Genomic DNA, 72,089 nt, shown 5'->3' with positions numbered 1-72,089 from the left:
TTCTATTATTGGGTACATACTTAAGTTCCTTATCTAAAATGTTAAATCATTAACCTCCCTGGCGGTATGATTCAGTCTGGTTTTAGGTACTGAAAGCGGTACAATTATTTTGCATGGAAATCTGGCGTTTTATATTGTAGTCCTGTAATTCTTAGGAATAACTCTCTTAAATCTGTTCAAACCAGAGTCTAGCAGACATCCCGGGTATGATAAAGTTTATAATATAATAAATAATAATAAAAATTATTCAATAATGTAATCAAATCCTAAAACACTGAAAAAGGGTCATTTTTTTGGTTGCTATGGACAATCTCCAAATTTCAGGCAGAAAAAACAGTATTTATAATATAAAAGTGCATGCAGGGCACTGCACAGACCACTAGGGACAAAGTGGGTGTGTATTTTTTAATACAGTACTGTAATCTGTAAGATTGCAGTACTGTGTGTGTTTTGTGTGTTTTTACTTTTTTGAATTTGCCGCCATTCTCCGCTCCCGTGCGCCGTAACGTCGCAGGGAACGGAGCTCGGCGGCATTCGGCACTGTGAATCGAGCGGAGGACGGCTCGCTCACACAGCGTGGAGGACATCGCTGGATCTAGGGGACAAGGTAAGTAACTCTCCCTGTGTCCTTCCCTGCATCCAGCGATGCAATCCCGAGTCTGGCTCAGTGTTACTGCTCCTGTTAGTAAAATCCCAACCCGAGGCAGACTCTGGATTACCGGCAAGGAGGTTAAGGCCACTTTCACACTGAGGAGCTGGCCATGTTGACGGTAAAGAGTCGCTAGTTTTAGCGGCTCTTTACTGTCGTTTTAGCAACGATTTTGGGCCACTAGCAGGGCACTTTTAACCCCCGCTAGCAGACGAAAAAGGGTTAAAAGCACCCACAAAGTGCAGCTGCCAGTGCTAGCCATTGATTTTAATAGCAGGGGCAGTTTAGGAGCGGTTGCAGAAGAGGCAGTTTACAGGCACTTTTCAGACACTATTTTAAGCGCAAAAATGGCTGTAAAACCCCTCAGTGTGAAAGTGGCCTTAGCACAGTTGTACTAAAATTAATTATATACCCTTTGCTACCAAATTCTTTTGCATTTTAAGTTTTCTCCTCACCCTATATCTTTGTTTGTACATTCCTCTCTTTAAAAAATCATGGGGAATCAGGGGAATCATTATTAGGGTATGAATCCAATTTCATATATCATTACTCCTTCCCAATAATTAGCTTAACTTACACCGTTCTGCCTCTCCTCCTCCAAAGACACACATCTAATATGCTAACATCTAATATATATTTAATATCTAATATATATCTAATATCTAATGCCCATTTAAAATACTCTTTTTGGAATAAGCTGTAGTAATTATAATTGAGAAGTGAAAGTGAACAGACTGTCCTTTTCTGGGAATGGTTGGGTTTCCAGTAAATGTCGGATATCTGCTATCAGTTAAATATTTTATAACTCTCAGCCAAAGGTCAGAGAATGCACTAGATAGTCACAATTCACAGTACACACTAGATAGCCACAATTCACAGTACACACTAGATAGTCACAATTCACAGTACACACTAGATAGTCACAATTCACAGTACACACTAGATAGTCACAAGTCACAGTCCACACTAGATAGCAGCCCGAATGTTTGTGTAAGAATTTTCAATCAATGACCGTTCATATGAAGAAAAAAAATCCTTCATGGATGAATGTTCCCAGAAAGATCAGCATATATGATATTTTCAGCTATTATTTTATATAAGATTTTGATTGGCTTAATGTTCTTAACATTTAAAATATAACTAAAGGCAAAACTTTTATTTTTTTATTTTGGATACAGGGGAGGGGGATTAGAACCTAGGGTTGCCACCAAATCCTTAAAACTGAACACATATTAATTACACAGGTTCTGGGGCTAATTTAATGTAGATAAGGTACTATGCAAGTTTAATTATCACCTTAATCAGCCACAGAACCTGTGTAATTGATATGTGTTTGGTTTTAAAGGGATGAAGTGGCAATCCTAATAGAACTCCTGTCCAGTGTTGCCAACCGCCTGTAGATTTACGGGCAGCCTGTAAAAACAGGACACTTTTCACCTGCCCGTAAATGTGCGTAGCTGGTAATCAGTGGCAGTAAAAAATGGTGGTGAGCGGCAGGTCAGAACTGCGTATGCACATTTTGCGGAAATCCCAGAGAAGATCCGATCCTCCACGAGTGCTGCCTCTGTCTACCAATGATGATGTCAGCCACCCCACCAGCACCGCCTGTGGCCCGCCAGACTTTAAAAAAAAGCAGGAACTGAGGGTGGATGGACAGAGCAGAATGTCTCTTGGAGTGGACAGAGCAGACAGCAGAGCAGGCTTGAAGCAGAGTGCTGCGGAGTCGGACCCCTGCCGGCAGTGCTGTCTTTCGTGAGCCTGTAACCTGCCCAGACACCAGCCAGCACAGACACAGAGTGCCCTGGTTGGTGTCGTACGGTGAGTGGCTGACTGTGTAGATTGCACAAAGAGGTCGGGGGGACAGTGATGCTCTGCTGATCAGTGTGCTGTGCTCACTCGAGTGGGGGGGAGATAGACAGAGTGACTCAGTCAGTCTCAGCAAGAAGAGGCCAGAGGTAGTATATGAGAGTGAGTATATGAGAAAGTATATTCACTCTCAGAGACAGTCAGTCAGGCTGCTGCCTGCCAACAATTCCTTCCAAGGGCAAGCTGACGGGGGAGGTGGACTGCATGTATGGTGCACTGCAGCAGCACAGTGAAAGGGGCACAGAAGGAAGGACACTGATGTAGAGAAGTATGGTGGTAAATTTTATATGAAGGGGAACAGAGGAGGAATCTACCATGTCCGCAGCCTCTGACCATCTCCTGTACCATGCCCGCCAGCCTCTGACCATCTCCTGTACCATGCCCGCCAGCCTCTGACCATCTCCTGTATCATGTCTGAAGCCTCTGACCATCTCCTGTACATTGTCCACCAGCCTCTGACTATCTCCTGTACCATGTCCTCCAGCTTCTGACCATCATCTGCACCATATCTACAGTCTCTGACCATCTCATGTACCATGTCTACAGCTTCTAACCATCTCCTGTATTGTGTCTACAGCCTCTAACATCTCCTGTATCGTGTCTACAGTCTCAGAGGGGAAGTCTGGAGAAGAGTCATAAGTGGGAGCGCTGCTGGGATGGGGGTTATGGGGGAAGTCAGACATACTATAGGATAGGATAAAACCAGAGCAGCCAAGCTGGAGCCATCTGACTGAACTCTGCATGGTGCACCTGAGAGGAAGTCAGTGACAGCACCACCAGGCCAGTCTGAGGGGCGGGGGGTTCCTGATGTAAGTGGAGAGTGAATACAATAATATAAGGGGGCACTGAAATTAAGGTTTCCCCCCCATATTAGTGACCCCCCCCCCTTACCTTAGTATATTTACTCTACAGAAGGTGGTTTCTGGTCACCAGAGTGCCCCCCACATCAGAGTTTCCAGCGTTCCCCTTTACATCAGAGTCTACAGGATTCCCCCTTACAGTGGAAAGGGGAACTCAGTCTGCGAAACCTGATGTAAGTTGGAACTCTGATGTAAAGAGAAAGCAGTGGATTCTGATATAAGGTGGTCTCTGGTCACCAGAGTCCCCCTCTACATCAGAGTTCACCCCTTATTATGATCTGGCTGGGTTATAGTAACCTGACCTTAATGTCAATGAAGAAATGTGTTTTTTTTTTTTACTTTTGTTTAACTTAAACACATTGTTAATAGCACTAGATATATTTTTATAGTTTAAATACTGATATTTGCTCTGTTTGGCACTGAAAACCATAATTTTAGGTGCTTTTTTGCAGTGCCAGTAAAAAAATGTGGTTCTGTGTGTAAATTTCATGATTTTCGCCAAAAATTGGTGCCGTTTGTAAATTTTGACATCCTGACAGTAAATGTTGCTTAGGGGGGTTGGCAACACTGCCCCTGGCTGTTTTTTCTTCTGTCTGTGCCCCCATTAGGGTGATTCACCCTTTTCTATTTGTCCTGTTTACCATTATCATTAAAAGTGAAAGTAAAAGAAAATCCCAAATTTTGGGTTGTCCCCAGAACAGTAATAGAGGGGAAATCTTCCAATGGGGACATTAGTTCTGGTGAGCTGGGGATCCCAAATGATTCCCTTAATTTGCAGGGATTTCCTATCACTTCCTGTTCTGGCTATGGAACATTAAGTGAATGTAAATCTTCCCACTAAGACAAAGAGGCCAAAAATAAACCTTGTAGGTGTTATAACTCTCCCATACTCTATCCAAAATGAAAAAAAAAGTGTTCTGCTTATTCTACTTTATGTTTTATGGTTTAAGATCATCTGATCCCATAGTTACTTAACACTGATAAATGTATATTGTAAATAGCTAAATACACAATTCAAATACATATATTTGAACATTCTTGTCTGCCAAAGAATTTGTAATTCTCTTCAGCCAGTCTTGTGATCCTAAAGCCTCGTACACACGATCGGATTTTCCGCAGACAAAGTCTTAGACTTTTGTCCGAAGGGCGTGTGCCTGGATTTTGTCTTGCATACAAACGGCACACAATTGTTGGCCAACAAACACAAACTTAGTGAGGTACTAGACGTACTACGTGGTTTTTCACCTCTTTAGTGCCACCCTTTGGGCACCTTCTGCTAATGTCGTGTTTGGTGAGCATTGCTTCCGAGCATGCGTGTTTGTACTTTGGACTTTTGTCCAATGGACTTGTGTACACACGCTCGGAAAATCCAACAACAGACCAATGTTCACAGAAAATTCTAAAGCCTGCCATCCAACATTTGTTTGTGGAAAATCTGACAATTGTCCAATGGATCGTACAAACGGTCGGATTTTCTACCAACAGCCTGTCATCACACAATTCCGTCGGAAAATCTGATTGTGTGTACGAGGCTTAACACTCTCCAACACACATCGGACTTAAAGAGGAGGTAAACTCTCCCACTCTGATGCTTCTTTTCATTTAGTCCACTATAATAAGTCATTATCAGACTATAGCCACTGTAATCCAGCCCAAATCGCATATTACTTACTGTTTAAAGAAACTTTAAAAAAACTTCTTTCCAGGGGTTAGGCAGCGCCATCCTAAAGTGGAAGTACACTCCTCTATCGTTTTCAGCCAAGGAAGCTGCCGTCTTTGCCTCTGTTTAATCTTCAACTGCTATGATGCTGCACATGTGATTCATTATGACGCCAGGCATTGGATGGTTTGATAGTTTGGCTGAGAGCACAGCCAATGTGCAGTTAGCATTCCCGGCATGACTTTTTTTTTAACTGTTTAAATTGATGGGTTTACTTCCACTTTAAGTATTGTTTTCTGAGTCCACAGTGGAGTGTATTTCCACCATTATATTGAGCACTTCCTGTACTGTCAACCTCCATCTCAATCCAACGTTTCTATGGCAACCATGCTTCCCTGTTCATAGCTTACTTGTTTATTTCATAGTATTTACTTGTGCCGATGTCTAATGTTTCCCTTTGTCAGACTTATCAGCTTCAGCTGATAAGACTGCAGTATTGGCTGCAGTTTAGACTGCATGTGAGGTCACATGGTGTGTAGGAGGACGCTCTGAGTGATTAGCAGAGTTCAGTGTTGTGCTGTAGGAAGTCCTGGTAACATATAGATAAGACATAGAGAGTGTGCCTTAAATCAGGGGAGATCTGGGCATGCTCAGTGACTTCATTCTACAGAACAACAAGGATTACAACAATACTAAGCAAGTAAGGAGATATCTACAAGCAGTGTTCATTAGGCTTTTTTTATGCTGATTTACATGGGACAAAGTTGTGGGGGAGGGTTTACAACCACTTTAATATCCAGTGGAGCAATAAAGCTTGGCCTGGGGCCTGCCCAACTTTGTGATTGGATTGGGCAGCAAAGTGTAACCTCACTCCAGTCAGCTTATCAGATTTGGCAGCTCTGTGAAATGCAATAAAGTCTGTATTATGTCCCACTTATATGTCTATTTTTGCTTGTATTGACCTGTATCGGGTTATTATTGTTTGGTAGTATGCTGCCTTTGGGCTTTTGGAGCAACAGCAACTTGTTTACTTCTGTGTTTTGGTCATCACGCTCTGTATTCCGCTTCTGTTTAGTGCTAGTTTCTTAAAGGGATTGTAAAGCAAAATGTTTTATTTTTTTAAAATAAACATGTTATACTTACCTGCACTGTGCAGCTCGTTTTGCACAGGGTGGCCCCGAACCTGCTCTTCTGGGGTCCCTCGGCGGCTGTCTCTGCTTCCGCAGGTGCTTCTCACGTTCATGCAAGCTCCCTCACATTGGTGAGAAGCACCTGCGGGCGCGCTCCCGAGATACAGCCGGCGGCTATAGCCACTCGCTGTATCACAAGGCCCCGCCCCCCGGCGCGCTGCGTCATTGGATGTGATTGACAGCAGCACGAGCCAATGGCTGCGCTGCTTTCAATCCATCCACTCCAGCCAATCAGCGGCCAGGCTGAGTGGCGAAGAGGACGGCGGGGGCGAGCGCGGGATTTTCGAGGGGTCAGGTAAGTAAAACGGGGGGACTGGGGGCGCCGGCAGTGTCAGATGTTTTTTCACCTTAATGCATAGAATGCATTAAGGTAAAAAAACATTTACCTTTACAACCCCTTTAAGTTCTTAGTGAGTAACATTTGTATATTTTGTCTTGACCTTGTTATGTCTTGTTTACCATTGACCAGATTTTGTCTAATTCAGAGAGACTTACACTATTAATTCATGCAGACAATTAAGATGAATGCATCTCATGATTATCTTCAGATTATGTCTGCTTATACTTTGATGGTTTAAAAAAAAATAGAATTTCATGGAACACCAGCTAATCAAACTTTTCTGATGACAACAAGACCTCAGAGTCTTCCCACAGGAAACTGCACAATGTTATCTTACCCTGAATATATATATATATGGCGCTGTAAAGTCATAAATCTCCTTACATACAGAAGATATAAAACTAGCTAGAAGATCATTTACTTTATGTTTATTTTTTATTTTAGTAACATACAAGAATGTATTATTTAAAGAGGGTGTAAACCCTATATAACTAGTGACTGGCTTTTAGGTGATACGCTGGAATGAAACACGCCCTCCTAGGTAAGTTTTATGTGTTTATCTGCAGTCATAAATCTTCTGTACAGCCATTCAAAATACACAGATCAAAGGCCATTTCTGAGCTCCAGAAGGCAGGGAGTGGGGATCTGTTACCTACAGCCCAGCCTCAAAGGGTAACCTTCACAGCTGCTGCGGTCAATCACTTTCTATTAGATTGTAAGCTCTTCTGAGCAGGGCCCTCTTAATCCTCTTGTATTTTATTATATTATAACTGTATTGTCTCCCTTTTATATTGTAAAGCACTGCATAAACTGTTGCCGCTATATAATTCCTGTATAATAATAATAATAATAATAATAATAATAATAATAATATTAGGCAGAAAGTAGAGATGCAGGTAATAGAGTGCAGCGCTAGGTTTAAACGCAAGTTGACCCTGTGCATGAAAACATATGTAGAATAGGTACAACACAGTATTATAAATGTGCAATATAACATAAACAGCATAAATTCTAATAAAGCGCAGCTGTGCAGTGCACCCAAATAGTTGTTTTAAGTGCAGTCCTATGCGACAATTAGGGTTGCCACCTGTACGGGGATTCACCCGGACAGTCCGGGTTCTGAATCATCTGCCCAGTTTTCAGACACAGCAGCAGCAGTATCATTACTTCTCAATAAATACACACACTGAGCTTTTATGTGTGTGTGTATTGAGAATCTGAAGCTCCTTTCTGCCCCCCTCCAGGCTCCTGCAGGGTCTCAATTATCTCTGTCCCCCCTCTGCAATCACTAGTGCTGTGGTCTGGAAGAAGGGGGAGGCGGCGCTGAGGAGATCACTGGAGCTGCTTCGGGCTTCTGCTCATCAAGAGGTGAGCCGACTTTTTATTTTACTAAGCAAAGTTCCAGGAGCGTTTCTTTTATGAAGGTTTAAGAATCAGAAGAGATAGCAGTGAGTGTGGGGGGAGGGGGGGGGGGAGTCTGCAGTCCAATCACAGTATCTCCCAAGCAGCTCACTTATCTATGTATACAAACTTCCCCATCCTCTGTCCACATTATGTGATGTCATTTATGGCCATTCACTTAACCCCCTGTGTGTGTGGTGAGTTTACCCCCCTGATAGTCCAGACTCAGAGCCTGGATAACACAGGGTATATGAATGGTCATACATTACCTCCCCATCATCTGTACATACAGAGTGCTGGGGGCAGCATCTTATAACACATTGTTTTCATTTAATAGTATTGTTGTGTATATTTTAGTACATGACCACAATAGCTTTTTAAAAAAAACTATAGACATCCCTATCTGACCACTTCTCAGCCCCCAAGTACCCCCCAGCTTATATCACCCCCAAACCACTTCATACAGACATCACTCCAAGCTGCTTACTACCCCCCAGCTGAGGGACTTCATTCCATAGTCACCCCACAGACACTGCAAGAAACCCCTCCCCATACTGCCCCCATCATACCCTCTGCACCCCTCTCCTGTACATACTGCCCCCATTATATCCTCTGCACCCCTCTCCTGTACATACTGCCCACATCATACCCTCTGCACCCCTCTCCTGTACATACTGCCCCCATTATACCCTCTACACTCCTCTCCTGTACATACTGCCCGCATTATACCCTCCACACTCCTCTCCTGTACATACTGCCACCATTATACCCTCCATACTCCTCTCCTGTACATACTGCACCCATCATACCCTCTGCACCCCTCTCCTGTTCATACTGCCCCCATTATACCCTCCACACTCCTCTCCTGTACATACTGCCCTCATCATCCCCTCCACACTCCTCGTCTGTACATACTGCCCCCATCGTACCCTCTGCACTCATCTCCTGTACATACTGCCCCCATCATCCCCTCCACACTCCTCTCCTGTACATACTGTCCCATCATACACTCCATACTCCTCGCCTGTACATACTGCCCCCATAGTACCCTCCGCAGTCATCTGCTGTACATACTGCCCCCATCATACCCTCCACACTCCTCTCCTGTACATACTGCACCCATCATAGCACTCCTCTCCTTTACATACTGCCCCCATCATCCCCTCCACACTCCTCTCCTGTACATACTGCACCCATCATAGCACTCCTCTCCTTTACATACTGCCCCCATCATACCCTCCACACTTCTCTCCTGTACATACTGTCCCCATCATACCCTCCGCACTCCTCTTCTGTACATACTGCCCCCATCATACCCTTCACACTCCTCTCCTGTATATATTGCACCCATCATACCCTCCACACTCCTCACCTGTACATACTGCACCCATCATACCCTCCACACTCCTCTACTGTACATACTGCCCCCATCATACCCTACGCACTCCTCTCTTGTACATACTGCCCCCATCACCCCTTCACACTCCTCTCCTGTACATACTGCCCCCATCATACCCTCCACACTCCTCTACTGTAAATACTGCCCCCATCATACCCTCTGCACCCCTCTACTGTACATACTGCCCCCATCACCCCTTCACACTCCTCTCCTGTACATACTGCCCCATCATACCCTCTGCACCCCTCTCCTGTACATACTGCCCCCATCACCCCTTCACACTCCTCTCCTGTACATACTACACCCATCATACCCTCCACACTCCTCTCCTGTACATACTGCCCCCATCACCCCTTCACACTCCTCACCTGTACATACTGCCCCCATCCTACCCTTCACACTCCTCTCCTGTACATACTGCCCCCATCCTACCCTTCACACTCCTCTCCTGTACATACTGCCTCCATCATACCCTCCACACTCCTCTCCTGTACATACTGCCCACATCACCCCTTCACACTCCTCTCCTGTACATACTGCCTCCATCATACCCTCCACACTCCTCTACTGTAAATACTGCCCCCATCATACCCTCTGCACCCCTCTCCTGTACATACTGCCCCCATCACCCCTTCACACTCCTCTCCTGTACATACTGCCCCCATCATACCCTCTGCACCCCTCTCCTGTACATACTGCCCCCATCACCCCTTCACACTCCTCTCCTGTACATACTACACCCATCATACCCTCCACACTCCTCTCCTGTACATACTGCCCCCATCACCCCTTCACACTCCTCTCCTGTACATACTGCCCCCATCCTACCCTTCACACTCCTCTCCTGTACATACTGCCCCCATCCTACCCTTCACACTCCTCTCCTGTACATACTGCCTCCATCATACCCTCCACACTCCTCTCCTGTACATACTGCCCCCATCATACCCTCCACACTCCTCTACTGTAAATACTGCCCCCATCATACCCTCCACACTCCTCTCCTGTACATACTGCCCCCATCACCCCCCCCCCCAGAAATGTTATTTAATCACAAAACTATATGTATAGTTTAAACAACATAAAAAAAATGCTGTTTATTACAATGTACAGTGGTAATGAATTTAATGTACTACAAAAAAAAAATTTGCCATGCGCTGCCAAAGTGTTCGGGTTTGGCTTGAAGAAAAGGTGGCAACCCTAGCGACAATGTATTGTGAAACCAAAGTCGCATACAAAGCGCACATGAGAATTGAGCTTGAGCTTTTACTAGCGGAGGAGCCCGGCATTCTTCTTCGTCGCCGCGGCCTCTTCTTCCGACTTCGGGGGTCTTGTCCCCCTCTTCGGTTCTTCTGCTGGGCCACCGCGCCTTCTTATAGCTCTTTTAGAGGCGGTGGCCCGGTCTTCTGTCGCCGCCGTCGCCGCCTTCCGTTCTTCTTCTTCTTCTTCTCCTTCTTCTCCAGGAGATGTTGACTCGACGCTCTCTCCGGCCGCAATGCCTGGGACGCGCTGTGCGGCGACTTATATAGGGACAAGGGGCGGTGTCACATAGGTTGGTCACATGGGTTGATGTCACATGGCGACAGTCACCATGTGACATCAACCCATGTGACATCCACCCATGTGACATCAACAGATGACCCCGCCCCTTGTCCCTATATAAGTCGCCGCGCAGCGTGTCCCTGGCATTGCGGCCGGAGAGAGCGTCAAGTGAACATCTCCAGGAGAAGAAGGAGAAGAAGAACGGAAGGCGGCGGCGACAGAAGACCGGGCCACCGCCTGTAAAAGAGCTATAAGAAGGCCCGGCAGAAGAACCGAAGAGGGGGACAAGACCCCCGAAGTCGGAAGAAGAGGCCGCGGCGACGAAGAAGAATGCCGGGCTCCTCCGCTAGTAAAAGAGCTACAAGAAGATAGCGGAGGAGTCCGGCGAGAAGACCCCCGAAGACGGAAGACCCCTGGAGCTGTGCAATAAATTATTTTATCTTGTGTGTTGTGGTGTTTTTTTTTTTTACTTTATTTTACAGGTGAATGGGTAGGGGTACATTACCCCATACTCATTCACATAGGGTGGGGGGGCCGCTTATTAAAGGGGGCTCCCGGATTCTGATAAGCCCCCCGCCCGCAGACAACCAAAGGCCAGGGTTGTCGGGAAGAGGCCCTTGTCCTCATCAACATGGGGACAAGGTGCTTTGGGGTGGGGGGGCCGCACGCCCCCCCTCCCCCGAAGGCACCCCCCCCATGTTGAGGGCACGCGGCTTGGTACGGCTCAGGAGGGGGGCCGCCTGCTCGTCCCCACCCCCTTTCCTGGCCGGCCGGGTAGCGTGCTCGGATAAGGGTCTGGTGTGGATCTGGGGGGGACCCCCATGCCGTTTTTTCGGCGTAGGGGGTTCCCCTTGGAATCCATACCAGGCCCCTGGTATGCTCTCGGAGGGGGGACCCACACCAAATTTTTTTCAGAAATTTGGCGTGGAGTTCCCCTTTCAGAGCTAATAATTCTGTCAAAGTCTCCTCCGTATAGACAGAGATCCGACTTGGAGGCGACCTCCATTGAAATCAATGGGTACAAGTCGCCTACAAGTTGGATTGAAGTAGTACAGGAACTTCTTTTGAAGTCGGAGGCGACTTCAGTAGCGTGCATTAAGACGGCTCTCATTCACTTACATTGATTTTTAAATGTTGTCCGACCTGAGGCGACTAGGAGCGACCTGAAGTCGGATCGCAGTCGCCCCTGTGTGAACCGAGCCTAAGATAAAAGGCTTACCAAAAAACCTGCAACCTCACTTACTCAGGGGGATCAAACAGCGCTTTAAGTGGAATCAAAGATTCACCGATGGAAGGCTCTGGCGTTCCTTTACTGACAGATTCATAGACATCCAATGGAGTCCCAGTGGTGTAGATGGCAGGAGATGGTAATATAAAAAAGAAAAAGGCTCCAATAGTGTAGAAAGCCTTGCTTACAGAGTAAAGGTCTTATGCCCTGTACACAGGGTCGGACATTCCGACCACAAAATTCGTCTGATTTTTTTTCCGACGGATTTTGTCAGAAACTTGTCTTGCATACACATGGTCACACAAAGTTGTCGGATCTGTCTGGAAAGAAACGCCGGAGTCTTCCATCTGTGAATCTTTGATTCCACTTAAAGCGCTGTTTGACCCCCCTGAGTAAGGGAGGTCGCAGGCTTTCTGGTAAGCCTTTTATCTCAATGAGGTAACAGGAAACACGGTGATGAGCACCTGATCTACGTTATATGCTGCACTTTGAAGTCACTTTATTGGATTCCAGCAATATATGAACATTTTTCTCATTTGCACTTTTGTGCGCTTTGTATGCGACTTTGGTTCCACCATACATTGCCACATTGGACTGCACTAAAAACAACTATTTGGGTGCATAGCACAAGTTATCACATTGCACTGCACAGCTGCACTTTAGTACACACTATAGAAGAATATACGTTGTTCATTTTCATTTCATAGGTTTACAACCACTTTCAGAAGCTCAATTGTTTACCGTGTTACATAGAGATATTTATTCCCTTAACATACTGTAAAGCAGCTTTTTTCAACTAGGGTGCCTTGAGGGTTCTTCAGGAGTGCCTTAGCAAAATGCTTATAAATTGCCCAAAAATTGTATACAAGCCGGAAAATGGATGAAGCCTGTCTTTTACTTACACAAAGCCACGGGTTTTCATTGTGCACCATTATAACCTTCCAGCTGCCTGTGTCCTAATGACCAATGACGTCATTGGTTGATGAGGAGGATGTCAGGTTCCTGCATATCTTTCTATATTGCCCCCCCCCCCCCCAGCTCCTCCTTATCAACAATGGAATCACATTAGCTGAGTGGGGGAGAAAACTGAGGTAGAAGAAAACGCTGAAATACTAGTCATGTACCAGTGTGCAAAGGTATGATTGCTTCGGAAGAAGTCATCTCTTCTAATGTTGGGTGTCCTACGTGTGTGGATGTTGCTGTGTTATATAAAATTGTTTGTTTAGATGACATTTTAGATTGGGGTGCCTACAGATTGTGCAAAATTTTTAAAAGGTGTCTTGATGGAAAAAAGGTGGAGAAACACACTGATATAAAGTATACCTGTAGCACTGACCCCCGAAGGAGCTGCTAGTTTGAATTGGGCCTGCACTCTTCTGGGAAACCCCCCTTAATGTGACTGTCCCGTTGGCACAGCTGTGGTGCAATAATAGTAGAGTACAATATAAGACAGTATAAGGTACCTGTATCGATCCCTCAGGATACTCTGGCTCCACCTGGTGGGGAAAAACAGTACGGCACAGAATTGTACTCTTAACCAGGAATACTTTTATTGAAGGTATATCAAATGGGTGGTTACAGGGATTGCACTGTCGTCCCAATGTAGGACGCCAGTACAATATAAATCAACAGTCAAATACAGTAAACAATATATATATATATATTATCTAAACCTGGGAGCTCCCACTACTTAAATTTTTACGTGAGGCCTCACTTAAAGTACTTTCTCCTTTATCTTTATTCTTCTCTAGCTTAAGTGGTTCCTTAGGTATTTTCAATCCAAAGGGGTAGGTGGAAAAGTTAGCTTAGAATGCTCCAGGTATAGTTCCAAGAACTTGTAATCACACTTGGGCACTAAAGTGAACTAGGCCTCAAGCCTACTCAATGTCAGTTGCTCAGTCATGCCTCTGTGGAACAACAGATTCCAGCAAGGCCTATGAGTGAGTCTAACTGCGTGCAATATTAATAAACAGTGGGCTGTAACCCACTCACCAACTGGATCAGAGTTCTGGGTGATGACTTTGGTCCAGTAACTGCAGCTTGCTTCAGCTTAGACTGGGCCAGATGCTCTGTGTCGCTCCGCTGACTGGATCCGGTCCTCCGCTACTCCGACAAGCGTCTCCGAACCTTGTCAATCCAATCACCAGCTCTCAGGCTCCGTCAAGTCACCTCGCAAACAGTTCAGTTTGCAATCCGCGGTGACTGTTTGCCTAAGTATCCGAGAAACCTCCTCACAGTTCCGCACACCCAGGCAGCGTGGTCCCAAGAGACCAAATATGACCGCTGCAGTCCCTTTTATACCCTACCAAGCATGCACTGCATATCAGAGTGTTCATGGGTAGGTCACACAGACTCCTGGGTAACAAAGGTCAAACCTCTTATCAAAACAAACAGTACTTCCTATGAAAGTCTTCTGTGCTTGTAATGACCATATCTGTGCATTACCCAATTTTGCCAGTAGATGGCTCCAAACACTGAGCCATCGCAATGTCCACAGATTTAACATTGACATATGCATAACCACGTTAATAAACAAATATGTCCCCACTACACACTCCCCCTACTTGATCTCTTTGGTCCCCAAAAAGGCTTTGCACTTTATCATCTATGTGACTATATAAAACGGACAGAGGAGCTTCCCACCAGTTGTCGTATGGTGGGGAGCTGTCCTGTGCACTCACAGCTGATATTACCATGTTTGGTACAGATGTGCCAAGGGGTGAGGTGGGGTTGTCCTCTGCTGAATTAATAGTAGGGAGACCAGGCAGTTCATAGTTTATTTTGCTAGCGTACTGTGATGACTCAGAGCATTCGCCCAATGTGTCATAAGTCAGTCTGCGGGGTGGCGAATGTCTCTCTTTTCTCTTGGAACTTTTGGGGTTTCCATTTCAGGCGGAGAGTAACTAAGAGTATCCAGCTCTTCAATAGAGTCAATTGTCGGCACAAACTCTGAAGCCTCTGCTCTGAGAGTTTCAGTATGGTCTTCCCCTGCTTCAGAGAGGACTTCCATGTCTATTTCCAGAGTCTATGTGGGCCACAACCAACTCATCCCTATTTCTTCATCTTCTTCTTTCAAGGGGTTTGACTGAGATATGGTTGTCGACCTACTAACTTCACTGGATGTGGATAGGAAATCCTCCTCTGTACTTGTCCTAACCACCTCTGTGAGGGGCAACAGGTGATTCCAGTGCCAGGTTTTCACTGGTCCAGTGCTCCCTTCTGGTTTGATTTCATATACTGGGATCCCTGGAAGTTTTCCACACACACACAACATAAGGCTAGGATTTCCAGCGGTCGGCCAGCTTATGTTTTCCTGGGATGCCTAAGTTTCTCAGCAGAACCCGGTCACCTACTTGAAGATCTTGAATCTTTACTCTCAGATCAAATTTCTTTTTGTTTCTGCTCTCTCTGGACGTTGAGGTGGCTTGGGCCTGCTCATAAGCAATTTTAAAGTTCTTTCTCAGCCTGTTCACATACCCTCTATGAGAAGACTCTGAAGTATAGTCCAAAAAGGTTACAAAGGCCAGATCCACTGGTAGCCGGGCTTCTCGACCGAACATTAATCGATAGGGTAAATAACCCATGGCATCACATTTGGTGCTATTTTAGGCATGAACCAATGCAGCGATGTGTCTACTCCAGTGGGGCTTCTGCTCTGCGGACAACGTGCCCAACATATTCAGGAGGGTCCAGTTGAACCTTTCTGTCTGTGGATCCCCTTGTGGGTGATAAGGAGTGGTCCTTGACTTCTGTATGCCCAATAACTCCAGCAGTTCTTTTATTAGTTTACTTTCAAAGTCTCTTCCCTGGTCTGAGTGTATCCTTTGAGGTAATCCATAATGGACGAAGAACTTCTGAACAAGAGTCTTTGCCACCGTGATTGCTTGCTGATCCCTAGTGGGGAAAGCCTGGGCATACCGGGTGAAGTGGTCTGTCACCACCAAGATGTCCCCTACTCCACTCAAGTCGATTTCCAGACAGAGAAAATCTATGCAGACCAGGTCCATTGGGCCCTGGCTTTCCAGATGGCCCATTGAGGCAGCCTTCTGTGGCAGTGATTTCCGTTGTATGCACCTGAGGCAGGAATGACAGTAACTCTCCACTTCTTTCCTCATGTGGGGACAGGAAAATCTGTCTTTTACTAATTGTAAAGTCCTTTCGGCTCCCATGTGACCATGGTGGTCATGTAGGGCAATTAGTACCCTCTCTCTGTGCTTTTCCGGCAAGAGCAACTGCCGCTTTTCTTCTGGATCATTGGAAGGGACCCTTCGGTAGACCACACCCGATTGCAACTGAAACCGATCCCATTTTTTCAGCAACAGCCGGGCTTCCTTACAAGGACTCTTCTGGAGTACTGTTAGCGTTCCAATGCCTTCCTCACCAGTCCACACAATGGGTCTTCTTCCCAAGCTGTCCAGGAAGGATCTCAGGAAGGATCAGAAAGACCCTCTTGCACCACTTGGGAGACATCACAGTAAGATCTGGGAACTCCTGCTGCAGATACTTCTACATCGTCTGCCCTGGCCCCACCCTTTCCATAGTGAGACTTATCCCCTCACATAGGGCCCTGACACCTTCAGGAGTGAGTTGAGTCCAGTCTTCTGGGGAACTCAGGGGGTCATGAGGTCTTCTGGATAGGGCATTCGCTTCTCGGGTGCCAATTCCTGGTCTGTACTTCAGGCTAAAGGTAAAAGCCGAAAGGGCAGTGAGCCACCTGTGGCCAGTGGCATCCAGCTTAGCAGTAGTGAGCAGGTAGGTGAGGGGGTTTTTATCCGTCTTCACCACAAACTCTGTCCTATACAGGTAGTCTTTTAGCTTGTCTACCACTGCCCACTTCAGAGCCAGGAACTCCAGCTTATGAGTTGGATAGTTCTTTTCTGCAGGAATCGGGCTTCGGCTCACATAGGCGACGGGTCACAAAGACCCTTCGTGTTCTTGGTAGAGCACTCCCAGAGTCCGTCTCGACTGGCATCTACATGGAGCTCGTAGGGCCTGGTAGGGTCTGCATAGGTCAACACCGGAGCAGTGGTGAGGCTCCACTTCAGTCGGTTAAAGGCCTCCTCATGCTCTGGGGCCCACTGATCCTGGATGGACTCTCTCTTATTTCTGGGTCCTCCTTTTGGCATCCCGGACCATTCTCAGTCTTCACCAGCCTCTTCCTGGTTCTTCAGGAGCTCAGTGAGAGGATGGGCTATTTTTGTGAACCTTTCCACAAACCTTCGATAGTATGAGCAGAACCCCAAGAATGACCTGAGTTCAGTCACGTTGGAGGGCCTGGGCCAAGAAGTGACAGCCTCTAGCTTCTTCGGGTCAGTTGCTACGCCCTCTTCAGACACAATATGCCCCAAATAAGTCACTGAGGGTTGATAGAACTGACAGTTTTCCATGGAAAGCTTCAAGCCCTCCTCATGGAGTGTCTTCAGAACCTTTTCCAGAGATGCTCATTTTTATGAGATTACACCTGCCAAACTAGGAGTGGAGTCCTGTGTGCCACTTTTATAGTAGAGTGCATGTCTTGGATAGGAGGGGAGGGAAATTAAGATCAAACGTGCGTGGTATGTCAGGTGGGATATATGTGCCAAGGTACTTTAGGGCCTTGTTTGTCCATATAAAATGAAAGTTAGTTTGCATGGAGAGCAGTGGTGGGGGACTGCTACGCCCATCGCTTCTGACTTGGAAAAGTACATTTTCTAAATGTGAGACTGCACCGTATCTGTTGAATTACCTGAGGAGGTTGGGTAAAGAGATCACAGGGTTTGTCAGGGAGAATAGGAGATCATCCACGTAGGCTGATATTTTACATTGAGAGTCTCCCACCAGGAGTCCTTTTATGTCTGGGTTGGACCTAATCGTACAGAGGAACGGTTCTAAGGAAATAGCAACGAGGAAGGGGGATAACGGGCAGCCTGGTCTCATCCCATTCCCAATTGCTTTAACCTGTGCCATAGGATTTGAATAAATCCTGCCTATCCAACCAAGTATCCTTTCACCCAGACCAATGTGACGAGGGACTGAGAACATGAAGTTCCAATTCACACCATCAAAAGCCTTTTCGGCATCAGCGTTTATAAAGACACAGGGCACTCCAGAGGTGTTTGCAACATGTAGGAGGTTTAGCACCTTTATGGTGTTGTCCCTAGCTTCCCTAGTAGGGATGAAGCTGACCTGGTCGAGGTGTATCAGGGTTTGGAGGTATCGTGCTAGTCGAGCAGCCAGAATCTTTGAAAATAATTTCAGGTTTGTATTTAAGAGAGAAATGGGTCTGTAGCTCCCACATGAACCCGGATCTTTCCCCTCCTTATGTGTTAAGGAGATGTGAGCTCTTAGGGTGTCTCTAGGGAAAGAGGTCTCCGATCCCACTGCATTAAAGAACTGCAGCTCCTCCATGATGATCAGTTCATCTAGTTTGTCCTGAACCTCTGTAGGGAGAGACGGGAGTTGGGAGGACACGATTTAAGCTTCCATGTCTGCCTGGGTGGACTGGGTGCCAGGTAAATTGTACAGCTAGGAAGAGAAGTTACCAAAGCCTTGCGAGATTTGTGTCTTTCTGACCACTGGGGCAAGTGATCTGGGGAATATAGGCTGTGGATTTCAGCTCCCTGACCGCTCTGGCTAATAGTGATGGCCGAACGGTTCACCCGGCGGTCGTTTCGCGGCAAATTTCGGCCGTTCGCGGTCCGCTCGTTCGGCGGACTATTGACGCAGTTCGCCCGGAGGACTTCCGTGTTTTCTGTGTAAAAGAACTTTGACCTATGATGACACATCCATCATGGGGTACAGGACAGCCAATTGAGACATTACAGCACATGGACACTTGGACATTCCCCCTAACCTATAAATACACCCGATCCGGCGGCCATTTTACATTCTTTCTTCTGTCACTATAGGGAAAGGTTGCTGTGTGGAGCAGGGAGAGATAAATCGCTAGCTATTTGGTACACAAAAGTTCTTTTCAGGACTGGTATAGGTTTTAGGTGTATATAGGTTTGCTGTGCTACTGATTGTTGCAGCAGCCTGAGTGTCTTTTGTCAGTTTAGAGAAAGGGACAGGACGCTGTGTCTGCTGCAGGGAGAGTCAGTTAGTAATCGTCATTAGCTGTTACTATCAGGTCCACAAAAGTGCTATTCCAGTTTTTGTTCCAGTAGCCTCTGTTTTGTCAGTTTATATAGGGACAGGCAGGAAGCAGTGTGTCAGGCAGGTAGGGTCAGTTTAATCAGTAGCTGTTACTATTAGTTCCACAAAGGTTCTTTTCAGGACTGGTATGGTAATAGGCTTGTACACGTATAATATTCTTTCTTCCAAATATAGAAAGAATATTATACTCGACTGCTGCCCTTCTGCTGCAGTCTGCTAATCATTCACAACCCACTTGTTCCACAAAGCTCCTTATAAATAAGGACTGGTAACTTGGTCTGTCTAGGGTGCTACAGTACATAGTGTTGAGTGAGGTACAGTCTGCCTTTCTAGAAGGACTGGTATCGGTCCACAGTACATAGGGTTGAGGCGCACTACTGCTAACTGACCGCTGCCCTATACTGCAGCAGTCCTTCATCGGTATAGGGACTGACGTACAGTCTGCTAATCATTTATACACAACCTACTTGGTCCACAAAAGTTCTTATAAGGACTGGTAAGGTATAGAGTGCTACAGTACATAGGGTTGAGTAAGGTACAGTCTGCTACTCTATAAGGACTGGTATAGGTCCACAATACATAGGGTTGAGGTGCACTACTGCTAACTGACCGCTGCCCTATACTGCAGCAGTCCTTCATCGGTATAGGGACTGACGTACAGTCTGCTAATCACTCACACACAACCTACTTGGTCCACAAAAGTTCTTATAAGGACTGGTAAGGTATAGGGTGCTACAGTACATAGGGTTGAGTGAGGTACAGTCTGCTACTCTATAAGGACTGGTATAGGTCCACAATACATAGGGTTGAGGTGCACTACTGCTAACTGACCGCTGCCCTATACTGCAGCAGTCCTTCATCGGTATAGGGACTGAGAGTTTTGTCACAGGGTCATTTAAAAAATGACAGGCAGAGGAAGAGGCAGGCCCTTCCGCAGGGGTGGTAGAGGTAGGGCAGGAGCAACAGGCTAGAGCCAAAGTGGGAAGTTGCAGAAGGTGCGTTCAATTACTTTAAAGGACGCACCAGACTTGGTTGAGTGGCTCGCTCAGCCTTACTCTTCTGCACCCTCCTCATCCTCTCAATCTGCACCCTCTTCTTCACTCTCTGCTATGTGCACCCCCAAAGACACTACCACCAACAACACCACCACCACCACATACCTTCCGCTTGAGTCACAGGAGTTATTTTCCGATCCATATCAAGAGGACATTTCTGATGCGCAGCCACTCTCTGGATCAGGAAGAGGAGGTAGAAACAACCACTGCTCAGCAGTCTGACGACAGTACCCAGATCAGCCCAAGGAGGAGGTTGGTCCCCGGTGTTGCTGCCTACTCCGAGATCTCTACTTATAGCGGTGGGGAAGGTGATGTTGATGATGCCGTGTCTAGTGATGTCACGTGGGTGCCCACAAGAGAGGAAGAGGAGGGGAGTTCAGAGGGAGATATGGACCAGCAGATAGGGAGGAGAAGCAGCAATAACTTACATTGCACAGGAGGGACAAAGCAGACTGCAAATGTATCAGGAGCGAGTCATCGACCATGTATGGTCACATCTGGCGCTCCCAGGACACCGGCACATGGCTCTGCAGTGTGGGCTTTTTTTAAGGTGTCTGCTGCTGACAATAGCGTTGCCATCTGCAATCTTTGCAGTCAACACATTAGTCGCGGTAAGCCCAACACTCACCTAGGGACGACCGCCTTAAGAAGGCACATGGGCAGCCATCACCGAGCCGAGTGGGAGCAACGGAACACACAAAGCCACACTGCAGGCTCTCACCATCCAGCCTCGTCTTCTACTTCTCCCTCTTTTCTCTCCTCACAATTGTTCTCCACTCCACCTTCCATCACGCCAAGCTCACGTTTTTCTGCAAAAAGGCAGGCTTCTGTGGGCCTAATGTTCGAGCGTAAAAAAATGATGACGCCGGATAACCCTCTTGCCCAATGGTTGACGGCTGGCTTGTCAGATCTGATAGCCCGCCAACTACTGACATATAAACTGGTGGACTCGGAGGCCTTTCGCAAATTTGTGGCCATTGGAACACCACAATGGAAGGTCCCAGGAAGGAAGTATTTCTCAGAGAAGGGCATCCCAGAGCTATATGGCCATGTTCAGCGGCAAGTGAATGTATCTCTGGCACACAGTGTCGGTGCCAAGATACATCTGACCACAGACACGTGGTCTAGCAAACACGGGCAGGGAAGGTATATCACTTTTACTGCCCACTGGGTGAACCTTCTGACGACCGTCAAGCATGTAACCCGTGGCACCCGTGTAGATTTGGTTTTACCGCCACTGATTGCATTCAGGGCTGACTCTTCTTCTCCTCCTCCTCCTACTCCATCCTCCTCCCTCTCCTCCTCGGCTAACTCCTCCTTTATGTCACGGTGCTGATGTCAGTGCTCTCTATCACGGTGCTGCTGTCAGTGCTGTATATCACGGTGCTGGTGTGAGTGCTTTATGTCACGCTGCTGATGTCAGTGCTCTCTATCACGGTGTTGCTGTCAATACTGTATATCACGGTGCTGGTGTGAGTGCTTTATGTCACGCTGCTGATGTCAGTGCTTTCTATCACGGTGTAGCTGTCAATGCTGTATATCACGGTGCTGGTGTGAGTGCTTTATGTCACGCTGCTGATGTCAGTGCTCTCTATCACGGTGCTGTTGTCAGATCACTCTATCACAGTGCAGGTGTCATTGCTGTATGTCACGCTGCTGATGTCAGTGCTCTCTACCACAGTGCTGCTGTCAGATCACTCTATCACGGTGCAGGTGTCATTGCTGTATGTAACGCTGCTGGTGATCATCTCCTGCACCCTCTTCTTTGCCTACCCTGGTCCCAGACCTTCCCTCTCCTCCATTGCCTTCATGCGCTCCACAGTCCTGAATTGTCACAACATTTTCCCATATAAAAAAAGAATGCTTGTAGTTGTCGATCCCAGATTCACCTCATACATGTGTTATGTCATTGGCCATGTGGTGGGACTATGTTTGCACAGCTATTAATTCTTTTGTGGCTGCAAATTTGACCTGTAGGTTTGCGAAGTTCGCCTCCCATTGAAGTCAATGGGGCCCGCCGCGAACGGTCGGTTTCGCGAACTATCAGCAGCGTTCGCGGTCCGCGTTCGCGAAACGTCCCGTCGGAAGTTCGTCCATCACTACTGGCTAATGTCTTCCTACACTTGTCCCCTGACTCGTATGTTAACTTACGACAGAATTGTAAGGCTGCCTTGGCCCTATACTGTTACCTGTTTACGTAGAGATCCTAGCTCTGATTCTAGTGTCTGCGGGGGAGAGTTTTTGTGTCACGATTCCACGGAGGATAGTTTGGTAAGCAAGTCAACGAGCTGCATGTTACGTTCCTGCTTGACGTGTGCTCCATGCTTAATAAGAATCCCCCTGAGGACTGTTTTGTGGGCTTCACAGAGTTAACCGGGGTTTACAGTCTTGTGTGTAATTTTCCCTAAGTATAGGGTCAGTTCTTTAGTCACATCCATCAGTACTTCAGGGTACTGGAGGAGGCTCTCATTCAGATGCCAAAATCGGAATCTGGGTGAGGGATTCCCAGAGAGGATATACGTAAGGGAGATGGGAGCGTGGTCTGACCATGTAATCTGGCCAATGGTGGTGTTACTAGATGCAGCTAGTCGTGGGGTAACATGAAGAGATCTATCCTGGTATACAACTTGTGTGGTGGGGAGTAGAATGTATAATCCCATTCTCCCGAGTGTAGCAGTCGCCACACGTCAATCAACTGAGCTCTGTGAAGGGCCTGCGCTATTTGTTTTCTGTTAGCAGGGGGGGGGGGGGGTGGATGAGTTGCCCGAGGAAGTGTCTGCGGAGGGGATCATTGGGACATTAAAGTCCCCACCTAAAATTAGTTGGCCTTCTCCGAACTCTAGTGACTTGTCTAGAATGTGTTTGATGAACCTATCTTGATGGTCATTGGGGGCGTATAGTGTTGCCAGCGTGAGTTGGATCTCCCCAACCGGTCCCTTGGGGAACACAAAACGTCCCTCCGGATCTTTAACAACTGCCTGACATTGCCATGGAAGCTTACCAGAGAGTAGTATTGACACTCCTTTGGATTTGGATGTGGGATTACTGTTATGGTATGACAAAGGGTAGTACTTGTTTTTAAGGAACAGGAGTTTGTCGTTTTTGAAGTGCGTTTCCTGTAAAAAGGCTATATCTGCATTTGAGCTTTTAAGATCATGTAGCAGCATGCACCTTTTCTCAGGGATGTTTAGCCCTTTTGCATTGAGGGAGATAACTTTTATGGATTCCACCGCCATGCCTACAAATGAGAGAGAGGGCAGAGAAAGAGGAAAATAAAAAAAGGGGGGATCGCGAGGGGGAGGGAGAGGCGGAAACTAAGACGGGGAGGATAGATGAAAATTTTCTGGAAAGGTGGAAGGCGGGGGGGGGGGGGAGAGAGGAGGGATGAGGGAGTGGGGATCAAGACAGGGCTAAGGTACCTGTCTCCAAGGGGAAGAAAACTAAGTGTACAAGCGGAAGCTTGAAATTCACACGTCGGTGTACCGTGCGCATAGGCCTATTTGAGGAGGTGGAAGGTGATGACCAAACAGAGAGGCCCCGGTCCATCCACCCACCCCGACCATACCCTAAAAGCATCCTTAGAAGTAACAATCTGGAATAAATTCCAATGAACAGGCATTATGCAGCAATAAAACCATGAACCATTATATTAGAAAGAACCAATAAGTGTCCCGAGGTGCCATGCCGAGCCCGGGATTAACCCTCCAGTGGCTCGGCGCGGCACTCTGGGCCACACCAACCGTAAAAAAACCAAAACAAGATAATCCCCCCACCCGCCCCCAGCAAAATGCAACAGAAGCACAGCATTATACAATATGACCCACAGTAAATGACGGCAGAGGAAGGAGCTCCCTAACCAGAACCTCTAAAAAACAGTGGTTAAGTGTGGCTGAAGTCCCCCCAGTCATGACTGAGTGGCAGTCACCAGGATGAAATAACCAAACAGAGACACCCATCCAGGCTCACCACAAAAGGAGTAATAATCCCCTACAGTCAAGAGCCCCCCTTCCCCCCGTCAATCAGTATCCCCCACCCACACCCAGAGTTCCTGCCGCCCCCCTAGAGTCATGGGGGGTGGGTTCCCCAGCAAGAGAGGCATGTACATTATAATATTATCAGGGTTCCCCGCAACCACAGACCTCCCCCCTCACATAATATCCCACTGCAGTCTCTGAGAGGTGGTCTCTGGACCCAGCAACAGTGCAGACGGTCAGCACTAACACGCCACCCAGGTCTCCCGACACCCCTATGGTCAGTGAACTAGGGACAGGGCTGAGCCACATATAAATGCGCCTCTCCAGTGTCTCCCACAGAATCCCTGTCGCCACCCACCAACAGCTAGCAAATCAGGCCAACAGGGCCAATGGGGTGTCTCACAATAGTGGGGAAGAGAACCGAGCTCAGTCAGTTACACAATATTCCGAACCCTCTGAGTGGAGGAGTGTTCAAAGGGCCAGGATGGTTTGGAATGAACCAGCGGTGTCCAGGCCACACGGGTGGGGGGGTGGAGGGGGGAAGTGGCCGCCCGCAGAGAATACCTGCAGAAATGTCACAGTCACCGGAAGAAGGGGGGGATCCCAATCGTCCGTGGCCAGGGTCAAGCCATCGGCCAGGGGGGGTAGTACATCTCAGTGGGCATCATGTGGAGGGCAGATAGGGGCAAAAAAGGGGGGTGTCAGGTCGATGTGGCTTGCAAGCAGCGGGTGGTTACTCACACTTCCTGGACTTCCTCTTGGGACAGGGTGCGCGACCGGTGACTGCTTCTCGTGGCCTATGCGGATGATTTCTGTGGGGCCTCGTGAAGCTCAGCCGGCCCTGGAAGCCTGGGATGTAACCCAACCAATCCGAGATCTTGAAGGCTCCGCTGCCAGAAAGGTGAAGAGAGCTGGCAGGGACTCTGGGGATCTCAGTAGAAAGGATTGTTGGTCTTTCCGGAAGGTAAGCGACAGGGGGAAGCCCCACCGATAGGTAGCGTTGTGCCTCCTGGCCAAGTCCAGAAGCATTTTCAAGAGAGCTTGGTGCTGCAGCATAGCCTTGGAAAGGTCTGGCAGGATCTTCACATTTGCGCCATCAAACTCCAACTGGCCCACTTCCCAGGACCCGCGGGCAATGATCTCCTTGTGGGTGTAAAGGTCCAGGAGTTGTTCGCCCACTACTCTTCGAAAAAAAGTCTGCGACCATAGCCGCCAAGTCAGTTGGGCCTGTAGCCCCCAGTAATCCGCAAAAATGCGCAGGTTATTTCTCTGGCTCCGGTCCTCCATTCAAAGTTGAAGCTACCATCGCCTTGGCCTGACCACTCTGGATGGTCTCCAAGGCAGTGACCCTCTTGTCCAGTGTTGACAGGGAGGATTTTCCCGCCGCCAGCCTGGTCTGTAACACTTTGCCTGCTTCTTAGCTGAGATCATGGGTAGGTGGAGGGTGTTTGGGAGCTCTGCACTTGCACGTCTCTACTCGGCCATGTCCAAGCCACGCCCCTATTTAAAATGTTTTATGTACTCCTTACTCGTTAACAGGAACCTTTCAGATTCCGATAAACTCTGCCATCTGCCTATATATTGTAGCAGTGGACGTGTGATACATCAAGAACACATGGAGGTTGGGGTAGAGTGCATAACCAGGCCTTCATCCTCTTTATCGCAGGTGCAGATTTGAACACGGTGATCAGCAACTGCAAATATGCCCTCATCTTCTTTTACTACAGCTAATCCAACTATTGCCCTGCGAACTGACATTGTGGAGTTTAATTATTTCATGACAGCATTAGTTACTTTCGACAGGATGGTGCCCACAAATAATGTTATCAGTTATTGAGAAAGAAAATATTACATAGCATATAGGGAGGGGACAACCGACAGGGAGAAGCAATTGCCAGAGATGTTTCTTCAGCTGCAGCTTACTGTCAAGGGAGCTTGAGCAATGAGGGCGGGGATAAGGTGGTAGACAATTCCTAGCAGGGACATGTGGTGAGGTCAGTGGCTGGTGAGGCACTGGCTAGTATCAGAGCCAGATACACACAAGTTACATACGCTGCGAACGTTAGAGTGAGAGCAATAATTCTAGCACTAGACCTCCTCTATAATGCTAAACATGTAACCTGTAAAATTTACACACTACACACCCCACCCCCTCATTGGCCGTATTCCTAGTGCATGGCTTCACAGCGGATTCCACACTGGCCTCATCACCTTACCCATTGCAACCCACAAATGAAGGAACCTCCAGTCAGCAGCTATCGACGAACAGGCCATAGACTCGTTACTACACACAGAACTGGACAAAGGCTTCATTGTCGGCCCCTTTCCTCAGTCCCCTTTTCCAGTCTGGAGAGTCAGCCCTATTGGGTTTGTCAAGGGCAAGTTCTTCAATAAACTCCACTTAGTGTACGATTTGTCTGTGCCTCATTCCTCTCACATACCGAGCCTGTACTTCCTAATTCCTTCAGAGGAATTTTGCCTCAAATACTCCGTAGTAGACATGGCCATTCAGGCCATCATTAGGATAGGTCCCAGTGCCTGGCTGTCCAAAGCAGACCTCTCATACGCTTTCAAACTCCTCCCTATCAAGCCGTCCCACTGGCGGTGGCATGGCATGAAGTGGAGGGAGTCCTATTATTTTGCGACCAAATTGAAATTGGGGTTAAAAAGAAGCCCGTGGCTATTCAACGTCTTTGCTCAGGCCCTCACATGGATTATGTCACACCAGGCCCACTGTCAGATGGTCAGAGGCGGCTCTAGGCTGTGTGAGGCCTTAGGCAAATCTTAGACATGAGGCCCCACTCACGCCCATAATGGGAAAAATAATTCAAACATTTTCCTGGCCCCACACCCCTAGCAATTTCGCTTCCCATCCCAACATCCCAAAAAACAAATACACATAGACTTATCTAAAAAAAAAAAAAACTTTAATAATGTAAACATAAAGATCTAGTTCACACTCACTAATTGCTCTAGGTTCACTGATTGGTTGCTAGAGGTCACTGCACATCATTACTTCTTACTGATTGGTTGCTAGAAGCTACTGCACATTATTACAGCTCACTGATGGGTTGCTAGAGGTTACTGCACATCATTACAGCCTACTCATTAGTTGCTAGGGGTTACTGCATGCCATTACCGCTTACTCATTGGTTGTTAGATGTTACTGCACATTATTACCGCTCACTGGTGGGTTGCTAGAGGTTACTGCACATTATTACTGCTCACTGATTGGTTGCTATGGGTTACTGCTTATTATCACTCACCGTTTGCTCACTAGGTGGCATGGCAGTATTAGAGTATGTGATGCAACTGTTAGATTACAGTTGGTTGGATGACAGGATGTAGTTTTGGGTGATGGTGGCAGTATTGGGGAGAGGCTGAGATAATATCTCCCCTATAATGATAGGGGGTAGGGTGATAGGATGCCAGAGGTGGGGTACAGGAGGAATGAAGATGATAATGACAGGGGGTAGGATGGTAGTATGCCAGAGGTGGGGTACAGGGATGATGGAGAATGAGGATGTTGATGACAATAGGCGCGGTGGCAAGATGTCAGCAGTGGGGTAGAGGGGGAATGATCATGAGGTGGGGTGGTAGGCAGCTGACAATGGGGTACCATGGATGAAGATAATGATGATGATAATGGGGGTAGGGTGGTGGATGCTAGTGGTGGGGTACGTGGGGGATAAAGATAAGGATGATAACAGGGGTAGGGTGGTGGATGCTAGATGTGGGTTACATGGGGATGATGATGATGACAGGAGGCAGGGTGGTAGGATGTCAGGGTTGGGGTATGGGGAGGATGATGATGGCAGGGGGTGGGGTGGTAGGAAGATGGCAGTGGAGTACCAGGAGGGATTAAGATGAGAATGATGACAGGGGACAGTGGGGTACGGGGGGGGGGTGATGATGATGTGGAGTGGTAGGCAGCTGACAGTGAGGTACAGGGGGAGATGATGTGGGGTGGTAGGCAGCTGACAGTGGGCTTCAGGGGCAGGGGTGATGATGGCGTGGGGTTGTAGGCAGCTGACAGTGGAGTACAGGGAGGGGATGATGATGGTGTGGGGTGGTAGGCAACTGACAGTGGGGTACAGGGGGAGATGATGATGATGTGGGGTGGTAGCCAGCTGACAGTGGGGTACAGGGGGGAGATGATGATGATGTGGGGTGGTAGGCAGCTGACAGTGGGGTACAGGAAGATAACGTGGGGTGGTAGGTAGCTGAGAGTGGGGTACAGGGGGATGATGATGTGGGGTGGTAGGCAGCTGACATTGGGGTACAGGGGGGAGATTATGATGATGTTGGGTGGTAGGCAGCTGACAGTGGGGTACAGGGGGGGTGATGACGTGGGATGGTAGGCAGCTGACAGTGGGGTACAGGGGGGATGATGATGACGTGGGGTGGTAGGCAGCTGACAGTGGGGTACAGGGGGAGATGATGACGTGGGGTGGTAGGCAGCTGACAGTGGGGTACAGGGGGGATGATGATGACGTGGGGTGGTAGGCAGCTGACAGTGGGGTACAGGGGGAGATGATGATGAGGTGGGGTGGTAGGCAGCTGACAGTGGGGTACAGGGGGAGATGATGATGAGGTGGGGTGGTAGGCAGCTGACAGTGGGGTACAGGGAGGATGATGATGTGGGGTGGAAGGCAGCTGACAGTGGGGTACAGGGGGGATGATGATGACGTTGGGTGGTAGGCAGCTGAGAGTGGGGTACAGGGAGGGGATGATGATGACCTGGGGGGGTAGGCAGCTGAGAGTGAGGTACAGGAGGGGAGATGATGATGATGTGGGGTGGTAGGCAGCTGACAGTGGGGTACGGGGGTGATGATGATGTGGGGTGGTAGGCAGCTGAGAGTGGGGTACAGGGGGGATGATGATGACGTGGGGTGGTAGGCAGCTGACAGTGGGGTACGGGGGGGATGATGATGACGATGTGGGGTAGTAGGCAGCTGACAGTGGGGTACAGGGGGGATGATGATGATGATGTGGGGTAGTGGGCAGCTGACAGCGGGGTACGGGGTGATGATGATGGGGGTGGTAGGCAGCTGAGAGTGGGGTACAGGGGGATGATGATGACGTGGGGTGGTAGGCAGCTGACAGTGGGGTACAGGGGGGATGATGATGTGGGGTGGTAGGCAACTGAGAGTGTGGTACGGGGTGATGATGATGTGGGGTGGTAGGCAGCTGAGAGTGGGGTACAGGGTGGATGATGATGACGTGGGGTGGTAGGCAGCTGAGAGTGGGGTACAGGGGGGTGATGATGACGTGGGGTGGTAGGCAGCTGAGAGTGGGGTACAGGGGGGATGATGATGACGTGGGGTGGTAGGCAGCTGACAGTGGGGTACAGGGGGGATAATGATGACGTGGGGTGGTAGGCAGCTGAGAGTGAGGTACAGGGGGGGAGATGATGATGATGTGGGGTGGTAGGCAGCTAGCAGTGGGGTACAGCAGAGGGATGGTAAGGTGGTGGGATGCCAGGAACAGGGAGATGAGAAGGATAATGATGATAGCATGGGGTCAGTAGGTGGCATTATATGCTGGATTGTATGCACATCATCACTCAGAGCAGTGTGTGAGGTTACAGGGGCGAACGGCAGCGGTAATTCTCGGGGGGGGGGGGGCCTCAGTCAGTAGGTGATGTCACAGGTCGGGATGTGTCAGTGTCGGGCACCAGGGCAGGACTGTACATTTGAGGCTGTTAGTTGCAGACTGGCTCCTGTATGATCGCCGGGCGTCAACTCTGACAGGTCGGTTTCCATGTCAGATTGTCCACCTTGCAGAGGAGATCGGGGAGCCGGGGAAGCTGCTGAGCTGCTCAGCCACTGCAGGCATTATTCAAGCTCTGCTGGAGTCAGAGATCCGCAGTGCACGGCTGGAGGGAGGAGCCAGGGAAGAGGAGTACATGGCTCCACCCACTGACCCTCCGACCTCGGGGAGTGGTCAGTGAAAGTCCGCCCTTGGGTGGGGAAAACAAGTTGTGGCCCCGGACGCAAGTCGGGGACAACGATTGAGGGACATTTACTGCGACTCCCACACGTGTGTGCTAGGCATATTAGGCGGCCGCTAGGCTCCTGCGAGTGTGAGGCCTTAGGCGTCCGCCTTATTTGCCTAATCTAGACAGGTTGAGAATAGTGTTCAACAACCTAAATGTACCCATAGCCGGGCACAAAGTCGAAGGCCCGGCATATTCTATCACCTTCGTAGGTGTCACTCTGGATACATATTCCATGCAAGGCTAGCCTGCCTCCTGACAGACTAGCTTATATCAGGACAGTTATCCACGACTTCACCACATCACAAGGTTGTACCAGAAGCCAATAAATAAATAGAAAGTGATCTTGCGCAACGGTATACAGTGCATAAAACTAAAATAACCTATAATAACTTACAAATGTGTATAAATAAATAAATATATAAATAGTGATAAGAAACGTGTAAAAGGCGCTCAAAAAATGTCCATGAATGAGAGCGATAAGTCCGTAAAATTTTAAGCTTATTCAATAAAAATTGAATTAAAAAGTCTCTAATGTGGTATTCTTATGTTGTCATATATAACAAACTCCCGCAGAAATGAAGAAAGCACACTGATAAAAGTGTAATCCAATAATGAGCTCACAGAACTCTCACCTCCGCTCCTTAGTTATGTCAGCATCATTTTGTATAGCCTCCTTGCTTGTCTCAATATCTGCCACCAGGGGGCCTTCCGTCTCTATAGCTCCACAGCTTGGTTGTATCAGCATAAGGTTGTGCTACTGTAGATGGCCTCCTCATCTATTCAGGTCTCTGCCACCGGGAGGCCTTCCGTACCTACAGCTGGTTCAATACATGCTGAGCCGCCACATCCACATCTATATCTAATATTATGTGAAGCTCACCAAGGGAAAAAAGAGGAAAAAAGGGATGTCTCCAATGGTGTAGTATATTAAAATCATGGATTTGATTTATTAATTAAAACAAATTATAAATGATAACAAATACACCTAAGCAAAGAAGGAGCTTAAAAATAAGACAAACCCCTAGTAATCAAAATGATGTACAGTAATTACTATATATAAAGATCCGCTAGACCATAACATTAGTCTGGTGAACCTCTACCTTCAATAGGTATATGATCACTTTATATAGTCATGCTTCCTTTTCTGTTGCTCAGTGTGTGAACCGCAATCTCGGGGCAGAAACCATGATAAAAAAATTAAATAAAACAATATTGGGTCTGATACAAAATAACAGCTGCAGTTTCAAACATATACATCAGAATGGACATTGTCACAAACAAATGTGTATAAATAAATTAATTCACCATTGTCACCTAAAACTACACAGACTTGTGAAGTAGCACAAATAGCATGCAGTAATGAGAATAACAAAAAACGTACATAAAAATAAAGATATCAACAAATAGTAATATCTATAGTGTCTGCACACATTATCCTGAAGCATGTAGGGGGGCATGGCTTGGACGCTGATGAAGATGGCCGCTTAACTCCTCCACTCCCGCTGACAGGGCTGCTTACCTTAAAAATACAGAGGTATTATTCATTCCTTTTACACCCAAATTGACATGGGTACATGGTCTAGGAACTCCTCCACCTCCAGATCTCGATCTTCCCGAAATTTAAGCAGTAATTCCTCCCTTACGATCCCGCTATGTTCCGGTCCAATACCACTGCTGTTGATTCATCTTCAACTGCGCAATAAAATTCCGGTATACCTACGGCTGATAATTCCCTCTCACAAACGCCTGATAATGGCATTGTACTTATGCAAAATCAACACCCCAGCATTTCGGATTTACATTTAGTTGCGGCAGATATTAAAACTACGTTAACAGCAGCAATATCTGAACTTCGCATTGATATCCAATCTATTGCTGGCCGTGTTAATGCAGTGGAAAAAATACAAGATGAACATTCTATTACAATTAACTCTGCTCATCAATCTATTGATACACACTCCATTCAACTACGTGATCTCAATAGACACATTGAAGATCTCGACAATCGTGGCGGGCGTCATAATTTGCGCCTTAGAGGCCTTCCTGAATCGATCGATGCAGACAACCTTAAGTCTACTGTTATGAATATATTTAATAATCTATTAGGAAGACCCCCTGCAACTCCTCTAGGAATAGACAGAATCCACCGCGCTCTTAGACCTAAAGGTAAAGACTCTGATCCGCCTAGAGATGTCATCTGTCACTTAATTGACTTTCAGCTTAAGGAAGACATTCTCAAAAAAGCTCGCAATGATTCTAAAATCCTTTTTAATGGCACAGAATTACATCTAATCCAAGATCTTTCCGGTATTATACTACAGAGACGCAGGGAACTTAAACCCCTTCTTGATGTTCTCCGTAAGCGTGGTATTCTATACCGCTGGAAATTTCCCTTTTGTTTATCTGCATCATCACTAGGCCGCACAGCCCTACTCAGAGTGCCTGAAGATCTGCATCATTTTTGCTCTACGCTGGATATCCCTTTCACTGCAGTACCGGACTGGTATGCGGATTTTCGTCCACGGAACACAGGCTCAGCCCAGCTTCATTATGAACAGATGGATACCCAAACAATTCTTCACCGCAGACAACAATCACCGTCGGAACAACGTCCCTTGGAATCTGCTTCTGATAATACTAGCGGTGATTCACACTCCATGAGAGCACCTCATTCCCGCCGAGTCCGCCGGGGTCATTGACTTTCTAATACTCTGCTTATTAATTCTTATTTTAATTTCCCCTGCTGTTTCTATTTACCTGATCTGCTTGATGTTTTCTTTTGTTTTTCTTTCTTTCTTTTCTCTCCTCCTCTGTTTTTTTTTTGTTTTTGTTCTCCCTTCTCCTAATCTTGTTATGGTAAAGGATACATTGTATTCAATTCTCGATACATTCATAATGAATTGTATCTGTTTTTGTTTTTTTTCATGTTTAAATCAACCAAATCTCGCTGCCACATTTTTCTCCTTTACGGTGGCTTAGTTCCCCTATATTATATCATCAGATGCTTCACATGTTACTTTTGTTTTTGTTTTTTAACTTTACGCTCTTGTTTTTTTTTTTTTCCCTAACATATAAACCTCCGGGATTTGTTTATATATCTATATCTATGTGATTGATATTGATTTTATTATTATTTATTCTTGTTTTTCTATTATTGAGTTATTGTATTTATGATTATATGGTTGTTACCATAGGGGAAAGTAAAATGGAGAGGGAGGGGGGAGGGAGGAGAGAGAAGGGGAATGGGTGGGATATGATAGAGAGTGGGGACACTACTTATTTAAAAAAAAAAAAAAAAAAAAAAAAATATATATATATATATATATATATATATATATATATATATATATATTAATCTTTCTACGATATAGATGCAGTGGAAGAACAGATATTGCACATAACATAACATACTTTTTAATGACACCCATATTTACATTGTGAAACTCTTCAATACTCTGTTCATGCTATTTTTTTTCTACATATATATATATATATATATATATATATATACCTCCTCCATTTTATGTTGTTCATTATCTCTGTTCAACTGGAAATTTATTATTAATTGTTAAAAAACACATCTTTTTTTGTGTCCAACCTCGTTCTCACACAGTGGTATACGCTACTCTCACAAATATTAACAATTATTATTTTCCTTTATTTAATTTTTGCCTATACCACTGGTCAATATCCGGTATTTTGGTAGATTTATTATCTACCATTCACGGATCAACAAGCAGGTTCTTGTTTATCCCCGGTTTTACCCCTTCCTAGTTTCACATCTATTTATTTATATATTTGTTTATTTGTTTATTTCTTTATTTGTTCTTACCCCTCTTTTTTTTTTTTTTTTTTTTACTTGCAGTATAATATTTTATCTTTCTTTTCTCCTCTATCTCTTGTCGTACAATGGCTTATTCACATATTAATCCTTCTTTGTCAACCATTAAAATTATTTCCTTAAATATTAGAGGTCTTAATGTACCAGAGAAACGTCCACAATTGCTTTCCCATATGCATAAAAACAAAGCTGATATAATTTTCTTACAAGAAACACATTTTAAAATGAATTCCACTCCTAAACTTCATGATGCCCGATACCCATCTTTTTTCCATGCCACTAATCTACATTCAAAATCTAGAGGGGTTTCTGTTTTAATTGCTGCTAAATGCCCTTTCCAAATTTTGGACTCCTGTATAGACATAGAGGGAAGGTATCTTTTTCTGAAAGGATCACTCCATGGTAAACCTATAACTTTAGCTAATATTTCTGTTCCTAATTCTAAACAATCTCTATTTTTTAAATCAACCTTACAAAAGCTGTCTGATTTTTATTCTGGTATTCTCATTGTAGGAGGTGATTTTAATGTCCCCTTGATACCTATTCAAGATACATCTACCGGTTCCTCATCACTCCCATATACAGTTTTACGCTCCATTAAAACTCAACTTCAAAATCTGTCACTACATGATATGTGGCGTACACTATACCCTACAATGAAAGATTACACCTTTTATTCTGCACCACATAAACCTTACTCTAGACTTGACTATCTATTTCTTTCTCGGAGAGACCTACCTTTCCTCACTTCTGCCACTATTGATCCTATGTTTTTATCTGATCATCACCCTATTTCCATGTCCATGTCATTTCCTGATGTACTTTCACCACCATCAATCTGGCGTCTAGATCCCTCCCTTCTCATGGATAAAAGTATTACTCCCGTCCTCATTGAGAGATTGAATCAATATTTTGCAGAACATACCTCTCCTGACGTTTCACCTTTATTGTCCTGGGAAGCACACAAATGTGTTATGAGAGGTTACTTTATTGCACTTTCCACAAAACGCAAAAAAGAAAAACAATCATATATCAATAAATTGACATCTCGTATTTGTCATTTGGAAATGGCACATAAGTCTTCACAGGCTATTTCCTCTTTAAATGATCTTATTCAAGCTAGAAAAGATTTGTTAGCCGAATTACACAATCAATATAAACGCAATTACATATTAAATCAAAAACGTTTTTATGAATACGGGAACAAAGCAGGGAAACTATTGGCTAATGCTTTAAGACTCAAGAAGAGACGTTCTACAGTTCATTCCCTCACCACTTCAACGGGACGTAAATTGGTTGCTAATACTGATATTGCTAAACACTTTGTTAATTATTATACACGTCTATACAATTTATTGCCCTCCATTTCAGACTCTGAACGAAACGCCCGAATGAAAAAGATTAAAGATTTTTTGTCTAAATATACCACGACTAGGGATGAGCTTCGAGTTCGAGTCGAACTCATGTTCTACTCGAACATTGCCTGTTCGCCTGTTCAGCGAACAGCGAACAATTTGGGCTGTTCGCAGCAAATTCGAAAAGCCGGAACACCCTATACAAGTCTATGGGAGAAATCTAAAGTGCTAATTTTAAAGGGTAATATGCAGGTTACTGTCCTAAAAAGTGTTTGGGGACCCGGGTCCTGCCCCAGGGGTCATGAATCAATGCAAAAAAAAGTTTTAAAAACAGCCGTTTTTTCGGGAGCAGTGATTTTAATAATGATTAAAGTGAAACAATAAAAGTGTAATATTCCTTTAAATTTCGTAGCTGGGGGGTATCTATAGTATGCCTGTGAAGGGGCGCATGTTTCTGGTGCTTAGGACTGTCCCTGCACAAAGTGTCATTTGTGCAGGAAAAAAAGTCTTTTAAAATCACTTGCGGCTATTGTCGGGTCCCGTAATACAGAGAACACTCAATGAGTGTTCTCTGCATTAGCCGACAATTCATTCATTCATTGATAAAAAAAAAAAAAAAGCAAGCGTGGGGGTTCCCCTAAATTCAATTACCAGGCCCTTCAGGTCTGACATGGATATTAAGGGGAACCCCGTGTCAAATTTAAAAAGAAAATTGACGTGGGGGTCCCCCTAAATATCCATAACCAGACCCTTCAGGTCTGATATGGATATTAAGGGGAACCCCGCATCAAATTTAAAAAAAAATTGACGTGGGGGTCCCCCTAAAAATCCATATCAGACCCTTTATCCGAGCACGCAACCTGGCAGGCCCCAGGAAAAGAGGGGGGGACGAGAGAGAGGCCCCCCCCTCCCTCCTGAACCATACCAGGCCACATACCCTCAACATTGGGAGGATGCTTTGGGGGTCTGTGACCCCTCAAAGCACCTTGTCCCCATGTTGATGAGGACAAGGGCCTCATCCTCACAACCCTGGCCGTTGGTTGTGAGGGTCTGCGGGCGGGGGGCTTATCAGAATCTGGAAGCCCCCTTTAACAAGGGGATCCCCAGATCCCGGCCCCCCGTTTGTGGGTGTGGGTGTGGGTGACCCCGCCCCCTCTGATGTAACGCAGGTTTCCGTTACATCAGAGGGGGCGGGGTCACCCACACGTCACTGGGGAACCCCTGGCTTCCCTCTCCAGCGTCAGAGGGGCGGGGTCAGGTGACGGGTGGCCCCGCCCTCCTAATATAAGAAACGTCAGCGCTGGGATCTCTGCAGTGTCTCCGGAGTGGAGACAGAAGAAGGATGTATGGACAGCGCTGGACTGAGAGATCCCCCGTCGCTGGATATGATCATCCATCGCTGGACCCCGGAGACCCGTCGCTGGATAGCAAGAGTGGATTAGCACCGCTGGAATCTTTTTTTTATTTTTAATAAAGGAATTTTTCAAAAGTGTGTTTGTCTTATTTAACCATTTTGACACTTTCTTTGTGAAATGGTAGGGGTACTTTTGTACCCCCTTACCATTTCAAACGGGGGGGTCCGGGATCTGGGGGTCCCCTTGTTAAAGGGGGCTTCCAGATTCTGATAAGCCCCCCGCCCGCAGACCCTCACAACCAACGGCCAGGGTTGTGAGGATGAGGCCCTTGTCCTCATCAACATGAGGACAAGGTGCTTTGAGGGGTCACAGACTCCCAAAGCATCCTCCCAATGTTGAGGGTATGTGGCCTGGTACGGTTCAAGAGGGAGGGGGGGCTGCTCTCTCGTCCCCCCCTCTTTTCCTGCGGCCTGCCAGGTTGCGTGCTCGGATAAAGGGTCTGATATGGATTTTTAGGGGGACCCCCATGTCAATTTTTTTAAAATTTGATGCGGGGTTCCCCTTAATATCCATATCAGACCTGAAGGGTCTGGTTATGGATATTTAGGGGGACCCCCACGTCAATTTTTTTTTTTAAATTTGACACGGGGTTCCCCTTAATATCCATGTCAGACCTGAAGGGCCTGGTAATTGAATTTAGGGGAACCCCCACGCTTGCTTTTTTTTTTTTTTTATCAATGAATGAATGAATTGTCGGCTAATGCTGTATTACGGGACCCGACAATAGCCGCAAGTGATTTTAAAAGACATTTTTTTCCTGCACAAATGACACTTTGTGCAGGGACAGTTCTAAGCACCAGAAACATGCGCCCCTTCACAGGCATACTATAGATACCCCCCAGCTACGAAATTTAAAGGAATATTACACTTTTATTGTTTCACTTTAATCATTATTAAAATCACTGCTCCTGAAAAAACGGTCGTTTTTAAAACTTTTTTTTGCATTGATCCATGTCCCCTGGGGCAGGACCTGGGTCCCCAAACACTTTTTAGGACAGTAACCTGCATATTACCCTTTAAAATGAGCACTTTAGATTGTGAACGTTTGAGTCCCATAGACTTTAATAGGGTTCTAAAGTTCACACGAAGTTTAGGTCTGTTCGCAGGTTCTGGTGCGAACCGAACAGGGGGGTGTTCGGCTCATCCCTAACCACGACAAAACTTTCTGAACAAGACACTCTCACTATAGCACAACCTATTTCTTCTAAAGAACTTGATATAGCTCTTCAACAGTTAAAACTGTCCTGGACCTGATGGTCTAACTTCGGGCTATTACAAATCTTTTATAGAAATCCTCCGCCCACATTTCCTAAATGCTTTTCATTTCTTATCTTTACACAATTCTCCTACGCCTGATTTACTTACTGCTCATATAACAGTTATTTCTAAACCTCATAAAGATCCATCCCTTGTTTCTAATTACCATCCAATTTCATTGCTGAATGTGGACCTGAAGATTTATGCAAAAATTTTAGCCAATCGTCTTTTACCATTCTTGCCCAAATAAATTTCACTAGACCAAGTAGGCTTCGTTCCCGGTAGGGAAGCAAAAGATAATACAATGAAAGCTATTAATCTACATCTTCCTCACAGCAACATGGTTTTTTCTTATCTTTGGATGCGGAAAAGGCGTTCGATAGAGTGGCCTGGGATTATATGTTTGAAGCTCTCAAAATGTTTGGTCTCCCCGAACGCATGTTACAATTTATCCATGCATTATACTCTTCCCCGACTGCGAGAGTGAAGGTTAATGGCCACCTATCGAGCGCCTTTCCAATTTCAAATGGCACTCGTCAAGGATGTCCCCTATCCCCTTTAATTTTTGTACTCACTCTTGAACCTTTACTTCATTGTCTCAGATCTAATCCTGACATCCATGGAATTTCTACCGCCCACAACACTTATAAACTAGCAGCTTTTGCCGATGACATTTTGTTATTTCTTACTAATCCTCATATTACTATTCCATCCTTACTTAAAGATTTTGCCACGTTTAAACTTCTATCTAATCTTCAAATAAATTTCAACAAATCCGAAGCTCTCAATATATCTCTGGACGCTGATGATATTTCTCGATGTAGATCAAATTTTCCTTTTAAATGGAATACTGATTCAATCACTTACCTTGGTATACAATTACCCTCTCATTTGTCTAAACTCTACTCTAAAAATTACATTCCCTTCAAAATATACAAAAAGACTTACGTTCTTGGTCCACTGGTATATTTTCCTGGTTTGGTAAAGCTTCTATAATAAAAATTAACATCCTTCCAAGACTTCTTTATCTTTTTCAAACTATACCCATTAAACTACCACGTGCTTTTTTTACCTCACTCCGAAGTGCTTGCTCTTTATTTCTGTGGGGTAAACTCAGACCAAGAATTAGTTTTGATAGACTTACCTTGCCTAAATTAAATGGGGGTATTGGTCTTCCGAATTTTTCTAAATATTATTGGGCCTGTCAATTATCAAGAATAGTTGACTGGAATGTTCACTCTTCTATGAATGAATGAATGAATAAAATACTTGTATAGTGCACAATGCGAACTGAATCACCTCTAGGTGCTGTGGCGAGCTTTGATCATCTGCTAAAAGAGGAAGGTCTTGAGTTTTTTCCTAAAAGCCAGGTGATTTTCTTCCAGGCGGATGTTGATTGGTAGAGCATTCCATAGCCGAGGCCCTTGGACAGCGAATATCCGATCCCCCTTGGATTTATACCGGGGAGGCGGGCACGAGGAGGAGGTCTTTGTTGGCTGATCGAAGACTGCGGTTTGGTGTGTAATGATTTATTTTCTCCATTAGGTATTGCGGAGCTTCTCTATGCAAGCATTTGTGGGTGAGGCAAAGGGTCTCCGATTTTTTGATGATCCGATTTTTTACAGTTAGCCAATGTAAGCTCCTCAGTGAAGGAGAGATGGATTCCCAGGGTTTCTTTCCTGTTATCAGCCTTGCCGCCGTGTTTTGGATCAGTTGTAATCGCGCAAGTTGATATTGTGGTAATCCTATGTAAAGCGAGTTTGCGCAGTCCAGTCGTGAATTAATGATTGTTCCAATTACCACTGCTTTGTCATTCTTTTGGATAAAAGGGATGAGTCTGTGAAGCATGCACAGCAGGTGGTGAGATCCACTGACTACTGCTCCTATTTGCGCATCCATTGACATTTGTGCGTCTAAAATAACCCCGAGACTCTTCGCTTTGGTCTTTGGGGAGATAGTCTGCCCAAAGATGGTTGGTGGAGACCAGGAGGTTTTGGTTGCGGGCTTATGATTTGGGTGTAAGATAAGAAGCTCTGTCTTTGATTCGTTCAGCTGGAGGGAATTAGTGGTCATCCAGTCCTCTATTGATTTGAGGCAGTTTTCAAGTTGTTGTTGGTGATCTTTTTTTCCATTGATCCGGAAATAAAGTTGTGTGTCGTCAGCATAAGAGTGGAAGCAGAGATCTGAGCATCTGATGATTTGAAGGAGTGGGCGAATGTAAATGTTGAAGAGAACGGGTGATAAAGGAGAGCCTTGAGGGACTCTGCAGGTGACTGCCCGAGTGGAATTTTCCTAGTTTCACTGTCTGTGACCGATTTCCTAGGAAGGACGCTAACCATTGGAGATCTATGTCTTGGACTCCGGCTACTTCTGTGAGTCGGACGAGTAGAGTATTGTGATCTACTGTATCAGACGCTGCAGTTAGGTCTAGCAGTACAAGGAGACACGGCTCACCGTCATCTGCTGCTTCGAGGGCATCATCCCAAATCTTGAGGAGAGCTGTTTCTGTTCCATGACCTGGGCGGAAGCCTGATTGAATCGGGTCCAGGAGTTTGTGAGTATCCAGGTGAAGTTGTAGCTGATGTACTACAGCTTTCTCCATGATCTTAGAAATGGTGTTGAGGCTTGTAATTGGCCTACGGTTGTTTGGATCCTGAGGGTCCAGGTTTGGTTTCTTGAGTAGAGGCCTTGTTTGAGGATGCTGGGAACAATCCCTATCTAATCTATTAAAGATTGGGTATCCATTGAACATTCATTTTCTGACATTCCTCTTCACCAACTACCTTGGATTGTTCCCGCTCATATACCACACACTTGCAGACAACATCCTCTCATTCACAGTACTATACAAATATTCAGTCAAGCTTGTAAAAAATATGGTATTTTAAACTCTTTTTTTACGTCTAATTGGCCTCACAGAATAGTTAGGGCCATGCAATTTTTTCATGATGGTTCCTTTTTGAATTTATCAGATTTACATTTACAGACTTCACGTTGTTCTTTACCTTTTTGGCTATACTTTCAAATAAGACATTTTTTAAATAACCCTCTCACACGTACAGCTTTTACGAAATCACTAACCTCCTTTGAAGTACTATGCTCTCAAACTGAACCTCAAAAACACGTTATTTCTGAAATGTATTATTTTTTTTTCTCTGATATTGACTCCAAATCCAATGTTGCCAGCCAACGATGGGAGCAGGATCTTTCTCTCAATCTTTCAAGTGAAGAATGGAGTAAGATTTGTTCCTATATACATAAAGGTTCCATTAATGTTTCTACTCAGGAAAATGGTTTTAAAATTTTCTCTAGGTGGTACAAAACCCCACTTTCCTTACATAAGATTTCTCCTTCAATACCTTCTCATTGTTGGAGATGTATGGATTTAGAAGGCTCTTTACTTCATATCTTTTGGTCTTGCCCCCTTATTCAACCTTTCTGGAAGGAAGTTTACCGTATTACTTCTCTAGTCTCCTCATTCCCAATTGATTTCTCACCAGCACAGATGCTCTTACATCACTCTCATATCCCTAGAAAAGTGTATCATAAATCTCTTACTCTACACTTAATTAATGCAGCAAAAATGTGTATTCTAGCTCTATGGAATATTACTACTCCCCCATCTATTCTTGATTGGTTTAATCGTATAGAAAAAATTAAATGCATGGAAGAATTAATTCATCAAGCGAATGATACTACTGATATCTTTAGGAAGATTTGGGATTCTTGGAATTGCTTTTGTACATCCCCTGACTATGCGCAATTATCCTTACGATAATTTTACAAATTTTTATTATCATATACTGCATTTTGATATTTATAGTTTCTAATTCTTTTTTCTTGAATTCATGTCCATTTTATTCCTGCTTATTGTAAGTTTGTATTGTTATTTTGTTGTTCCATTGTTTTTACTCTTGTATACCACAATAAAAACTTATTGCAAAAAAAAATAAAAAATCCTGAAGCATGTAAATCTAAATAGACCCAAAAGTTTATAAATAAAATCCATATGATGGTTTAAAAATAATTAAATGTACATCATTGTTTCCACATAAATCCATGCACCTGGAAAAACAGTGTACACACCCCACACGACGTATTAAAAGTCCAATATACCACGCTCAGAAACTGGAGCCAATCTACATTTTTTACAACAAAGACAAACAACCATCGTGAGGAGGAGCACTTCACTAGTGCATGTAAATAGTGGAAATGAAAATAAAAATAACAATAAAGAAGGACCCTGAAAAAAACATATACCGTATTTATCGGTGTATAACACACATTTTTTTCCACCTAAAATCAGGGGGAAATTGGGGGTGCGTGTTATACACCGATCCCCCACTATTTTTAACCCTTTCTGCCACTCTCTGTGGCTTCGGGGTATTTTCGACCACACTCGGCCGTTCTCCGATATCTTCGGCTATTTTTAGCGGCTTTCAGGAAGCCAAAAAGCCGCCGAGAACGGCCAAGTGTGGCTGAAAATAGCTGAGAACAGCCAAAAATAACCAAGAACCGCCGAGTGCGGCCGAAAATAGCCAAGAACCGCCGAGTGCAGCCGAAAATAGCCAAGAACGGCAGAGTGCGGCCGAAAATAGCCATGAACGGCCGAGTGCGGCCGAAAATAGCCGAAAGCCACCGAGAGCGGGCAAGAACTACTGAGCGCCACCAAGATACACAGGGCATCTGCTCTGTATCTCGACCATGCCATTTTTAAATGGCAAAGCCACAGACAAGACTGCAAATGTGTGACGAGGCTGCAATGGAAGGCTGCAAATGACACTGGGTAAGGCTGCATTGATGGGCATTTAAATGTAAGTTTTTTTCCTTAAACTTCCCTCCTAAAAGTTTTTTTTCTTATAAATTCTCTCCTAAACTTGGGGTGCGTGTTATACGTCGGCACATGTTAATCGCCGATAAATACAGTAAATATTTCTTCAGCATATTATTCATGTCTATTAAGTAAGACAAGTGTCAATGGTGAACCAAAACTCCACAAAGATCTATAATTAATGCATGAAAAGCCATAGGCACAAGATAATGATAAATCTATGGTATCCGTTTTACGTAGGGATGATAGCATTGTGGTTAAAAATGCAGATAAGGGGGGTTCAGCGGTTGTCATGAATGCAGCCATGTATAGAGATGAGGCTTTGCGACAACTATCGGACCCCTTAACTTACTGCAAATTAAGGGGAGATCCCACTGATTCTTTTAGGGAGGAGCTCTCCTCATTGTTGGATCGAGCTGTCCTTATAGGTCTATTTACACAGAAAGAGAAAGATGTTTATACCTAAATTTCCTGTCATACCAATTTTCCAACATCTCCCTAAATTACACAAAGGGTTAACCCCCCCTTACAGGTAGACCGATAGTGGTGGGCATAGATTCACTGATTGCATAGCATTAATCTATCCATGGCTGCTGCGGACACCCCCTATCCATGCGTCCGGCCCCTTTCAGGATTCCGGGCACATGAATTACAGCAATGGGGAGTTTTTTTTAGGAAGCACCTGATGAGAGCCAGAGGCTTTAAAATAGGGTGGGCTTGAGGTGCAGAGCACTGCACACCCACCCAGGTGTTACAACAGCGAATGAATATTCACTGCTGTAACACTGATCCTTAATCCGGCCAAAAAGAGAAGATTGGCCAGATAGAGAAGAGTCTCAATTGGCCGCTGAGGAGGAGGGAAGAAATGGAAGCTGCCGATGCCCTTGGAGAGCAGAGGAAGGGAAAGCTGTCGCCGCCGAGCAAGGAAGGCTGCAGGAGAAGCGCTGCATAGATGGGGTAAGTGCACCAGACCCGCCCGCGACCAAACGATGGGGGGAGGAGTGGTACTGTTTGCCACCGCACCCCCAAAAAAATTACCACCAGCCACCACTGGACTGCAACATGTATGGTGAGCTTATGGGCAGCAATAAATCTGTGACTGATATTGCAATACGCAAAGTTCCCCTCTTAAATTTGGCCAGAAAAAAACAATACCATGTAACACAGCAAACAGGCATAGAAAGCACGTTTTTCAATATGGCACTTCGCTGCTTTAGCTGTTAATTGCGCGGTCATGCAATGTTGTACAGTACCCAAATTAAATTTGCGTCCTTTTTTTGACAATATTTGATTGCCTCTGCAATTTTTTTTTTTTTTTGCAATATAAATGAAAAAAGCCCGAAAATGTAAAAATACAATATTTTCTACTTTTTGTTATATCCAATAAACTCAATTTTAGTCATACATTTAGGCCAAAATGTATATAGCCACATGTCTTTGGAAAGTAGACACCCAAAGGAAATTGCTGAGAGGCATGTTGAGCCCATTGAATATTTTTATTTTCCTGACAGACTCCATGGCAGCAACGTGTGGGTTAAGTCCCGCCTCCACTACCCATAGGACACTACTCCCATAAATCTTTGCTCCCTGCCCCTGGCCGTGTTCTTTTTTTGTCCTCCTCCGAAGGACCCAGAAGTGGTCTTCCTACCTGAAGATTTATCATCCCCACGATCGAGGTCGGCCGGTCTGCGACTCTGGGTCTGGAAAGTCGCATTACTCCGCTAAGCCCTAGCTATTAGCAGGGTATGGAGTGGGCAGTGGAAGAGGCGCTGTGAAGAAGCCACATGTCCTGGCCACTGGCAGGCAGGCTGCGCATTGGTCGGATAGCCAGCTATTAGCAGGTGACCTGTTTTGCCCCCTGGAAAGTCCGGTGTCATCTTACCTTATCTTCGGCCGAGTGATCGATCGTGGTGGGAGTGGTGAGAGGTTCTAAAAGTTCTTTATGGCAGCAGTTTTTGTATCTTATTATTTGTCTTCGTTTGTTTCTGTTTGTTTGTATGTGCAGGCATGGCGGCTGGTTCTTCCGCGTTCCAGCCGCCGTTCTACTTCCGGGTTTGCGTTTTCGGCCGTACTGCGCATGCGCGAACGCGGTTGAGATCGAGGCTTGGTTTCGCGCATGCGCGATAGCGGCAAAATGCCGCTGTTTCGCGCATGCGCACAGGCACGGCGGTGACATCACAGGGGCGGGCTATTTAAATGTGGAATTTGTCTGCAAGCTTTGGGAATGCTTGCGGGCTGTTGCGGTGACTTCCCCCTGCCTCTGTGTTGCATCCACTGGTAAGTGGCATTCTGGGATAGGGAGGCTATCCCTTCCCTGTCCCTTGCACTGATCCCTTGTCATCTTTTCAGCGCGTATGGATATCGCTGAGGACATGGATTCCTTACCGCCTGCTTGTGGCCAGCCCTCTCATAAAAGGTATTTCTAATGATCACCTGAAGGTCTGGTGGGGGAGGGGTATGTATCTGTTAGCTCTGTCCTGATGTCTTGTCTCTTGTGGTTTCTTGTCTTGTGTCTTTTTCAGCCCTTCCAGGTCAGAACAGCATCGCAACTCTCATAGAGGGAGCGATTCCTCCAAGTCGCATCACCGGCACTCCTCTTCCAAATCTAAACATTATGGTTCCTCCTCAAAATCAGGACACCGTAGTGAAGAAAGATCGCACTCCTCGAGGACTCAATCTAGTCACTAAGCTAGTGCTTGTTGGGGGTGCAGAGCTCTTGTACCGGCAGGAAAATCTTTATGCGATCCTTGCTATGCCAAGGCTTCTAATGAAAGGGGTGACGCGGATCAACAACTTAAAACCCTGGTGGAGAAAGTTGTTAAGGAGTCCCTCAGAAATATTGAGGGCCAGTCCTATGTTCCCCCGGCAGAGCTGCCACTTTCTCCAGGAAGGGAGACTCAGCTGCAGGATACTTGGGAATCCTCTGCGCATAGCCACCCCTCAGCTGCCATATCTGACAGTGACTCTGATAAAAGTGATCCCTGTGTGGGCTTTGATTTCGCTCTACTGCCTCCTCTGGTCAGAGCTGTTAAAGAGACACTGAACTGGGAAGATTCTGTGGCTGCTCCTTCCAAACAAAGAAAATTCTTTAAGCAATTAAAGAAGGAACGGATTAATTTTCCTTTTATTTCTGAGCTAGGTGAGATTATCACAGATGAATGGGGCAAGGTGGAGAAGAAAAATTCCATGCTATCAAAGGTTTCGAAACTCTATCCTTTCAATGAAGAAGAGGTGAAGCATTTGGAGTCAGCACCGTTGGTAGACGCAGCAGTCATGCGGCTGGTGAATCATGTCACACTTCCCTTAGAGGATACCGTGTCTTTTAAGGACATTCTGGACAGACGAATTGATGCTGATTTGAAGAGAGTGTATCTCACAGCAGGAATGGCCTGTAAGCCAGCGTTGGCTCTGGCCGCTATGTCCAAAGCAATGGAGATATGGACAGATAGTGTAGATGAGACACTTAGAAATATCTCTGAAGATACAGCTAAGAGCTCGCCTATCCAAGAGCTTAGGCTGGCCTCCGCCTTTCTTGGGGAGGCCTCTATCGACATTATACGCCTGGTGGCTCGGGTGATGCTTTCTTCTGTTACGGCTAAACGGGCTCTTTGGCTCCGCCCCTGGCTGGCAGACCCAGCCTCAAAACAAGTATGGTGCCGCATCCCCTTTGAAGGGTCCTCCCTTTTCGGCAATAAGTTGGATGAGGCTATTACCCGAGCCACTGGTGGAAAGTCGGGGTTCCTCCCCCAGGACCGGCGTTTGCAAGCCCAGAGAAGGTCTTTTCCAAAGAGACAGTACCAGGAACGAGCCAGGGAAGCTCGCAGTTACAGACCAGGCCGTGAATTTTCCAGGTCCTGGAAATCAAGACAATCCTCTTTTAGAAAATCTACAAAAAGTGATTTGAAGGGAGAGAGGGAACCAACTAAACCCTTTTGAGGTTGGGCCCGCTCAGACAGGGCAGGTGGGGGCTCGTCTTTTCCACTTTCGCCATGTCTGGGCGGCCTCGATCCAAGACTTCTGGACCATCAAGACAGTCTCCTCAGGTCATGTTTGGACCTTCAAGGAATCTCCCAGACTCAGATGGGTCCCCACCTCTCTCCCAGCCTCAGACGAAAAAAGGCTAATTCTTCTAGCCTACGTGGAATCTTTGTTGGCTCAAGGCGCCATTATCCATGTTCCAGTCATTCAGCGAGGCATGGGAATCTACTCTCCTTTGTTTATGGTCCGGAAAAAGAGCGGGGCCTGGAGGCCGGTCATAGATCTAACCCACTTGAACAGTTTTATCAAAAAAGAAAAATTCAAGATGGAGTCTTTATCCACAATTCAACAATCGGTCCAAGCAGGGGACTGGATGGTCTCCATAGACCTCAAGGACGCCTATTTTCATGTCCCAGTTGCAGAAAATTACCAGCAGTATCTCCGCTTCTCCGTGGGCGAAAGCCATTTTCAGTTTACTTGCCTTCCCTTCGGGCTATCAACTTCTCCTCGTGTATTTTCAAAAGTATTGTTGGCAGTGGTAGCTCTCCTGAGAACCAAAGGGATTCGTCTACATCACTACCTAGACGACCTTCTGTTGTTGGCTCAAGACAAGGATCAACTTCTGGTACACAGGAAGCAGGTCATCTCCACCCTACAGGAATTCGGGTGGATCTTGAACTTGGAGAAGAGCCAGCTGGTCCCATCTCAGCGGCTGGTGTTCTTAGGGGCCCTATTCAACACTGTCAGAGGCACCATCTCATTGCCAGAAGAGAAGTTGTCAGTGGTCAGGGACAGAATCCGTCCAGCCCTCTCTGCCTCTCATCTCCAGGCTCTCCAGTGCCTGAAAATTATAGGCACTATGGTAGCGACAATTCCGATGGTGAGGTGGTCACAGTGGAGGATGAGGCCCTTTCAGAGGGGTTTCCTTCTTCAATGGTCAGGCAGCAAAACCCAGCTGATTCGGATCACCTTATCCATGAGGAATTCCCTTCTGTGGTGGCTCCAACGGGAAAATCTCTGCAACTGCCATTCCATTCTCCCCATCTCATGGGTCACCATAACAACAGATGCCAGCAACAGGGGTTGGGGCGCCCACTGTCTGGCGGAAATGGCTCAGGGCACCTGGATTCTCCCCTCCAGAGGGACGGTGTCGAACATCCTGGAGTTAAGGGCAGCCTTTCAAGCTCTGCTAGCCTTTCGGCATCTGATTTCAGGAGCCTCGGTCTCTCTCAGGCTAGACAATACCACAGCAGTGGCGTACATAAGAAGGCAAGGGGGTACCCGAAGTCTATCCCTTCTCCAGGAGGTGGAACCGATCATGACCTGGGCTCAGAGGAACTTGAAGGATCTGACAGCATCTTATGTCCCAGGGATTCAGAACGTTCAGGCAGACTTTCTTTCCCGGATACTTCTGGACAACAACGAGTGGTCTCTCCACGAGGAAGTGTTCAGCTGGATCCTGACAATGGGGTCCTCCCCAGAAGTCGACCTGTTTGCCTCCCCTTGCAACAAAAAACTAGAGAAGTATTATTCAAGGTACAGGGATCCTCAAGCCTACGGGGTGGATGCCTTGACGGAGAAATGGTGGTTCCACAAGGCCTATGCCTTTCCCCCAACTCCTATTATTCATCAGTTCCTGAGGAGACTCAGGTCAGAGACAGCAGAAGTGATAGCCATAATCCCTTATTGGCCCAACAGACCCTGGTTTCCGCTTCTGATGCTCCTCAGTGTCAGGGATCCAATTCCTTTACCATCCAGGCCAGACCTTCTGTCTCAAGGGTCGAGATTACATCCTTGCCCGGATCACCTGCGCCTAAAGGCTTGGTTTTTGAAAGGGGACGGTTGAAGGCTTTAGGCTGTCCTGAAGAAGTCATTCCTACTCTTCTTAGTGCTCGAAGAAGCAGTACTAACCGGGTATATGAGAGAATTTGGGCGAAGTTTGCAGATCACTTGTCTTCAAGATCCAGTTCCTGTAATACCCTGACAGTCCGGGACGTCTTAAGCTTCTTGCAATCGGGATTGGATATCTCCCTTTCGGTTAGTTCTCTCCGGGTCCAGGTTTCAGCAATTTCAGCCTTTTCCGGAGTCGCATGGGCCAATCATCCCTTGGTCCAACAATTCTTCAAAGGAGCAGTCAGGCTTAGGCCACAAAGGAAGCCTAGATTCCCCAAATGGGATCTTCCATTGGTTCTAGATTTCTTCTCTCAACTTGACAGAACGCTCTCAATCAGAGAATTAACCCTTAAATCCTCTTTTCTGGTAGCCATAACCTCGGCGAAGAGAATCTCCGAAATTCAGTCTCTAGGTGCAAAGGAACCTTTTCTCACCTTCTTTCCAGATAGGGTGGTCCTAATTCCGATGTTGGGGACAAATCCCAAGGTGACCTCTGTTTTCCATGAAAACCAGGAAATCACTCTTCCTACCTTCAATTCTGCTGGAAGTCAAGATCCACATCCACTCGATTTGGGAGTTACTCTAAAACAATATCTGGATATTACAGCTTCTTTTCGTCAATCTGACTTCCTCTTCGTGCTATTTAACGGGAAAAGTAGAGGCGCCAAGGCCTCCGTTAGACCCATCGCTGCTTGGGTGGTTCAAGCAATTCAATGGGCTTATAGAGAGAAGGGCTTGGCTCCTCCTGAGGCGGTTACAGCTCACTCTACCAGAAGTCTCTCAACCTCATGGGCGGCTTCACGCCACGTTGCACCTGATGTAATCTGCAGAGCGGCCTCCTGGTCTTCTATTCATACTTTCATGTCTCACTATTGTGTTGAGCCAGCTTCTTTATCCTCTGTTGATTTTGGTTTGAAAGTCCTGTCGGCCGACAGTGTTAAATAAATCTTTTGTTCAGCATTTTTTGCCCACCCGGGTGTGTTTGGCGAGTTATTTCCCACACGTTGCTGCCATGGAGTCTGTCAGGAAAATGGAAAATTCCTATCAAAATACTTACCGTAATTTTCCTTTCCTGATGGACTCCATGGCAGCAGGAGTTCCCTCCCAAAATGGCTGGAGTAGGCTAGTTACCGAACACGGCCAGGGGCAGGGAGCAAAGATTTATGGGAGTAGTGTCCTATGGGTAGTGGAGGCGGGACTTAACCCACACGTTGCTGCCATGGAGTCCATCAGGAAAGGAAAATTACGGTAAGTATTTTGATAGGAATTTTCCATTTTTTTTGCCAAGTGATTGAAAAATGACCAAAAAAAATAAATACACAAAGTTGTCACTAAATGATATATTGCTCACACATGCCATGGTTATATGTGGAATTACACCCCAAAATACATTCAGCTGCGAGTACGGGGATTTTTGGGAGCCTAGCCACATACAGGACCCCGAAAACCAATCACCACCTTCAAGCTTTCTATAATAAAATTTTTTTTTTTTTCAATTTTCAAAAGTTTGTGACAAAAAGCGAGATACTCACCATGGGGGGGGGGGGGGGGGGGGGGGTTTGTGCTATCTGGGAATGAACTTGTGGCAAAATATAAAATAGTTCATGGACTCACCATGCCTCTCAGCAAATAGCTTGAAGTGTTTTCTTTCCAAAATGGGGTCATTGGGGGGGGGGGGGGGTGTTGTGCTATATGTGTCACATCCCCATACTCAGGAGAAGCGGCAGAATGTATTTTGTCATTCCACATATTCCCATGGCATATTTGAGCAATATATCATTTAGTGACAACTTTGTGCAAAAAATAAATAAAAAATTCAATTTTCCCTTGTGATTAAATATAAAATATTCCATGGATTCAAAATGCCTCTCTGCAAATAGCTTGGGGTGTCTACTTTCCAAAATGGGGTCATTTGGGGGGGGTTTGAACTGCCTCAAATAGCTTATGTCACACATAACCACTTGAAGACAAAGCCCTTTCTGACACTTTTTGTTTACATGAAAATGATTTTATTTTTTTTTGCAAGAAAATGACTTTGAACCCCCAAACAATATATGTATTTTTTTTTAAAGCAAAGGCTCTACAGATTAAAATGGTGGTTGTTGCATTTTTTTTTCACACAGTATTTGCGCAGTGATTTTTCAAATGCATTTTTTTGGGAAAAAACACATTTTTTTAAATTTAAATGCACTAAAATACACTAAATTGCCCAAATTTTTGATGAAACAAAAAAGATGATCTTAAGCCAAGTACATGGATACCAAACACGACATGTTTTAAAATTGAACACAAACGAAACGTGCAGTGGCGACAAACTACATACATTTTTAAAGGTCTTTAAAAGCCTTTACAGGTTACCACTTTTTAGATTTACAGAGGAGGTCTACTGCTGAAACGACTGCCCTCGATCTGACCTTCGTGGTGATACCTCACATGCATGGTTCAATTGCTGTTTACATATGACACCAGACCGACGCTTGCATTCGCCTTTGCACGTGAGCACGGGGGAACAGTTTTTTTTTTTGCTTTTTTTTTTAAACTGTTCCTTTCATTTTTTTAAAAACATTTTTATTGTTATCTCAGGGAATGTAAACATCCCTTATGATAGCAAAAAGGAGTGACAGGTACTCTTTTTTGAAAAAATTGGAGTCTATTAGATCCTAGATCTCTCCTCTGCCCTCAAAGCATCTGACCGCACCAAGATCACTGTGATAAAATGCTTTCCCAATTTTCCAATGGCGATGTTTATATCTGTCATGAAATGCTTGTAGCTTCTGGTTTCTTAGGCCATAGAGATGATTGGAGTCATTCTGGTATCTGCTCAGCTCTATGGTCAGCTGGCAGAACCACTGGCTGCATTCTCAGGTTCCCTGTTGGGACAGAAGAGCCCATGAAAACCATGGAAGACAGTGGGGGGCGGGGGGAGATGTTCCCTCCCACTGCTTGTAAAAGTAGTCTAGAGGCTAATTAGCCACTAGGATTCCTTTTACATGAAAGCCGACCAATGGCTGAAAAGAATTATACCAAGAGGATACCTAAACCTGCAGGCATCATTCTGGTATAACCACTCAAAATCCAGCAACATACAAATACGTTGCTGGACCTAGTTGGGCATATAGTGTGATCTTTTTTTGTCATGCAGCCTGTGGGCTGAACAAAAAAAGAGATTGATCGGTAGGTGTGCCCACCATTAGAATATCGCCATTCATCCACCTACTTCTAATGATGGGCATACATGCACGTTTTGTTTTTAACTGTGGTGGTGAAATAACCTGCTACAGCGCTGGGTCAATGATTTTCCGTATCGTGGGAGCAAACGCTGTTGCTGTCTAGATAAATAAATCTGTGCTGCAGCTGAATGGCATACCTGCTAAGCAAATGATGGTTAACAATAAAACAACATTACAGTATAACAGTAATACCTACCATACCTGCAAAGCAAATACAATAAAACATAGTAAAAAAAAAACAGTTCTAAATAGAGAGAGAACAAAAGATATAGAACAATAGTGACCGAACAATAGAGCAGACAATAGAGAACAAACATAAGAGGGAGAACAATAGAGAGAGATAATAAAAATAAAATCACAACTATTTTTGGTTGCGTGTTTTTTTTTTGCACTTTTATAAAAACTGTAAACTGTGGATGTTCCAGATTAGGATCTCTCAAAATGAAATGGCCATCTCATCTTTCGAAACCCTGTGTTAGTGTGCCTAGGACTGTGTAGTGCTGTTCCCTACGCTAATACTCTACTAGTGTGCAGTAGCGTTGGAAACATACACCAATGCAGAGACCAGGTTGGTCAGGGCAGGAGGTGTCAAGTATCAGGGGTGACCAGAGCTATGTGGACAGCAACAGAGGAACAAACGCAGGTAAAGTGAAAATATATGATTTAAATAATGATGTTAAATAGTCTCTGAAATATAGAGAAAGATCTGTTACAGTAAGGCAATACCACCCTTACCTTTATTCTAATAAAGGTATCATACAGAATTCTAACAGGGTTATCAGATCATGTAAACTTGATAAATACAAACAACAATTAAAATTGTGGTGTAAACAGGTGCTGATACATTATTCACATATCAACCTCTACCCCCTAGGCCAGTGACGGCGAATCTTGGCACCCCAGATGTTTTAGAACTACATTTCCCATGTTGCTCAACTACACTGCAGAGTGCATGAGCGTCATGGGAAATGTAGTTCCAAAACATCTGGGGTGTCAAGATTCGGCATCACTGACCTAGGCACACTTGTAGTTCACAGAATGTTCATTAAGCATTCGTAGAAATCCCATAAGGATGGCGTTGCACTTCAGCAGGCAGCTCCATCTGACACAGGAAGAAATGTCTGAAATTACAAGAAGGGACACAAGGGGGTGCCAGCTAAGTGCAGCATCATTGGGTTATTGCGATAAAAACAAGCCACATGAAAATCACAAAGATAGCACTCAAACCATTATTGCAAGTTCTCCAACAACACCAAATTGTATATCAGTGGGGGTTCCCATTTTCTCTCCACTTTACACACCAAACAATCAAACATGTCTGTCGCTCTTCAGATATGATCGACTCTGATAGACATGGGACTCTTAGACAAAGGTGCAACCAAAGATAGATTCCATAGTCGCTCGACTCCTAAATCTTCCTCACAACAAAGTGCCTCAGGCTCAGGACCCTCAACCATCACATCGCAGAATCAACATAAAAGAGGTCGCTTTGAAACTCTATCACCATCTAATGAAGGCTCTATGGACTGATTTTATCACCGTGGACGGTCTGTTTCACTGTGCTATCACCTAGCAAATTTTTCTTGATTAAATTCTTCCAATTTTTTTCATTTTATTTTTTCTTCCAAAATTATTATTATTATATTATTATTATTATTTTTTTAACCGGTTCCCGACCAGCCCACGCCGATGTACATCGGCAGAATGGCACGGGCAGGCATATTGGTGTACAGGTACGTCCAATCTTTAATGCCGCCCTGCCATCGTGAGCGTGCCACCGGCGGCGCGCTCGCGTGCTCGTCGGGATCCCCGTGAGTCCGGCATACCCGCGATCGTCTCACGGGGCGGCTGAACGAAGAAATGCCGTTGTAAACAGCATTTCCCCGTTCTGCCTAACAACTAGTGATGCTGATTTCTGCTCCATGTGATTGGAGCAGAGGTCAGTGTTCACTAAATTAAAGCCCAGCCCCCAACAGTTAGTAACACACCCCTAGGAACACTTAACCCTTACACTGCCACCCACTGGTTAACCCCTTCACTTCTAGTGTCATTTACACAGGAATCACTGCATTTATATAGCAGTGATTGCTGTATAAATGACAATGGTCCCAAAAATGTGTCAAAAATGTCCGATGTGTCCGCCATAATGTTGCAGTCAGAATAAAAATCGCTGATTGTCGTCATTACTAGTAAAAAAATATATTAATAAAAATGTCATAAAACTATCCCCTATTTTGTAAATGCTATAAATTTTGCGTAAACCAATCAATAATCGCTTATTGTGATTTTTTTTACCAAAAATATGTAGAAGAATACGTATCGGCCTAAACTGAGGGAAAAAAAATTATATCTTTTTGGGGGATATTTATTATAACAAAAAGTAAAAAAAAAAATTTTTTTTTTCAAAATTGTCACTCTATTTTTGTTTATAGCGCAAAAAATAAAAACCACAGGGGTGATCAAATACCACCAAAAAAAAAGCTCTATTTGTGGGAAAAAAAGGACATCAATTTTGTTTGGGAGCCACGTTGCATGACCGCACAATTGTCAGTTAAAGCGACGCAGTGCTGAATCGTAAAAAGTGGTCTGGTCTTTGACCAGCAAAATGGTTCGGGGCTGAAGTGGTTAAACTCAAAACTCTAAGCTACACTCAAAAAATGTTTTTTTTTAATTTGATTCTTTTTTACTTCTTATCCTTTTTCTATTTTAGCTCAAAGTCTGAGCTACATTCAAAGAGGTGTGTTTTGGTTAAATACATAGGTATATATCTATGTGTGCGAATATAGGCGCACGTATATATATGTGAAAGAAAACATGCCTATGTGTATGTGGATACGTGTATGTGTGCATATGTATGTATGTGTGTCTGCATGCGTATATGGGTACAGATATATGATGTAAGAGCTAATGAGTGTGTGTGTGTGTATATACATACAGTGGTGTGAAAAAGTGTTTGCCCCCTTCCTCATTTCCTGTTCCTTTGCATGTTTGTCACACTTAAGTGTTTCGGAACATCAAACCAATTTAAACAATAGTCAAGGACAACACAAGTAAACACAAAATGCAATTTGTAAATGAAGGTGTTTATTATTAAAGGTGAACAAAAAATCCAAACCATCATGGCCCTGTGTGAAAAAGTGATTGCCCCCCTTGTTAAAACATACTATAACTGTGGTTGTCCACACCTGAGTTCAATTTCTCTAGCCACACCCAGGCCTGATTATTGCCACACCTGTTCACAATCAAGGCATCACTTAAATAGGAGCTGCTTGACACAGTAAGGTCCACCAGAAGATCCCTAAAAGCTACACATCATGCCGAGACCCAAAGAAATTCAGGAACAATTGAGAAAGAAAGTAATTGAGATCTATCAGTCTGGAAAGGGTTATAAAGCCATTTCCAAAGCTTTGGGAATCCAGTGAACCACAGTGAGAGCCATTATCCACAAATGGCGAAGACATGGAACAGTGGTGAACCTTCCCAGGAGTGGCCGGCCGCCCAAAATTACCCCAAGAGCGCAGCGACGACTCATCCAAGAGGTCACAAAAGACCCCACAACAACGTCCAAGGAACTGCAGGCCTCACTTGCCTCAGTTAAGGTCAGCGTTCATGCCTCCACCATGAGGAAAAGACTGGGCAAAAATGGCCTGCTTGGCAGAGTTCCAAGGAGAAAACCACTGCTGAGCAAAAAGAACATCAAAGCTCGTCTCAATTTCTCCACAACACATCTTGATGATCCCCAAGACTTTTGGGACAACATTCTGTGGACCGATGAGACAAAAGTGGAACTCTTTGGAAGGTGTGTGTCCAAGTATATCTGGCGTAGAAGGAACACTGCATTTCATAAAAAGAACATTATACCAACAGTAAAATATGGTGGTGGTAGTGTGATGGTCTGGGGCTGTTTTGCTGCTTTAGGACCTGGAAGACTTGCCGTGATAAAAGGAACTATGAATTCTGCTGTCTACCAAGAGATCCTGAAGGAGAATGTCCGACCATCTGTTCGTGTACTCAAGCTGAAACGAACTTGGGTTCTGCAGCAGGACAATGATCCTAAACACACCAGCAAGCCCACCACCGAATGGCTGAAGAAAAACAAAATGAAGACTTTGGAGTGGCCTAGCCAAAGTCCTGACCTGAATCCTATTGAGATGTTGTGGTATGACCTTAAAAAGGCCGTTCATGCTCGAAAACCCTCTAATGTAACTGAATTAGGACAATTCTGCAAAGATGAGTGGGCCAAGATTCCTCCAGGACGCTGTAAAAGCCTCATTGCACGTTATCGCAAACGCTTGGTTGCAGTTGTTGCTGCTAAGGGTGGCCCAACCAGTTATTAGGTTTAGAGGGCAATCACTTTTTCACACAGGGCCATGATGGTTTGGATTTTTTTTCACCTTTAATAATAAACACCTTCATTTACAAATTGCATTTTGTGTTTACTTGTGTTGTCCTTGACTATTGTTTAAATTGGTTTGATGTTCCGAAACACTTAAGTGTGACAAACATGCAAAGGAACAGGAAATGAGGCAAACACTTTTTCACACCACTGTATATATGTTTATTCATAAGTGTAAGTGAATGTAGGTGTATATATTTGCTTCTATATATCATTCCCCTTCTCTCTTTATTCATTCTTTTCTCTGAATACCTTCTGGTTTTCAACAGAAGATTAGTACATTATATATAACAACAATATTTCTTGGTTTATTCTTTTACTCATTAGTGTCTCTAATTTTTATAGCCTTTTGTTAACTTCACCATTGCTTTTCTAAAACCAGGCTACATTGATTCTGACGCTGTCATATTCATCAGTACTTTACTTATCTCTCTTTAAACTTATACTTGACCAGATAACTCCTCATTTGTAACAATTCTGAAGTAATTAATTTTTACTACTATATTTATAGTTATAGTTTTCTAATGCTCAGTTATAACGGTTCATATATGACCACTAGTGGCTTCTATCCCTAGGGAACCTTTTGCTGCCTCCTTACACTCATTGTGAGCGGAGGACTTGACGAGGCAACATCTGAAGAAGAAGAAGAACAGAAGAACAGAACAGAAGGTGGCGGCAGCGGCGACAGCGGGGACAGAAGACTGGGCCACCGCCTGTAAAAGAGCTATAAGAAGGCGCGGTGTCCTGGCAGAAGAGGGGGACAAGACCCCGGAAGTCGGAAGAAGAGGGCGGCGGTGAGGAAGAATGCCGGGCTCCTCCGCTAGTAAAAGAGCTACAAGAAGATAGCGGAGCAGTCCGGCGAGAAGACCCCCGAAGACGGAAGACCCCCGGAGCTGTGCAATAAACTATTTTTACCCTGTGTTGTGTTTTTTTTGTACTTTTTTTCACAGGTGAATGGGTAGGGGTACATTGTACCCCATACTCATTCACATAGGGTGGGGGGCCGGTATCCGGGGGCCCCCTTATTAAAGGGGGCTCCCGGATTCCGATAAGCCCTCCGCCTGCAGACCCCGACAACCAACGGCCAGGGTTGTCGGGAAGAGGCCCTTGTCCTCATCAACATGGGGACAAGGTGCTTTGGGGTGGGGGGCTGCGCGGCCCCCCCTTCCCCAAGGCAGCCCCCATGTTGAGGCCACGTGGCCTGGTACGGCTTGGGGGGGCGCTTGCTCTACCCCCCTTTCCTGGCCGGCCGGGTAGCGTGCTCGGACAAGGGTCTGATGTGGACCTGGGGGGACCCCCACGCCGATTTTTTTCGGCGTTGGGGTTCCCCTTTAAGTCCATACCAGGTGGCGGGGTTCCCATTTTCTCTCCGCTTTACACGCCAAACAATCAAACATGTCTGTCGCTCTTCAGAGGAATTATGATTGACTCTGATAGACATGGGACTCTTAGACAAAGGTGCAACCTAAGATAGATTCCATAGTCGCTCGACTCCTAAATCTTCCTCACAACAAAGTACCTCAGGCTCAGGACCCTCAACCATCACATCTCAGAATCAACATAAAAGAGGTCGCTTTGAAACTCTATCACCATCTATTGAAGACTCTATGGACTGATTTTATAACCGTGGACGTTCTGTTTCACTGTGCTATCACCTAGCAAATTTTTCTTGATTAAATACTTCCAATTTTTTTCATTTTATTTTTTCTTTCAAAATTATTATTATTATATTATTATTATTTTTTTTTAACCGGTTCCCGACCAGCCCACGCCCATCGCTTATTGTGATTTTTTTTACCAAAAATATTTAGAAGAATAGTGATGGCCGAACAGTTCGCCCGGCGGTGGTTTCGCGGCGAATTTCGGCTGTTCGCGGTCCGCCCGTTCGGCAGACTATTGGCGCCATTCGCCCAGCGGACTTCCATGTTTTTACTGTGTAAAAGAACTTTGACCTGATGACACATCCATCATGGGGTACAGGACAGCCAATTGAGACATTACAGCATATGGACACTTGGACATTCCCCCTAACTTATAAATACACCGGATCCGGCGGCCATTTTACATTCTTTCTTCTGTCACTATAGGGAGAGGTTGCTGTGTGGAGCAGGGAGAGATTGCAGTGACCCAAATCGCTAGCTATTTGGTGCACAAAAGTTCTTTTCATGATTGGTATAGGTGTTAGGTGTAGTTCAGGATAGGCAGTGCTGTGCTAGTGATTGTTGCAACAGTCTCTCTAAACTGTCTTTTGTCAGTTTAGAGAAAGGGACAGGACGGTGTGTGCTGCAGGGAGAGTGAGTTTAATCATTAGCTGTTACTATCAGGTCCACAAAAGTGCTATTCCAGTAACCAGTTATTGTTCCAGCAGCCTCTGTTTCGCCAGTTTATATAGGGACAGGCAGGAAGCAGTGTGTCAGGCAGTGAGGGTCAGTTTAAACAGTAGTTGTTACTATTAATTCCACAAAGGTTCTTTTCAGGACTGGTATCAGTGGTATGGTAATAGGCTTGTACACGTATAATATTCTTTCTTCCAAATATAGAAAGAATATTATACTTGACTGCTGCCCTTCTGCTGCAGTCTGCTAATCATTCACAACTCACTTGTTCCACAAAGCTCTTTATCAGGACTGGTAACTTGGTCTGTCTAGGGTGCTACAGTACATAAGATTGAGTGAGGTACAGTCTGCTATTCTATAAGGACTGGTATCAGTCCACAATACATAGGGTTGAGGTGCACTACTGCTGACCGCTGCCCTATACTGCAGCAGTCCTTCATCAGTATAGGGACTGACGTACAGTCTGCTAATCACTCACACATAACCTACTTGGTCCACAAAGCTCTTTATCAGGACTGGTAACTTGGTCTGTCTAGGGTACTACAGTACATAGGGTTGAGTGAGGTACAGTTTGCTATTCTATAAGGACTGGTATCGGTCCACAATACATAGGGTTGAGGTGCACTACTGCTGACCGCTGCCCTATACTGCAGCAGTCCTTCATCGGTATAGGGACTGACGTACAGTCTGCTAATCACTCACACACAACCTACTTGGTCCACAAAGCTCTTTATCAGGACTGGTAACTTGGTCTATCTAGGGTGCTACAGTACATAGGGTTGAGTGAGGTACAGTTTGCTATTCTATAAGGACTGGTATCGGTCCACAATACATAGGGTTGAGGTGCACTACTGCTGACCGCTGCCCTATACGGCAGCAGTCCTTCATTGGTATAGGGACTGACGTACAGTCTGCTAATCACTCACACACAACCTACTTGGTCCACAAAAGTCCTTATAAGGACTGGTAACTTGGTCTGTCTAGGGTGCTACAGTACATAGGGTTGAGTGAGGTACAGTCTGCTATTCTGTAAGGACTGTTATCGGTCCACAATACATAGGGTTGAGGTGCACTACTGCTGACCGCTGCCCTATACTGCAGCAGTCCTTTATCGGTATAGGGACTGACGTACAGTCTGCTAATCACTCACACACAAATTACTTGGTCCACAAAAGTCCTTATAAGGACTGGTAAGGTATATAGGGTGCTACAGTACATAAGGTTGAGTGAGGTACTGTCTGCTATTCTATAAGGACTGGTATCGGTCCACAATACATAGGGTTGAGGTGCACTACTGCTGACCGCTGCCCTATACTGCAGCAGTCCTTCATTGTTATAGGGACTGAGAGTTTTGTCACAGGGTCATTTAAAAAATGACAGACAGAGGAAGAGGCAGGCCCTTCCGCAGGGGTGGTAGGGGTAGGGCAGGAGCAACAGGCTTGAGCCAAAGTGGGAAGTTGCAGAAGGTGCGTTCAATTACTTTAAAGGACGCACCAGACTTGGTTGAGTGGCTCGCTCTTACTCTTCTGCACCCTCCTCATCCTCTCGATCTGCACCCTCTTCTTCACTATCTGCTATGTGCACCCCCAAAGACACTACCACCAACAACACCACCACCACCACCACATACCTTCCGCTTGAGTCACAGGAATTATTTTCCGATCCATATCAAGAGGACATTTCTGATGCGCAGCCACTCTTGGTATTGGATCAGGAAGAGGAGGTAGCAACAACCGCTACTCAGTAGTCTGACGACAGTACCCAGATCAGCCCAAGGAGAAGGATGGTCCCCGGTGTTGCTGCCTACTCCGAGATCTCTACTTATAGTGGTGGGGAAGGTGACGTTGATGATGATGTGTCTAGGGATGTCACGTTGGTGCCCACAAGAGAGGAAGAGGAGGGGAGTTCAGAGGGAGATATGGACCAGCAGATAGGGAGGAGAAGCAGGAATAACTTACATTGCACAGGAGGGACAAAGCAGACTGCAAATGTATCAGGAGCGAGTCATCGACCATGTAGGTCACATCTGGTGCTCGCTAGACACCGGCACATGGCTCCGCAGTGTGGGCTTTTTTTAACGTGTCCGCTGCTGACAATAGCGTTGCCATCTGCAATCTTTGCAGTCAACGCATTAGTCGCGGTAAGCCCAACACTCACCTAGGGACGACCGCCTTAAGAAGGCACATGGGCAGCCATCACCGAGCCGAGTGGGAGCAACGGAACACACAAAGCCACACTGCAGGCTCTCACCGTCCAGCCTCGTCTTCTACTTCTCCTTCTCCTCTCTCCTCACAATTGTCCTCCACTCCACCTTCCATCACGCCAAGCTCACATTTTTCTGCAAAAAGGCAGGCTTCTGTGGGCCTAATGTTCGAGCGTAAAAAAATGATGACGCCGGATAACCCTCTTGCCCAATGGTTGACGGCTGGCTTGTCAGAACTCATAGGCCTCCAACTACTGCCATATAAACTGGTGGACTCGGAGGCCTTTCGCAAATTTGTGGCCACTGGAACACCACAATGGAAGGTCCCAGGAAGGAAGTATTTCTCAGAGAAGGGCATCCCAGAACTATATGGCCATGTTCAGCGGCAAGTGAATGTATCTCTGGCACACAGTGTCGGTGCCAAGATACATATGACCACAGACACGTGGTCTAGCAAACACGGGCAGGGAAGGTATATCGCTTTTACTGCCCACTGGATGAACCTTCTGACGGCCGTCAAGCATGTAACCCATGGCACCCGTGTAGATTTGGTTTTACCGCCACGGATTGCATGCAGGCCTGACTCTTCTTCTCCTCCTCCTCCTACTCCATCCTCCTCCCTCTCCTCCTCAGCTGACTCCTCCTTTTCTGCTGCTAGCGTCTCTTCCGCTGCACCGCCCAAGCTCCCCAGAACCTATTCCACATGCCAGGTGAGACGTTGCCATGCCGTGCTGCTTCTGTTGTGCCTGGAAGCCAAGAGCCACACTGGCCCGGCACTCCTTTCAGCTTTGCGTTCACAGGCAGATCAGTGGCTAACACCGCTCAATTTGACAGTTGGTAAAGTGGTGTGTGACAACGGTGCCAATCTGCTTAGCGCATTGAAACAGAGCAAAATCACGCACGTGCCATGCATGGCACACGTCTTAAACTTGGTCGTGCAGCGATTCGTTGTCAAATACCCTGGGGTCCAGGACATCTTGCGGCAGGCAAGGAAAATCTTGGCCCATTTCAGAAGATCTTACACAGCCATGGCTCGCCTTGCTGACATTCAGCGGCGCCACAATCTGCCGGTCAGACGTCTTATTTGCGATTGCCCGACGCAATGGGACTCAACCTTCTATATGCTTGATAGGCTGCTCCAGCAGAAACGTGCAGTTAACGTCTACCTGTATGAACTCTGCGGCAGAACCGGTTCTGGGGAGCTGGGTTTTTTTTCACCGCGCCAGTGGCTGCTCATGCGCGACGCATGCAGACTTCTGCGGCCATTTGAGGAGATCACCAAACTGGTCAGTCGCAGCCATGGCGCCATCAGTGACATGGTACCTTATGCCTTCTTTATGGAGCGTGCATTGCGTCGTGTCATTGATCAAGCTGTGGAGGAGCAGGAGCGGGAAGATGAGGAAGTCGCAATGCTGGATGAATTCCCAGGTTGTGCTACTCTATCTGAGACAAGTCAACAACAGGAGTCTGAAGAGGAGTCAGAGGAGGATGGTGCCGGGGCGGATGAGGAGGAGCAAGAAGAGCATGCTTTAAACCTTTCTGGGATCCCTGTTGTGCGTGGATGGGGAGAGGAGAATGAAGAGGGCGACATTATCCTGGATGATGAGCAGGAGCCAGGCCACCACACCGCTTCCACTTTAGTGCAAATGGGGGCCTTCATGCTCCAGTGTTTTAAAAGGGACCCCCGTATAAAAAGCATAAGGGTCAAGGGTACTGGGTGGCAACGTACTTAGACCCCCGGTACAAACACAAAATGGTGGAAATGTTACCGCTGTCGCAGAGGGCTGTCAGAATGCAACACTTCCAGGCCTTGCTTCGAGAAATGCTGCATTCTGCTTTTGCGTGCGCTGGCAGAGGAGCAATTCCCACTCCCAGAGAAGGAGTTGCGGGTGCCAATCCAACAGCGCCTGGAAGAAGAGGCCGGTTTGAAGATGTGTTGGTGACTTCGGATATGAGGTCATTCTTTCAGCCGACCCATCGACAGGTGTCATCCGGATCCAGCATCAGGGAATGCCTAGACCGTCAGGTGTCCGACTACATTGGGTTAACGGCCGATGTGGACGCTCTGAGGAGTGATGAACCCCTGGACTACTGGGTGGGCAGGCTTGACCTCTGGCCAGAGATTGCCCAATTTGCAATGGAACTGTTGGCTTGCCCCTCATCCAGTGTCCTGTCTGAAAGGACGTTCAGCGCAGCAGGGGGGATCGTGACCGATAAGCGTACTCGCCTAGCTCACGACAGTGTTAACTACCTCACATTTCTAAAAATGAATGAGGCATGGATCTCGGAGGAATTCAACACATGTGACCAGTAGACCATGTATATGTCTATAAACAATTTTTTTAATCAAGCGCGCAGACCTTCTTTCTTCATTTGGCTCACTTCCTTGTCCAAAAAAAGCACACCGTACTATATGCCCGTACCCTCCTCTTTGAAGAGGTTGAGCGGTGTCATATTTCTACTGGGGCTGCTTATTATGAGGGGCTCCCACCATCCCTGTGCTGTGCTGACATCCTCCTGGGGCTGTACCTCTGCTGTGCATATTATGAGGGGCTCCCACCATCCCTGTGCTGTGCTGACTTCCTCCTGGGGCTGTACCTCTGCTGTGCATATTTTGAGGTGCTCCCACCATCCCTGTGCTATGCTCATTATGAGGGGCTCCCACCATCCCTGTGCTGTGCTGACTTCCTCCTGGGGCTGTACCTCTGCTGTGCATATTTTGAGGTACTCCCACCATCCCTGTGCTATGCTCATTATGAGGGGCTCCCGCCATCCCTGTGCTGTGCTGACTTCCTCCTGGGGCTGTACCTCTGCTGTGCATATTTTGAGGTGCTCCCACCATCCTGTGCTATGCTCATTATGAGGGGCTCCCACCATCCCTGTGCTGTGCTGACTTACTCCTGGGGCTGCTTATTATGAGGGGCTCCCACCATCCCTGTGCTATGCTGACATCCTCCTGGGGCTGCTTATTATGAGGGGCTCCCACCATCCCTGTGCTATGCTCATTATGAGGGGCTCCCACCATCCCTGTGCTATGCTGACTTCCTCCTGGGGCTGCTTACGGTGCAGGTGTCAGTGCTGTATATCACGGTGCTGATGTCAGTTTCTCTGTCACGGTGCTTCTGTCAGTGCTGTATATCACGGTGCTGGTGTGAGTGCTTTATGTCACGGTGCTGATGTCAGTGCTCTCTATCACGGTGCTGCTGTCAGTGCTGTATATCACGGTGCTGGTGTGAGTGCTTTATGTCACGCTGCTGATGTCAGTGCTCTCTATCACGGTGCTGCTGTCAGTGCTGTATATCACGGTGCTGGTGTGAGTGCTTTATGTCACGCTGCTGATGTCAGTGCTCTCTATCACGGTGCTGTTGTCAGATGACTCTATCACGGTGCAGGTGTCATTGCTGTATGTCACGCTGCTGATGTCAGTGCTCTGTATCACGGTGCTGTTGTCAGATGACTCTATCACGGTACAGGTGTCATTGCTGTATGTCACGCTGCTGGTGATCATCTCCTGCACCCTCTTCTTTGCCTACCCTGGTCCCTGACCTTCCCTCTCCTCCATTGCCTTCATGCGCTCCACAGTCCTGAATTGTCACAACAATTTCTCATAGAAAAAAAGAATGCTTGTAGTTGTCGATCCCAGATTCACCTCATACATGTGTTATGTCATTGGCCATGTGGTGGGACTATGTTTGCACAGCTAATAATTATTTTGTGGCTGCAAATTTGACCTATAGGTTTGCGAAGTTCGCCTCCCATTGAAGTCAATGGGGCCCACCGCGAACGTTCCGGTTCGCGAACTATCGGCCGCGTTCGCGGTCCGCGTTCGTGAAACGCCCCGTCGGAAGTTCGTCCATCACTATAGAAGAATACGTATCGACCTAAACTGAGGGAAAAAAAATTATATATATTTTTGGGGGATATTTATTATAACAAAAAGTAAAAAAAAAATTAGTTTTTTTCAAAATTGTCGCTCTATTTTTGTTTATAGCGCAAAAAATAAAAACCAAAGGTGTGATCAAATACCACCAAAAGAAAGCTCTATTTGTGGTAAAAAAAGGACGTCAATTTTGTTTGGGAGCCACGTCGCATGACCGCACAATTGTCAGTTAAAGCGACGCAGTGCTGAATCGTAAAAAGTGGTCTGGTCTTTGACCAGCAAAATGGTTCGGGGCTGAAGTGGTTAAACTCAAAACTCTAAGCTACACTCAAAAATTTTTTTTTTTAATTTGATTCTTTTTTACTTCTTATACTTTTTCTATTTTAGCTCAAAGTCTGAGCTACATTCAAAGAGGTGTGTTTTGGTTAAATACATAGGTATATATCTATTTGTGCGAATATAGGCGCACGTATATATATGTGAAAGAAAACATGCCTATGTGTATGTGGCTATGTGTATGTGTGCATATGTATGTATTTATGTATGTGTGTCTGCATGCGTATATGGGTACAGATATATGATGTAAGAGCTAATGAGTGTGTGTGTGTATATATATATATATATATATATATATATATATATATATATATATGTTTATTCATAAGTGAAGGTAGGTGTATATATATATGCTTCTATATATCATTCCCCTTCTCTCTTTATTCATTCTTTTCTCTGAATACCTTCTGGTTTTCAACAGAAGATTAGTACATTATATATAACAACAATATTTCTTGGTTTATTCTTTTACTCATTAGTGTCTCTAATTTTTATAGCCTTTTGTTAACTTCACCATTGCTTTTCTAAAACCAGGCTACATTGATTCTGACGCTGTCATATTCATCAGTACTTTACTTATCTCTCTTTAAACTTATACTTGACCAGATGACTCCTCATTTGTAACAAATCTGAAGTAATTAATTTTTACTATTATATTTATAGTTATAGTTTTCTAATGCTCAGTTATAACGGTTCATATATGACCACTAGTGGCGTCTATCCCTAGGGAAACTTTTGCTGCCTCTTTACACTCTAAAAAATATTTATTTTCTTATATTTTTACTTCTTATTTTCCATTCAAACTCAAAAGCCTGAGTCACATTCAAAGTAGTGTGTTTTGGTTATACACATAAGTATATAAGTATATGTGCGAATATATGCGCAGTGTATATATGAGATAGTAAGCATGCCGATGTGGATGTATACATATAGGTTCAGGTATATGTACAGTGGTGTGAAAAAGTGTTTGCCCCCTTACTCATTTCCTGTTCCTTTGCATGTTTGTCACACTTAAGTGTTTCGGAACATCAAACCAATTTAAACAATAGTCTCAATATAGATCTCCTTTGCGGGCCCCGCCTACCTGGAGACCCGCTTGAAATGAGCGGACTTTTCTCCGGGCAGGAAAAGTCCGCTCATTTCAAAAGTACGGCGGACTGGCACACACACAGCCGGATTGTCCGCCGAAATGCGAGTCCGGCGGGAAGATTGGAGTGCAAAACTACTTTCTAAGTCCGCCGTACTTTCGGGTCAAAAAAGTATGCCGGAGGCTACACACGGGTGGATTGTCCGGCGGAATTCAGTTTGCCGGACTTTTCCACCCAATTGTTTGATCGTGTGTACGCGGCATCAGTGTGTTTAGGTGTACATATATGCTCATGCATATTATTCCCTTTTTCCCTTTATTTTTTTTATTTTATATATATATATATATATATATATATATATATATATATATATATATATATATATATATTGGAATATTTTCCAGTTATTCAATGGAAGATTAGTACATTATATATAACAACAATATTTCTTGGTTTACTCTTTTACGCATTATTGTCTTTAATTTAAATAGTCCTTTGTTACCATTACCATTGTTTTTCTAAAACCAGGCTACATTGTTTCTGACACTGTCATATTCGTCAGTACTTTATTTATTTCTCTTTAAACTTATATTTAGCCAGATGGCTCCTTATATGTAACAATTCTGAAGTAATTACTTTTTACAACTATATTTACAGTCACAGTTATCAAATGTTTAGTTATATGGTTTATATATGACCTCCGGTGGCGTCTATCCCCAGGGAATCTCTTGCTGCCCACTTATCACCCTCGAACCCCTGCTACTGTTATGTGGGTTCCTGAGAGTGACTATGGGACATCTCAGGGTCTCCTTGATATTCCCCTGAGATGTTCCTATACCCTATTTATCCATTGTCATTTATGGATATTACTGACAAATTTTGGGGTTTCTAAATTCTTTTATACTCTCTCCTTCTCCTATTTTCTCTCTTCGTCCTTTTTTTCTCTCCTGGTGGAGGTTCTAGCTCTCGCCTCAGGTTACGCTCCTTATTTAAGGATTTTTTTCTTGAATTTACTATGGCCTCCATAAACATATTATCCTTGAATATAGAAGGCTTCAACATTCCGCAAAAGCGCACCAAAGCAATGCGTTCTTTTGCCACTAAAAAGCCCATATTATTTGTCTTCAGGAGACTCATTTTATTGATAAAGCTTCTCTCAAATTTCTTTCTGCCTCATACCCCCAATTTTACACGGCCTCAGCCACAACTAAACAACGTAACCCTTATAGGTTTCCACCGCTCAATGCCGTTTTCTTTTACTTCAAAACTTTGTGACCCCGAGGGAAGATATATGTTAATTACAGGTCTAATCGCTGATACTGCAATTACATTGGTATCTTACTATGCTCCCAATAGACATCCGGAAGCTTTTTTATCCCACCTTTTCCAGGTGGTGGAAACTCATAAAATTGGAACTGTTGTGTTATGTGGAGATTCCAATACCACTATTTTTCCTTTCCTGGATAAATCCCCATCAGTCCCTAATTCTTGCTTATGGCACATGGTCTAGCAGACACATGGCGGGAAATTCATCCGACTAGTAAGAATTTTACAAACTATTCTCATCCACACAAGTCTTTTTCTAGAATAGACCACATTCTTACCCCATTAAGCATGCTACCTGAGATTATATCTTCCAATATCATTCCTTACACATGGACCGACCATTGCGCAGTTATGACCACTCTAGCTTCTCCTATCCCCAGGTCGCATGATGTGACTTGGTGTATTAATGATACTATGCTATCTCACCCATCACATTGCTTAGAAATTGAAACAGCTCTGAAAAAATACCTCTCTTTCAATGATATGGAAGACATTTCTGCCCTTACATTGGGGGAAGCCTATAAAGCTGTAATTCGGGGTAAGTTGATACAGCAAGCGACTGCCCAAAAGAGGGAAAGTAAACTTAAATTCCCAAAGTTGGAAGCTAACTTTAATAAATGCCATGTGGACTTTCAATCTACCCCGAACGCCAGCAACAATACTAAACTAGAGAGAGCTCGATTGGATCTTGACCTCTTTTTGACAGATAAACTTTTACGTAAAAGACAACATATCCAATATCTTAAAGCTAATAAGCCAGACACTCCTATGGCATGTAGCCTAAAGGCAATTCACCACCCATACTCATCCATTAGGCCGCGTACACACGGGCGGACTGTTCGCCCAACCTTGTCCGCTGAACAGTGTTTGGGCGGACAGTCCGCTCGTGTGTGGGCTTTCAGCGGACAGTTTCAGCGGACAGTTGGACGGACAAAGTCTTTCGGAAATTCCGAAAAACTGTCCGCTGAAACTGTGTTTGAGCGAACAGTCCGCCCGTGTGTAGGCTACTTTCGAAATGAGCAAACTGTTCCCGCTCGGAGGAAAGTCTGCTCATTACGAGCGCGTGTACAGGTAGGCGGGGCCCGCGACAGAGACGTCGCGGGCTCCGCCGCCTGGAATGGGCTTAAAGGGGAACCCCAACGCCGAAAAAAATCGGCGTGGGGGTTCCCCCAAAGTCCACACCAGACCCTTGTCCGAGCACGCTACCCGGCCGGCCAGGAAAGGGGGGCGAGCGCGCCCCCCTCCTGAGCCGTACCAGGCCGCGTGCCCTCAACATGGGGGGTGCCTTGGGGAAGGGGGGGCCGCGCAGCCCCCCCACCCCAAAGCACCTTGTCCCCATGTTGATGAGGACAAGGGCCTCTTCCCGACAACCCTGGCCGTTGGTTGTCGGGGTCTGTGGGCGGGGGGCTTATCGGAATCCGGGAGCCCCCTTTAATAAGGGGGCCCCCGGATACCGGCCCCCCACCCTATGTCAATGAGTATGGGGTACAATGTACCCCTACCCATTCACCTGTGAAATAAAGTACAAAAAAAAAACACAACACAGGGAAAAAATATTTTATTGCACAGCTCCGGGGGTCTTGTCCCCCTCTTCGGTTCTTCTGCCGGGCCACCGCCTGCAAAAGAGCTATAAGAAGGCGCGGTGGCCCGGCAGAAGAACCGAAGAGGGGGACAAGACCCCCGGAGCTGTGCAATAAAATATTTTTTCCCTGTGTTGTGTTTTTTTTTTGTACTTTATTTCCGGTCTTCTGTCGCCGTCTTCTGTTCTTCTGCCGCCGCCTTCGGTTCTTCTGCCGGGCCACCGCGCCTTCTTATAGCTCTTTTTGAGGCGGTGGCCCGGTCTTCTGTCGCCGCTGTCGCCGCCGCCGCCTTCCGTTCTTGTTCTTCTTGTTCTTCTTCTTCTTCTCCTGGAGATGTTGACTCGACGAGCTCTCCGGCCGGAATGCCAGGGACGCGCTCCGCTGCCACTTATATAGTGACAATGGGGCGGTGTCACATGGTATATGTCACATGGGTTGGTCACATGGTGACCCCGCCCCCTTACGATGTCATAGTCCCCATGTGACATCAACCCATGTGACCAACCCATGTGACATATACCATGTGACACCGCCCCATTGTCACTATATAAGTGACCGCTCAGCGCGGCTCTGGCATTCCGGCCGGAGAGAGCGACGTGTCAACATCTCCTGGAGAAGAACAAGAAGAACAAGAAGAAGAACAAGAACGGAAGTCGGCGGCGACATCGGCGACAGAAGACCGGGCCACCGCCTCTAAAAGAGCTATAAGAAGGCGCGGTGGCCCGGCAGAAGAACCGAAGGCGGCGACAGAAGAACGGAAGACGGCGACAGAAGACCGGGCCACCGCCTGCAAAAGAGCTATAAGAAGGCGCGGTGGCCCGGCAGAAGAACCGAAGAGGGGGACAAGACCCCCGAAGACGGAAGACCCCCGGAGCTGTGCAATAAAATATTTTTTCCCTGTGTTGTGTTTTTTTTGTACTTTATTTCACAGGTGAATGGGTAGGGGTACATTGTACCCCATACTCATTCACATAGGGTGGGGGGCCGGTATCCGGGGGCCCCCTTCTTAAAGGGGGCTCCCGGATTCCGATAAGCCCCCCGCCCGCAGACCCCGACAACCAACGGCCAGGGTTGTCGGGAAGAGGCCCTTGTCCTCATCAACATGGGGACAAGGTGCTTTGGGGTGGGGGGGGCCGCGCGGCCCCCCCTTCCCCAAGGCACCCCCCATGTTGAGGGCACGTGGCCTGGTACGGCTCAGGAGGGGGGGCGCGCTCGCTCGCCCCCCTTTCCTGGCCGGCCGGGTAGCGTGCTCGGACAAGGGTCTGGTGTGGACTTTGGGGGAACCCCCACGCCGATTTTTTTCGGCGTTGGGGTTCCCCTTTAAGCCCATTCCAGGTGGCGGAGCCCGCGACGTCTCCGTCGCGGGCCCCGCCTACCTGTACACGCGCTTGAAATGGGCGGACTTGCCTCCGCCTTACGTGGGCGAGTCCGTTCATTTCAAAAGTTGAGCGAACTGTTTGGCAAACAGTTCGCTGAAACAGTCCGCTCGTGTGTGGGCAAGTCCGCTCATGCAAATTTTGAGCGGACTGTTTGCCGAAACTGTTTGCCGAACAAGGTTGGGCGAACAGTCCGCGCATGTGTACGCGGCCTAAGACTTAAAACATCCCGAGATGCATATACTAGCAATCCAAAGAAAATATTGGCAATTTTTCATTCAAAATGAGCTAAACTTTATTCCCCTGCTTTACAGTTTGATAAGTTTAAAGCAGATACCCTATTCTCTGATATTAAACTTCCCACAATAGAACACAAATTACCTTTCTCAAAAACACCATCACTCCATTAGAAGTCCAAAATGCTATTAAATCATTGAAACCTCATAAAAGACAAGGTCCTGATGGGTTTTCAGCAGCATATTTTAAACAATTTATGCCTATCTTAACACCTATATTGACTAGGACCTTTAATTCTTTACTAGATGGACAATCCTTTAGACTTGAATCATTAACCTCCATTATATCTATGCTTCCTTAACCTAAATCGGATACCACCTCCTTGTCTAACTACCGCCCTATATCCCTATTAAATCTGGATATTAAAATATTAGCGAAAATTCTAGCAAATAGACTAAACTCCATCATTGGTAAACTCATACACTGTGACCAAACAGGCTTCATGCCCATGCGTCAGGCTTGAGACAATATTAGAAGAGCGCTTTTATTAACACATGCAGCTAAAACAAGGCATATTCCGACCTGCCTCCTATCTTTAAACACAAAGAAAGCATTTGATTCGGTAACCTGGCCATATATGCAGTATTTTTTTCTCAAAAAATGAGGTTTTGGTAATAATTTTTTATCTTGGGTCTCTTCCTTATACAGCAATCCGAGGGCATACATTAAATATATGGGTTACAAATCAAACATGATAGAAATTAGAAGAGGGACCAGACAGGGTTGTCCCTTATCCCCTTTACGTTTTGCCCTACTTATCGAACCCTTGGCTCATTTAAATTAGAAATAATCCCAATATCAAAGGAGTGGAATTAGGTGGACATCAGCATAAAATATGTCTCTTCACAAACGATATACTTATCTTCTTAACTCATCCTCATATCTCTGCTCCTAATCTTCTAGACATTTTAGATAAATTTGCCCATATCTCAGGACTCCACATTGACCCTCATAAATCTAATGCACTTAATGTTTCCCTGTCACAAGATGAACTACAGCAATCCCAAACTTCACTTCCATTTAATTGGGTAACACAATTCTTTCCATACCTAGGAATACAACTCACATCCTCATTTTCAAATCTGTTTACAAAAAACTATCTACCATTATTAAAATATACTACAGGCTTAATGAAACAATGGTCCTCTCTCCCTTATCTTGACTAGGGAGGA

The sequence above is a fragment of the Lithobates pipiens genome, unplaced genomic scaffold, assembly GCF_037356315.1.
Source record: "Lithobates pipiens isolate NorthernLeopardFrog02 unplaced genomic scaffold, aLitPip1_a1.2 Scaffold_22, whole genome shotgun sequence".
NCBI lineage: Eukaryota > Metazoa > Chordata > Amphibia > Anura > Ranidae > Lithobates > Lithobates pipiens.
This window is presented reverse-complemented; position numbering follows the sequence as displayed.